The sequence below is a fragment of the Numenius arquata genome, chromosome 2 (assembly GCF_964106895.1).
Source record: "Numenius arquata chromosome 2, bNumArq3.hap1.1, whole genome shotgun sequence".
Classification (NCBI taxonomy): domain Eukaryota; kingdom Metazoa; phylum Chordata; class Aves; order Charadriiformes; family Scolopacidae; genus Numenius; species Numenius arquata.
Genome location: NC_133577.1, coordinates 32,614,735 through 32,686,081, shown reverse-complemented (window position 1 = coordinate 32,686,081; position 71,347 = coordinate 32,614,735). Strand labels below are relative to the sequence as shown.

Here is a 71,347-nt window from a genome sequence, read left to right as displayed (position 1 = left end):
GACTGAGCCATGTTGCTCAATGTCCTATTGAAAAGTTCTCAAAAGTGATGTTGTTACAAGTAGAATAAAAATCTCCAGAGATGAGTCCTGAACACATCTTATTCCTGATTACCTACATCTTTTGGAACAAAACTAATTCTAATTTTTCTCTAGGCAAGACCAGGAGATGCACCCATAAAATTCTGCAATAGACACTTGTTTCATGTCAGTGGAGAGGAAAGCAAAGTCTGGCCTTTGCACTGAGCCATGTGGCTGCATGTCACCAATGCTGCAAGCTAGCAGGTCTGCTGGTGTACTCACAGCTGCACTTGCATCCCATATTCTGATTCAGAGCTCTACCCCTTTGCCTCCAGCCCAAGCAGCACATGAATCACACAGATTCACACAGAATCTTCATGGTTGGAAGGGACCTTTGAGATCATCGAGTCCAACCAAAAAAAAAAAAAAAAACAACCAAAAAAACACACACACCACACCCACTCACAAACAGACACAAACCAACAATCTCGGGCACTAGAGCATGCCCTGAAGTGCCATGTCTACACGTTTCTTAAATACCTCCAGGGATGGTAACTTCACCACCTCCCTGGGAAGCCTGTTCCAGTGCCTGGTTTAGCTGGGCTGTCCCATTGGGCCTTTTCAGGCACAGAGCATGCCCAAAGCTCATTAGCAACCCCTTGAGATCAAGTGATGACTTAACATTGAGTAGCAGCGGCAGGAGAGATACACAGCCTTCAAAGGGAGTGGGCGCAAGCCCTGCAGATGCCCTAAGAATTGCACACACCTTTGGACATGCTTGCCTGGGGGGCATGGTGCAGCCCAGTTGCCATCTCCAGTGTATGCTGCTAGGTCCATCTACTCTGCCTGGGTTTTGCTTGGTTAAGTGACTTGGAGTTTCTTTCATGGCTGAGGATGTTTCCTGTGTGTTCCCTCTGCTGCTACTTTGTTAGAAGGGTCAGGCATTAATTTGTGCAGTTTTATAATTGATGTGCCTGCACCTGGAGGTGACAACAGCAATTTGCATCAGGAAGAATGAAGCACTTAGAGGAAAGCCTTGCTCATTTTCTGCGCCACAAGGGAAGTCTCTGGACCCTGCACATTACTCAGACATGCTCCACAGCAACTGCAGGATTCTGGCATCAGCCTGGTGGTTTTGCAGGGCTGCCTGTTGTGCTCTAATCACCTGCCCTCATCGGGCAGCTGCACCAGCGTGACGGGTTTTCCTGCCTCTTCAAAACACAGCGCTGGCCAATGGGCATGGGCAGAGTTTACTGTTGTCGTTTTTCCACATGGCAGACGCGTCCTGTTTGTCTGTGGGAAACTGCTGCCTGGGAGGAAGCGGTGACTTCCTTGTACATCCTGTGTGTTACCTTTTCATTGCACCTTCACTCCAAATCTCGGGACAGATTTTCAAATTGCCCAAAAGGCTTTGAAATTCATGTCTCCCACACATTCATGCAAGAACCATGGGGTAAGATGCTCCAAACACAGTTGCTTTGAAGCATCCTTCAGAGCATGCTGAGTGGGGATTACATCTGACAATAGTGACCAGAAAAGCCAGTGTTTGCAGCAGGAAGGACCCAGAGAATTGCTCCCTTCACCTACCGTTCAGTAAGGCAGGTCCCAAGAATAAAAAGTCCTGACACATACGTGCAGCCCTTGGAGACCCAGAGGGTCAAACAAACCTCAGTACCAAGTGCTCGCTAGACCTGGTCCTTCCCTTGTCTGTCACTGAACTTGGGAGTGAGGTTCAAAGAGAGATAGGTTGGTTTTGTGGCAACGTTAGCCTCCACTCACCAGGGTCAGCAGATGAACACACTGCAGGGGCAGCACCGTGAGCAAAGCAACGAGCTATTAAGCTAACTGTCAAATATATGGTGGTAAATGAAATTACTCCAGTCCAAAATCTAGCCTCATTTGATTGAGGGCTGCCATCAGGATTTAATGCTGATGCCATAAAGCATGGTGTAAGAGATGAAAAGTCCCTCCACAGCCCCCAGGGAAGCCCTATCCTCCTAGCCTAGATCCTGAGCTTCTCTGGGTCTGGATACAAATGCATAACCTGCCCACCCAACTAGAGAAGTTGTGTAGCATGGTGCTTTTGTAGAAGCAAGGGCAAGCAAATGAAAACAAAGGTTATGGGTGTATTTCTAATGCCCTGGTGTTTTCCTGCACCAGGTGGAATGTGGAGAGGGGATCAGCAGCCCTCTGGGGAGTGCACAGCTGGGGAGGTTGTTTCACCAGCTTGGCATCTGCAAGGACACAAAATGAGTGTGATAGTATCAACACAGCCTCTAATTAATGTTTTGTCTGCTGGACAAAACCCCTCTGGAACTGAAAAGAGAGACCTGGGAATTTCAAATGAGGAGGGTGATACAGGGTGACAGCCAGAGAGGGGGAGAGAAAAGTCCAGCACAACATAGACTGTAGTCCTGATTTGTACAAGAATTGTACACATCCCCTACCTGTCTCCAGCCATGGAATGTGAGATTGTACGGGCTGCCTGGCTCACCCAGCCTGGTCCTCAGTTCTCGCAGGCGCTACATTTCAGAAATATATTGAATTCCATCTTAAAAGCGGACGGGTATTCGCCTGGAGTAGAAGGCTGTTTCAGAGCCCAGTTACTGAACACAACCCCTCCAGGGTCATGGCGTGTTTAACAGAGGTCATGAGCTCACTGGAAAAATGATTGCAGAAGTGGAGCTTTGGCTAGAGGTCGGGTAACCATCAGAAGCAGTACTGAGCCTCCTTCGAATTTCCCTCCTAATTCGCAGTCCTTGCCCTCATGAGCATTGCCTTCATGTCTTTTCAGATGGAAGAGGCATCCTGCATGCTTCAGTAGCTACCCGTTGTTTGTTTATTTTTTTATTACCTATTTGCCTTAAAATGATCTCGGTCTATTCTGCAATTCTATTCTTCATTCTTATATACACAGATAGGGAGCAATAAAGAAGCTATAAAAAGAAATTTGGCACTTTTTCAGCTTATCGTCTAAGTGTAACGTGGTTGTTCTTTACACAGGAAGGAAGCTGACCTCTTGCTTATATTATTGGCCTGGAAGAGGAGAAGAAAGATGGGGTTTTAAGGTGGAAAATTCCTGCAAAAGCAACAAGGGAATGGCATGGAGAGGTCTATTGACCCAGTTGCCAGGTCTAGGTTTCACCCTGGCTCACCCCTGCATGGAGAGGAAAAACAGGTCTCCTCTCTCTATGGTGCCGGGTGAAGGAAAGAGTTCAGAGCAGCAGGGACCCTGATTTACAGCCCAGCTGTCCTCACTCAGAGAACATGATCAAAGCATCTTGCAATCCCCCACTGGAGTGATGGGAAGAAACGGCTGACTGGCTATCTGCTTGGCATGTTCAGTTCTAGCATGAGGCCAAGGCAAGCTCTTTGTTTTCATGGACCAGAGCTTCTCAGAGTGGCTGCTGAGGGGAAGTGACTGAAAACTAATTCTCAATTAAGTTGGGGAACCAGTAGGTGGGAAGTTCCACTCAGGCCAAAGGCCCATAACCTCATCTAGAGGTGACCTTGTGTTAAGAAAGAAAAGGGTGCGAGATGTCCTGTCCCCAAATTTGCTGGTGTGCCCTGGAGGAGGTCATGACCCCTGCTCCTCTCCCACTGAGGGTTGATGCACCCGTTTGGAGATCCAGCTGCCAGAACACCAGATCCCCAACTAGACGTACAAAACAGAGCAACATGGGATGCAGCCCTCCATGTTGGAGCATAGGGCCAGGCCATAGTCGTTGTGTGGCTATGTGATATATGTGCACCCTCCAAGGCCACACAAGTCACAAGCCAAGGCTGAACTCAGAGCAGAGATGACCGTGCCTTGACCACAGCAGGGAGAATGAGGACTTCTCCAGAGATCTGGCAGCTTAGCGTCCTGGAGGAAAAGCATAAGGTGTAGGGCATGCCCAGTGCTGTGTTTCCAGAGCACGAGGCCAAAGGGTTTCTTTGGGTTTGAGGACAGGGCTTGAGCATGCGTCTAAGCGTACTGCCAACCTGAGAGTTACATGGCATGAGGCCACGGACCCCTCACAGACATTGGTGATGGCTGGCTCACCAGGCCTGGCACACTTCTTGGGGCATGCTTGGAAAAGGAAGGGTTTCTACCCATAGTAAGCAGATAGGAAAAGTGGCCAAAGTGACCCTTGTGAGAGCAATCCCACTCCCTCCCCACAACCCCAGCAGCACCTACTCCACCACACCATGGTGTTGTGTGTGTTGGATTATTTAATTTTTGGGACTGTCTTGAGGGGAACAGAAAAAAATGGGTCTTTGTGGAAATGTCACGCAGCTTGCCACCAAAGGGGCGGCTCAGGGACAGCCTCAGGTGATGCCACTCGCTGCCTATGCAGGGCTGGCACGGCCACGGAGCACATGGGCTACGTAAGGATACTGGTCCCCTCCCTGGAGAAGGCTTCCAAGAAAGATGATTAATGCCTGGAGAGGTGATTGACCTTCCCCAGTGAGCGTTGGGAGGGAGTGGTTAGTGGGGAAAGGGGATGTGATTTCAGGACAAAATATGGGCTAGGGGAAATAAGGGAATGCTTGGGTCACCAAAATAACAGACCCATCCAGGAGGCATTTGGGGTGGACAGTCCCTGTGATGGGTACTCTTTGAGTGTATGTGGGATGGAGGTGGTCCTTCTGGACAGGGATAGCTTTCACTTAGGGCCAGTCCTGCAACCCCAGCTGTGATTCCTCAGACTCTCAAGCTGGAAAATACAGCAAAAGGCATGATTCTACCTCCAGCGCGTATATTCCTTTGATTCCTCCAGCCACCTTCTCACCTCAGCTTCTTAGCTCTAATCCTCCACATTTTCATCAGACTGCCTACCGAGGGGACTTGCTCTTAACCTGCATTGGAACTTGCTTCTTCAGACCTGCTCTCAGCACAGTAGTCTCAACAGAAGGCCCAAGCCACCTGCGTGGCTACCCTTTCCTAACGTCACCGCCAGCCTGAGGGAAGTAGTTGAAACACAACGCCCATGCCTGGTCTTGACCCCTGGTGTTGTTGTCGTTTCCAGTTTTATTCAGTATGGTTTCCTGGACAAATAGCTGGATTTTCCCCTCCTGACCCTTTGTAAATATTATTTCAAGGGTTCCTTTGAAATTGTATAAATAATCACCTGCTTGTTTTCTACCTTCGCACAGTATTTTTGCTGTCCTTTATTATGCAGATGGGTCTTCTTAGTCCTTGCTTAAGTTAGCTTTCTCCTCCAGTGGCTCCCACTTCTGTTCACCTCTGAAGCAACAGGTTATTGCCTTTCACTCACAGCCTTGAATTTCTTGCATCCCAAGTAATTTCATGATATTTCAATCACAGCAATGACTGAGAGATTCTTACAGCACTGGAGACCTGTGCCTACCTTGCATAGATGTCAAGGGATCCTGTCAAAAGGGCCTAGTCTGCCAAGGTTTTCTTCTCTGACAATCTAAAACGCTAAATCTTGATGTCTTATATTACTGTTGGATATGAGTAAGTGAGGGGAAACCTGCCTTTTGGTGCTGAAACCTTGTCTTTTTTCCTGTGTGATTTGGTCCAAGTAAAAGGCATATTTTCTCCCCATGACGCTCTATATTCTTTGATCTACCACAGCTATAACACGAATATGGGAGACTGTAAATATGAGGGGCTGTGGTGAGGCAGCAGCAGCAGTGACCCAATGTATATTTCCAAATTTAGTGCACCATAAAAAACATTCCTAATAAAATACTAGAAGTAAAATCAGCAATGACTCCATTATCATCCATATCATTATCAATGACATCATTATCTATCCATCATCAAGGCACTGAGAAATCAACAGAAGACAACAACAAAGGGGAGTCTCAGAGGCCTCCAAATTTTGCCGACATACTGTTACTGCTATCTTTTTTTGTACATATTAGCTGCCAGCCCGTCTTGAGCAACCTCTCTGAAGCAAGCCGTGAACAAGTGTGGCAGCCAGAGGCTGTTTTTCCTCTGCTCTCATCTTTTGCTTGAAGACCTTTGCTCCCTCAGCAAATCCTGACAAACTATATGGCACTTGAATGAACAGCTTAACTGTAAACACAGAGCAGGACCAAAGGTGAGATAAACAGGAGGCCGTGAAAAGCAAGCAGCATATCCCAGCAGCTCTCAATGATCCGGGAACAAGGGGCAGAGTTGACGTCCAAGAATTGGACTGAGACTGATGTTTGCTTGCCCCTGAGATCATAGAACACTCTTTTGAGGACCCTTTCCATAGCGTTCCTGTAGGAAATTCACAGCAAGGTGGAAGGGAAGAACAAAAACTCCACAGCTCAGACCATTGATTGACCCTCTGACATGCTCGCCCACCACCTGGTCATCCATCATCCTGGCCTCAATAGCAGGAATAGAGTCCCTCTGTGGTTTATGCTCCCTCCGCTAGCGTAGCTCCCCAGGACAGGAGTTTCCCTTCATCAGGTTTGCACAACATGCACACCCAGGGAGAATCAGTGGAAATACTTACTAATAGATAACTGTTGTTTTTCTAAGAGCAGACTTGCATTGCTCTTGGCAATGTTTGACCCAGCAGCCTCAGAACACTTGCCCTGGCCCAGGAATGTGGAAAAGCTCAGCAGGACCGCACCGAGAGGGTGCCTCATTCCTTGCAGAGAAGGCTGGAAACCCTAGGTGCCTCCCAACCACCAGCCCTACCTGCAAGACCTGAGTTCACCTGCCTTCCCCCCAACACCACCATGAATGCTTGTGGCTTCATGGTGCGGTAGAGAGAGGTGTCAAGGACCCAGCTTTAAGTTCAGAATGACCTAACCAGGTGGTACGTGCTTGGAGAGCTGCATCTGCATGGCACTAGCTGCAGACATGCCAGCAACACATCTGTGAAGCTCCTGTATTATATTATTATTTACCTCCATACCCCACCCAGCGAGGTCACGGCTGAAACCAGTGTCTGCAGACAGAGAGGCTCGAATGGTCTTAAACATGGCTTTTCGTCCTAAAGGACATTTTGTTTAAATGCATTGTTTTCAATAACCAGATATTGATGTCAATGGAAATTTCCCCTGGCAAAATATGTCAGCATGGGCATCTTCTTTGTTCTGGGTTGAGAAATATATTTTCATAAATTTATAAATTTCAAAATTTATCCCGATTTTCATTGTAATGTTTTTTAAGTTTATGAGAGCTCCTCAGCATGCACATCACCATATGAAAGACTTGAAATATTGGAGTTTTATTTCCTTTCTTAAATCATGATGGACAGCTGCTATTTAGTACTAATTAAAACACCTTATCTTTTTTCACAGATCAAAGTGTCTCCTGTTTGTTTTGTAATGAAGCAGTTTGACACTTTTTGTGTTTGACTTTCTGTCAGACTGTTTCATTACAAACCAAACAAAAGTTACTTTGATCTGTAAAGAAAGATAAGATTTTTTAATTAGTACTATATAACAGCTGCCCTTAATTGTGTTTAAAAATATAGGAATGGAAGGCTTCAAATCTCTTGTCATATTATGCACTAAAACTCCATCCTAAAACAGTCAATAACCATTGTAAAACATGAAAAGGACATGAACTAGGATTTCTAACTGATGCTTTGAAATTCTACAATGTGAATGAAATACAAAGTGCAAAATCCAAAATTCGAAACAGGAAACTCTATGAGAATCCATTTTGTAAGAAAATTCCAAAAATAATTGATTTGGCTTGAAAATACCTTTCAAAATTTCTCTTCCCATGGAAAAGTTGAGGGTCTCGCCCTGCAAATCAGCAGGCAAGGGCTAAGCAGAACTTACATCATTGGCCCCATTTTTCGGCATGTTAGGACAACCTGCAGCCTTGGTGTTCCCCTGGCTCCTCATCGCTTCTAGACATTGAAATAGCCACATCTGTTAGATTCCTATCTGCTCCTCTGTATGAACATCGCCTCAAGCAGCAAAGTCCCATTCTTAGCTGTGCACCTAACTGTACTGCAGATGATTAGTAATAAAGCATCTTTTGGCAAGGAGACAACACCTCTTTCCCGTTGCGTTCACATTTTGATGCAACCTTTCCAGAGACGACCGCCCCCAAATTTATTCCCCTTAACTCTGGGTTGGGCACCAACTTCAAACACCAGACCTTTTGGTTCTCTGCATCAGCTCCATACCAAATTTTGAGAAAAATCCAGACTTTCAGCCCTCCTAACCAATTCACCATTCGGGTGCTGGCTGCCTAAGGGAACTGCTTCATGCTTTCTGATCACTGACAGCAGCAATGATTCACCCGAAAGACTCTGTCTCGAGGGGAATGCTGGTGTCTGCAGCAGACGTGTGTCTTCCCTGCTGGTAACTCCTACCCCTGGAATTCGCTCTTTTGGGGAGCTGAGTGTATGACTACCAACTTTCACATCTCCCAAGGCCAGAGGCACATCTTGTTTTAGCCAGCTCACCAGAGCAACGCCACATGCTCCAAATAGAGCCCTCGCTGCTGAGAGCATCGAGGAGGGTGGGGTGTCCCATCCACTGCAGCAGAGGTCCCCAGCACAGCTAAAGGACCTGCTTCAGATGAAAGGATGGGCGTGGAGAGGGGAGGGATAGCGAGAGAAAACAGCAGTGTCCCTCCCAGCAGCCCATCTCTGCCAGCAGCCAGCACCACAGAGAATCATAGAACGGTTAGAGTTGGAAGGGACCTTAATGATCATCCAGCTCCAAACCCCCTGCCGTGCTTCATGGGAGGTAGTAAAACCCTCATAGTGGACAGTTATGCAACAGGCTTCCTCGTCTAGCTTGCAGCAATTACTGTCGTGCAAGATGAAGATTTATATCCCATGTAGGTTTTTATCCCAGCTGGTGTAGGGGTGGATGATATTTTTATTGCTCCTGTATGGAAAATGTGAGAGTAATGTCTTCCCAAGCTCTTGGCCCCCAGTCGTATTTTCAAACAGTGAATTCCACAGGTTCCATATTGCGTAACGCAGTGTGTTCCTTTATTAGTATTTCAGGTGCAGTATTTTAAGTCATGAGCTTTTTCTTTCTCATTCTGGTATTTTAATAAAGGATAAATAGCAGAGTGTCATGTGCCTTCTCCCTGCCATTGTTCTTTTCATTCCCATGTCACATCCCTCTCACTAAATTAATGGTCCTAATCTTTTCTTTGTGAAATCCTTCTAGGTCTTCTAATAATTTACATCATCTATCTTTAGATAGTTCTATTTCTGATAAGTCGTTCAGAAAAGTGACAAAATCTGAGCACATCATTTCAAATGTAGACATAATTTCAATTCATAGGAAGGTATTATAATACAGCCTTCTCAGTGCTAGCTAGTTATTGTGATCACTATTGCTCAAGGAGCCTGAAAAGGACCTTGATGTTTTCCTGAGTAAGAAATAATTAATTTAGGGCCTACAGTGTTACATAAGTAGTTTAAATTGATCTTTCATGTTGTATTGCCTTGTACCTACCCATGCTGAAATTAAACTGCCAGCTGCCTACTCTGGAGATCCTCACGTTCTCCCCTTTTTGAGTTCTCTAAGCAACATATGCAGCCCTGGAGCCCAGGGTCCACGTGGAGCCTTGCAAAACCAATACCCAGGGCCCAGAGAAGAGCAGCAGGTGCCACGCAGCCCTCCGGCAATCTTGCAATGAAATGCGGTGGGTAAGGTATCGGCCATCTCCACCCACTGCTGGGGAAATCGCTGAGCCACTGAGTGTGTCTCCTATGCCATGAGCAGGTCTGCGGGGAAGGTGATGTGAGCCCACAAATGACGGTTGCTGTCTGAGTGCCTAAATCCTTACCTCTGCATGCCCACAGGGATCCTCGGGCACTTTCTGTCCAGCTTCCTGCTTAATATCTGCTCAGTACTAGCCGTGATATTTCTGCCAGTTCTCTCTTCCTCAAGCCTTGGTGATTGCTGAGCGTATCTGTCGGAAAGTCAGCCAAGCTCAACTTGAGAGTGCAAGTCTTGGTGATCCCGCTCCATGGGTCAAGCTAGAATTTGCCATGTGAACCTAGCTCCATACATTGGGTCCCACCTGATGCAGTTGCTTGTGGGGCTGTTAATCTCTTTAGGTTTGCCATTTTTTTTTAATTGTAATCAGTGACTCAGCACAGGCTGGAGGAGTTGTATCAGCAAAACAGGGAGAGGTGGAAAGTGAGCTGGCTAAACCTTGATCACGAAAGATCCATACGCTCTTTGCAGTGACAAGAAAGAGCAGAGTTTGGAAGACAGCTGGCAAAGACCTTTTTGAGATTTATCTGTTGGCATTAATTCTTGCTGCCTTGAGAGGGGCTTAATATTTATATAGACTTGGCCAAATACTCAGTAGTTATAAATCAGCATAGCTCCAATTAATTCAATGAAACTGTCAATTGACACCAAATAAGCATCTAGCTTGTAGTGCATTCTCAAATCCAACTACGTTGCCTCCTTTTCATAAATACCTGTCTGGCAGTTTTGCCTGCAGGATCCCTGCAGATCCTTCCTTCTGGAATCCAGCAGACTCCATGTTCTTGCTGTCTTGCTGGGCACGAAGTAACATCTGAGTGTTAGTCCCATAAAAAAAAAAAAAAGCAGCACACATTTATTTTACAACAGAAACCTATTAGCAAGTCAAAGCAACAGCTTGGAATGGTGGAGGCACAAACGTAAGGAATCTGTGGTATTTGTAAGAAATGCAGATAGCAGAGGATTTGACTTATTTCCAAATACTACAGCAACTGTTCCTTTTAATGCACAGGGCTTGTTCAGCCTAGTGCATTGCCTGCAATAGCAGCATATTTATGGATGGCCGGAGGCAAGTACACAAACCTTTTGTAAGAAGTTCTTGCTCCATAAGATGAAGGGATAATCATTGTTCCTCCAAACCACCTTTCACAAGCAGATTTCTGGGCACTTTACACACAGTGACTTCAGCATCAGGGAAACCCTCCTGAGGCAATTAATTGGTGTTGCTGTACTAAGAGGGTGATTCAGTAGGTTGCTGTAGGACAGTGGGAAAGGCAGGAATTAAACTCCACTAACCCACTTTTCACTTCCAGGAGACAGTCAGTCACTTTCCAAGCCTGGAACTAGAAGCCAAAATCCTGAATCCCATCACCAGCTGCAATCTCTAAAATACTGCTCTTTTTGTTGGAAGAATAATACCTGCATCTCTCAAGCCCCTAGACCACACTGTAAACTCTACACTCTTTGTCGAAAGTCACTCAGAAAGATTCCTCCATTTGCTTTAAAATTATACAAAACCAAGGTTTCCCTGGTCGTGTAGTAGAGAGCAGCTCTCTCTTCTTTGGATTGCTTTAGAAGTCTCAAGGGGAGACCCTCGAGGAGATGAAGAAGCCCGAGTTCCCAGTGAGAGACTACTCCACTATGCTATTTGGGCAAAAGTTGGATAAAATAATTGCAGTTCAGTCTGAAATTCTACTGGGTTCCTGGTGATGATGTTTCAACTCAGTTCCTTATTTAAAAATAGCGATTCTCATTCCAGGTGACTTCTTTGCCCGTCTTCCTCTTTCCTATTCTCTACATCACATAGATATTTTTGCTATTTTTCTACTATCCATCAAACTATATCCCCCATGTCTTTTACCAGGTCTTACACATCCTCATTCTATCTGTTTCCATTTTCTTTCTAGTTCTTTCTTTAAATTCAGTCTGAATTCGATGTAAACTCTCATCAGGGTATCTGGATATTTTGTATTTTGTTTCCCCTGATGCTGTTTACTGCACCTTTCCTTTCCTGATCATTCCTGTTCAAAGCTTCAGATGGCATTAGCTGTATCTGTTCTCTGGGATGTAGGAGTGTTTTCCACTTTACCTGTCTGTCCATATCCTGGCCACATTCTGATTTCCTGGTGGGACAAAGCCTGGATATACCTGATTCTCGGTGTGTCTCCACTCTGCCCCATGCCCTAATGTCCACAGGAATTAGACCAAGTTGCCAGGGCAGGAAGAAAGCATCTCAGCCACATCTCTGCTCTGGACATAGGGCATAGGACTAGAATCTATACCACAGTGTACATCTATCTATAGTGTAAACCAGGTTTTCCTTACTATACCTGACCAATGTGGCAAAAACTCCACCTATTCAAATATTCATACTATATCTTCTTACAATAACTTCAACCAGACATTGCATATGAGAAGTGCTCAGCACCTCTAAACCTAACATCGGATAATTGCTGAGCCAAGCAATGAGATAAGATATAAGAGAAGGCCTCCACAACCAAAACTAGGTACAAAGAGGGAGCCTATAATCACACGGCAGGTCAGCATTAGATTAGGTACAGCACCAGGTCTCCTGATTGTCCCCTCCTGATTGTGCCCTCACCACAAACTATATGACATTTCTCTCTCCTCACGCCCTTCTCATCCCTCTCTCCACCCCCCCACCCCTCCAAGCCACTCCTCTCCTTTTATTTTAAGAGCTGACTCTGCCATTTCCCATCTATAAGGTGACATATGAAAACTTTCTTAGAAAACAGTCATAAAAAGAAGAAGAAAATGAAAAAGAAAGACCCAATGGAGAGCAGAAAATTACAGTGTCTGGGCCGTATTTACAATAATTATAATTATTATAAAGCACAATAGGGTGTAGAAACCCATAATTCTCCTGGTGCTTTCTGATTTTTAGATCTATGTTTAGAAAGCACATGGCAGAGAAACAGTCAGAAAAGGAATGCCATGAAGTCACTTTCCTCTCTGTCTTGCAAAAGCATTGGGGGGAATATTTGTGTCTGCACAAACACAGGGACGAGAAGCTTCAGAAACCAGTCCATCATTGCCTGTCCCAGAGTGACGTATCAGCTGCAAAAGTGAAAAACGAAGCCATCTCCTGACACCACAAGAAGAGGTCCTCCTTTCTCTACCCTCGTCCATGTGTCATTTTTATAGGACCAGACATTTCTCCCACTTCTGATGCGTTGCTGACTCTTACCCAAAAGTCAGGCTCCACACCAGCAGCCGTGGCCCCCAGCCCACAGTAATGCAACCTCGGACTTGTTCCCTTCTTTACATGAATGTATCGTGGTGGTATCTGAAGATGTCTCAGTGGCACCTAAGGCAGTCTAACTAACATCTGCCTTGTGGGACTCCTTTCCTCATTCCTCTCTAACAGGCAGAAGCACACAGGTCATGCAAGTGATTTATTTTGCTCACCAGATATCATAGCTAGAGAAAGAATCTTTGAAGAAGTGCTCTCATGTGAAAGACAGCAGGTGGGAAGCCTTGCGATGCTCCTTTGCTCCTGCAGAAGGTTATCTACCCCACCATAAAGCTCTCTTCCCTGCACAGAGGAGCTTTCCCCATTTTGCAGCAAATTCTATTTCTAATTTCTGCAGCTTCACTCTTAAAATTCCATGCAATGTCTTCAAGAAAAGGGGTTGAGATCTTCAACTCTAGTTAGAAGTCTTTCATAAAGATAAAAGTCCTACCTAATCCTGTGTGGCTACCTACCTGGGAGCCAAACCAGTTCATTCTCATCTTCTCCCAGTCAGGGTGATAGTATGAGACTTGTGTCTCCTAAAAGAAAGAGAGAGGTCTCTCGGCACAGTTCAATTACGTCCACAGTAGTCTGTGTTGTTGGAGGTTATGTGCTTCAGCGTCCAGTACCAGCTGGATGAGTTTACCTCCATAGATCTCCCTTCTCTTTCCTGCCTGGGTTCAGACTCTGACCTCCATGCCCTGACTCCCCAGCTCTGCCGTCCCCTCTTAAGCAGCACATGTTCCAGCTGCTATGATATACACCAGCATCTCCTGCAGGCCCACTTCACAGCCAGTAGCGAAAGTGGTGTTTGAAGTGCTATGGAAGTGCCCATAACCCTTTCAGAGCTACACCGAGAGCTTGGGACACCTTCTTAGGCTATTTGGCTGAAAGCAACTGCTGGACCATAACACAGCTATTGTGCCAATGGACACTGAGGACTTTCTAACCAGCAAGATGGATTAGAGGTATCTTCACCGGAAAGAGGTTTCTTTGAAAACCAGGCCTTTAATTGTCTTTATTAATACATGAATGGGTGATAACAGCACCTGAATGTGAAAACCCACAATGGATTATGACCAGGAACCATGTCTGAGTAACAGAGCAATGCTTAGTGACATCTGGGTAAATATGTAGGGAATCAACATGGGCCAGCTGTGAAGGAAGAGATGGTCTGTGGTTTTGGACAGGAGTGAATACACCCTGCCCTCGAGCACCAGTTGCCTTTGGGGCTATGTACAGTGGTCAGGCCTGTGCATTGCACATGTATGTGTGTATGTACCTACATGTATGCTTGTGTTTGTGTGTGTTTTTCTTTGAATGTTATACATTTTTGCCCAGATAAGGGTGAATGGGACTGCAGCACGAACATTCATAACCAGAAGAGAATAATCCTTGCAATATTTATGCCTATCTGCAAAACCCCTCCTGAGCCTGTAGTACATGCCAAGCTCAGACTCAGATAAAAAGTCATGGGATTACCCCAAAAGTGGGGTGCTTTACATGCCTTCCCCAGGCATGCCCTCTCCTCTGGTGCAGGCACAGTGAAGAAGGATGGAGAAGCACAGAAGCACTTAGAGGAGGTCTTCTCCTCAACCTTTATTGTTTTCTAAGGGGCAGGTGGACAGTTTTTTATGGTGCCCTCAGCAGCTAAGATGAGCTCTCTCCCTGAGAGGTAAGAAGGTTGCCAAACTGAAGAGGTTTTCCCCAAGGAGGACTGAGAGTCACACCTGGCCAAGTGTTCTTGATCTCTCATGAGACTGACTCCCACCCCACGGCAAATTAGACAGCCTGAAGTGGGGAGAGAGGGTGATCAGATAGATGCACATACAGGTATCTCAGATATGCACCTGCCACTCAGCCAGCGCCAGGGAGACGCCAGGGACAGAAGGAAATGTTTTCTTTCTCTGACATTTTTAGCATGGATAAGAGAGTTCAAGCAGAGCAGAGGAGCCCAGCGATAATGGCTTCTGTTGCCTTGAGCTAAGCTGGTTAATTGCATGGGACTGGCTCATCTAATCAGGGAGAAAGGTGAAACACCTCGTTGCTTGCCCCAGCTGACTTTCCTCAAGGAGTAAAGCCTGTGAGGAAAATGCTGGGTGATGCCCAACATCAGAAATAGCTGAATGGGGCAAAAACGGTCCCACTAATGTAATCCTGTGGGCAATAATGTGTGAGCATGCATGCACTGAAATGGCTTGCAGACCAGGCTGAATCCGAAGCCCAGTAGCCATAGTCCTCACAGCTCGCTGGAAGGACATTGTTCCTAACTTAACTCCTCTCCCATTCATTCTTCAGGGCTCTAGGGAGTGGCAAGCAGCTCCCAAATGGTTGTTGGCATCTAGAGGAAACTCTGCTGAAACAGCTGAAATAAGGATCTTTCTTCCACTCAGTGTTTCACAGTTCAGGGCCATTTTCTCTCACCCCTGCCCTTCCCCTCCTTTGCAAGACCTTGACTTGCTGTCTAAAGAACTTACAATCACCATAAGATATAAAATGTTCTGCCAGGATGTATAACTAAAGATCTTGATGTACCCCAAATAATCATGGGTAGCAGAATAAAACAGCTCAGTGAGAAGGGCCCTGGTCTTGGGCCAGTGTGAGACCAGGGCAGGGCTGAGGGGTCTCACTGACCTGGAAGGATGAGTCCCGCTGCATACAGAGTAGTGTAGGTAGTATGTCTGGTTTAATTTTACTTTGGAGCCATGCTCAAGGCAAAGCGGGTATCAGGGGGGTGGTTCTGGTGCCCCTGTGTCCCTGAGGACAGAGTACAATGGGACCGGTGCCCTGTGTGGAGCCTGACCTGTGGTATTCTCTCTCCAGTGACTGATGCAGTGTCAGACGCTACATCCTCAGAGAAGTGGCCCTGGGCTTAGTGGTTGATGCCACAGTCTCTCTGGGCAAGGGGAACTCACCCTCAGGTACACGGGAATAGGGCACCACGTCACTCCTGTGGCTGCGCGTTTTTACCACTGGCATCAGCCACAACACCTGGCCGCCCCTGGCTCCAGGACCACATATCCCTCATTCACCCGGTTGTCACCACCTGTTGCAGACAGTGCCTCAAACCCTCTGTCTGCTCTTGGGGGTTGCTGGCTGGCCAGTGTTCTCCTCCCCATCCTCCCACCCGTGTCCCCAGCCAGGCCAGGCTTTCCCTGCCGAGCTACAGTCTGTGCCAGGAGAGGAGAGAGGCCTCCTGCAGCCCACGGGCAAAGGGGAGGGTGGGCTGGAGGGCACTTGGCCCCGAGATGGGTCTGATACCACGCTGTGCTGGAGCCCTGCCATGGAGGCAACGTGTACCTGTGGCACCAGCACCACGAGACCTGGCTTCACGTCCTGCTGCTGCGACTCACCTCACACATGGCCCTGGGCAAGCCATTTTGCCACTTCCTTCTTTCTGTCTCCCTCTCTATCTGTCTTGTCTAATTAGGTAAAAGCTTTCCAGGGTAGAGATTGCCTCTCCCTGGGCAGTGACACAGGGCGGCTGGGAGCACTCCTAGACACAATTAACGTCCGAGCAGAGCCGGCCCACTGGATATGACGGTGTCAGCAGGAGCAGGCATCCCTGACGCAAACTTTTATCTTGTCTCAATTAGTGGGCAGCAAAATCTCAGACCTTCTGTGGTTTGGTTGGAAAACCAAGGCTCTCCCCTGGAGAACCAGTCTCTAGTTGGAGCAGCTCCTTGGCCTCAACACATCAAGCAAAGTGTGGCTTTCGCAGGAGCTGCTGGATGCGTCTCTCCCCCAAAAAGCCTTGCGGGCTTGCCTCACCGACAGAGCAGAAAGGCTTTCTCAAGCTTTGGTGCTGCTAAGAGAAAGGCTTTGCCCGTTGGCTGAGGATACCTGGAAGAGTCCTGGAGCTCAGCCTATCTCACAGGTAGAGGCACACAGGCAGCAGGGAGAGAGTGACCCTGGCATGGCTATTACAAGGGCTGCTCGCCTACGTCATGGTGGAGATAACATCAGCCTACTGAAGACAGCCTCAGAGAAGGGTAATTGCTCCTGCAGGAGAAGGAAAATGTGGGCCCCAGGAGTGGCTCTGGCTCTCGGCTAATTGCCGGGCAGTTGTGCTGCTGGGATCGTGTATCATGTCGGAAGAGAGGCTGCTGAGGGACTCTGTGGGCAGCCAGCACAGAGATGAACTCCATTTAAACTCCATGAGGGATGGGTGGATGAAGCAGTACTGAGAGGAGGAGGCACAGTTCTCTGTCTCCTGCTCCTCCCTGGGGAGGTGGTTGCAGGTTGGGGTGCTACTCTGAGGACTGTGGTCACCATCTCAGAAGAAAAGGGCAAGGGCTTTGCTAGGGGGACATAGGAGAGTAGAGAGGAGGAATGTGATGGCTACTAGGAGTTTAAATGGGGGCACTGCAAGGGATCCAAAAGCACACAAGGTCTCCCTCAGTCCTTTGATAGTCACCTTATTAGTCCATCGCTGTTTGCCAGTAGATTTGCGAAGACATTAAGAAGAGACTATGATGAGACCAGCGCAACTACAGACATCGCTAACCTCAAATGCAATCACCACAGACAGCATTGCAGAACGGCAAACCCGAGGTGTGCAGACATACCAAACCCAGACTCTGCTCACTAAAAATCCACATGCTCAGGATGTTTCCGACATGGCTTATAAATAACACATTGGCCTTAAATATTCGGAAACCCACAGTTATGTCCTCTAGGATTCAGGCCAAACAAAATAAGCGAACATTTTGAGACCATATAGGCCTATGCATTTGAGAGCTGCATACTAAAAGTAGTAGCAGCAACAAATGTAGTGTTCTTTGTATGCCCGGTGGATGTACAAGAAGTAAAGCGCATGTCAGGTAGCATCCCTGCTAAGAGTGAAAGTGGAAATGGCTTGAGCATGTCGGTTCTAGGCATCTTCCCTTCCTCTTCTCCTGCGTGGAGTCTTCCTCTCCCCGCTCTGAACAGCCCAACAGTTTGGCTTCTGACCCTGGCAGGAACCACAACAGGACCCATCTACACTGTCCAGGATCCACACAGTCCTGCTGATTGCAGAACAGGGCACCAAGCTTTGTTGAGCTTGTGAGGCAGCAAGAGCTCGAGCACTCTTCCCAGCAAGCCCTTGAGCTCATTCACAAAACAGGAGCCCAGATCCCCACAAACCCACACACTCACCAAAGGGAGCCTGGAAATGATCTGAGGGAGAGCACAGATGGAAATCGTTGTCATCAGGGAGGCCAAGAGCTTTGCAGGAAGCACGAAAGTATCAGATGTTTCAATGGATAAAAAAGAACATCCAGAGCTACACGAGACAGAATAAAAACGTAAGAGATCTAAGCCCTCTTGCTCCAGGATCCAAGCCAGCCCTGACTGTCAGGGATTAAGACAAAACGACACATCTGAGCAGGTTGTTTCGTAATTACCTGCAGCCGCATTTCCTGCCCCTCTTCCCCACAGTGTCTGGCACTGGCCCCGTCCCAGACACAACTCTGAATTAGACCGCTGGGAAACTGGCAGGATTGGAAGGAGGCTCTGTGGAGGGGAGACAAGGAGACAAACTGAGAAACCTCAGCTGTGGTAAAGCACATGCATCCCCCTCTTGTTCTCCCCCTTAACCCCACCTTCTCCCTCGATACTTCCGCCGAGGAAAGACCTTGCCTAAGCAAAGCTCTGATGACAGAACAGCTTGTGTTGGATGTTTAGGTAGGCAAGGGAGAAAAATAATTTTCAGACCATCTGTCCTGTCCAAAGAACAGCAGTCTTTCCCAAACCCAGCTAACTCTATGCAATGGCAACAGTAAGCAACATGATATTAAACAATAATAAATCAAAGCTGACATCATTTGGAGCATGTCCGGACCCTCCCCTGTGGGGGTATCACTCTTCTGTGTGTCAACGGAGGGAAGAGAAAAGCAGAAAGAAACCTAATCCGAATCAGATAAAAGACAGTGGGCTTAGGATGGTGTTCCTGAGAGAGAAGACACCTCCTAAAGACTTGCTGTGGGCACCGTGATGTTGGGAAAGAGGGGTACAGGGAGGAAGAATGTGGCAGGATGACCTGTCTCCTTTGCAGCAGACAATTGTCTAGAACAGCAAAGCCACCCTTGGTGTGGAGGGTTGGGACCCTCTGTCCCCACTGCAGCACGCAGAACACCCCCGGGAGCCCCTGCCTTTGCAGAGAGATCTCTTCTTCCAAACTGCAAGAGGGCTGCCTACATTGGTCCCAGCCAGCAAGCCCAGGAGCTCAGACACATATGGGGAGGAGCAGGGCAGAAGGGAAGCACTCGCCATGGCGCTGGACTGGAGGATGTGGTGGAGTTTGAGAGTAAACATAAGGTGCCAAAACAGCAGTGCAAAATCATGAGGATGGCCCAGGGAGACATCCTAGAGCCAGCTTTAAAGTAGCTGGGGACTAACGTGAGAGTATGAGCAGCACCAGGCAGCCAAGTTTGGCCTAGGAGAGGTCTGTAACCCAGACATCTTGGTGACACAACATTACTGGTACCCATGCTAACAGGAAGAAAACTGGGTTAAAACTCAGATTAAAACCCAAGCTCATTAGGATGTGTTTACCAAACTGCGATCCCACCTCCGGAATGCAATGCAGGCATACCCAAGGGATGACTGGATTTAGCTATCTCCTTGTAAAATACTAATGGAGAAGTGGCTTAAGGAAGTTTTACTCCAACGCCAGTCCTACAGCTGTATACTAAGCACTTCAGGGTAAACCTACATTTTGGTGTTTTTTAATGGGAGAAGAAAAACGAAGCCCAGTGATGTACCAGCAAGAGACACCAGTGTCAGTGAGGTGCACTGCAGACATGCTTTCTGCACACCCTAGGTCAGGGTATTTATACCTAGACACATAGAAGTCCCATCTCTCTCTAGTTTGGTGCTTTCTTCACCAGCATGTCCAATAAACCAGCCAGCAGGCAAGGGAAAACTGGCAGGTGGATGGTGTTCAGAGACCACAGCTTCAGCCAAAAAGCTGAGGGCATCTCCCAGATGAAGATCTATAACTGTGCTACAGATGCTGTCAGCCCAGCACAGGGCTGTGCGCAGCACACAGGGGCAGTGCCATCTTTCGGCTACTTCAGCCTTCATAGGAGGTCACAGACACCAGGGAGGACGGCTCCAAAGAAACGGGAGTCCAAGGCAGTGGTTGAAAAATGAGTTTTGGATCACCCCACTGACAAGCCCGTCAGACTGAAGTGAGCTATTGCGGGCTGGGCTGGCAGTGATCATGGGGCAGGAGAGAGGGGCAGAGACAGAGCTGGGGGTCTGGGGCCAGGCTTGGGGGGAATTTAAAGGGGGGGTTAAATTGACAGGGTAAGGGATTATGTCTGTTACTTTGTTCTCCCACCTGCCTTTCTTCTCGTGCACTCCATTATAAAGACTTGCTTCCAGTGATGCTGGAAGCTCTTCGAACCAAGGTCTAATTCTCCAGAAATGCTGTGTAGCTCCAAGAACCGGGGATTGTGATCCATATTGCTTCTCTCTCTGCTGCCATCGCTGCAGACACTGAGCTGTGCACATGGGAAAAGAGATGGTTTACAGCAAAGAGACGAAATAAGGTGCTTGAGCTTCTTCCTTTCAGTTTTAATGGGCTTCTCATAGGTGTGCCACTGCTAATGAGTGTTGAGTCATGCTGGCCAGAGCTTTCTCTTGCACAACCTCTCCCTGCCTCCCCAGGTTGCTGTGTATCTGCCCTGTGATAGTGCTACACCTGATGACTAGGGCAAGCACCACTGCCAGCAGCAGGTTTTACGTAGTATTTGCTGAGCTTTACCAGAACGGGACCTGATTGTTTCACTTTGGCGGCTGTTTGCTCGGCCAGCTCACTGTTTGCTGGGCTGTTCCCTCCCCCCCATGTCCCCTCCCCTCCCCAGCCACTCTTGCCACACTCGCAGCCGCGAAGGGCGAAGCACCCCCGAGGGGCAGTCCCAGCCAGCCCAGTGTGTGTGTCCCCCAACATCACCCACACCCCACGCCGGCTCACCAGCGCCCACAGCCCCACTCCCTGCCCCTGAGCATGGGAGGACCCACCCACCCGCCACCTGAGCTTTGGCACTTCCAGGGCCAAAGGCTGAGGCTGCAGGTGAAAACGGCTCTTTCCCGGCTGCCCCAGACCCTCTCCCACACAGATTCCCCCCTCACGGCAGCACAGCAGCCCCCTTTGGCCCTGCTTGGGCACAGACTGACCCCAGCAGAGAACACACCAGCTCGTTGCAGAGATGGCTCACATCCCAGCCGGGTGGAAGCAGCCGGGAGCTTCAGTACGACATAACTGGCTCCCATACGGACTTCCTTTTCCTTCCTATTTCTCTTCCAGGCTGCCAGCGGAGGTGTCGCACGTGGCGGGCAGGATCCAGGCGCTCAGTTCAGAGGCATCAATCCCATCAGGACTTTCTCAATGACCTCTGTGGACAGGAGAGCACGTCTCAAGCTGGTGCTTGAAACCTCTTATACCTGGGCTGTGAGTCCAAAGACACTGTGTAAGTAGGCAGTGTTCCCTTGCTGATTCAGCTAAACGTGCTGGCACATCACGGGGGAAAAGCTGAAGTATTTTCACTCACTCACACGAGTCCAGAGATCCTGTTAGATCTATCCCAGGCAATGAGAGTGGGTAGAGAGCCTGTCTCCGAGTCTCAGTGCCTTGGGATTGCAATGGGCGGGAGAGGAAATCCCTGGTGGGGAGGAACTTGGATCCTGTCGAATAGACCAGGGAGAGCAGAGACCTTCCACCTTGCAGCAGGCGCAGGCTGCAGGGCTCCACGATGCAGCGCCTTACGCCATTTTAGACTCGTCTCTGAATCCGGCCTTCAGTCTCTGAGTGGCTCCGCATGCCAGGGCACAGTGTCCCGGCATTAAAAATACCAAGGCTGACAGATAGTGTTTATTAATAGCACGAGTGGTGTTTATTGCTGAGCAACAGTCAGCAGCTCGGAGGTTACTGCTGGTACGAGCCAAGGTCTGAGAGTGTTGCCACATTGCTCTGTTCTCAGGGGAAAGAGGCTCCATCTTTGGAGGCAGAAGCTGCGGGGATGGGGGGTAAGGTGGGTGCCCAGCTGCCTCAGGGACCTGCTGCACGCAGGGGAGGGGGTTACAGGCAGAGAACATCCTGACGTGAGGCACAGGGCAGCCCCCATGGGCTGGGGTACGCCAGGTCCCTGGGGCAACCTGCTTAACACACAGCACAGCTTGGTCAAATGGGTGCAGGGCAGATGAGCCAGCGCTGAGTATCCGCTTCCTTCCCATCATCCCCTATCCATGAAGGGTCCTGGTCCTCTGGGGTCTCACTCAGACCTACACATGGCCCCCAAGTCCTGCCCCTGCCCCTCGCTTCTGCCCCATGGCCCCTGCCAGCCTCTGGGCACCACGCTGCTGTTTAGGAGGATGGTGGTTTTAACATCCCTGTTTCACAGAGGAGGAAATCGAGGTGCAGAGAGATGAAATGATCCACCAAGGGTGATCTTCTGCCTGTGTTCTAGAGATGACCACAGATCTGGTAACTACATCTTAGTGAAGTGACTTAGAAGAAGTGACCATGTAGGGCACTTCGCTGGGTGTTCTGCAGAGATCTACGCATCTGTCTTCTCGGAAGAGCTCTGAAACTCCCCTGCAAGACGAGCAGGGGTTCAGAGACTGAAAAACTTTGAAACCTAATAAGCAGCTGTCATACACCAGATTCACAGTCCACACTATTGAGATGAAGGCCAAATCCAGCTCTCAACAGCCATTTCTTTCCAGTCCTTGATCTTACGCTGCCAGCAGACTTTGTGTAATGCTTTGTATTCTCCAGGTTTCTCTCCTCCAAAGCTGTACTTCCTAGCTTTCACCAGTTTATGGTTATAACACTACAGCACTAGTATGCCACAAGCAACAGCCCACTTTGGTCTTTTTCTCCTATTTTTTTCCCTTGTCTCTGTCATCACATGCAACATGTAGGGGTCTCCTAGAGCATGTTACCCCTGCATTATTTCTTTATGTATTGCTGCAGGGGCAGAGAGTTGCAGCTGGAAAGCTACTCCATCCTGCCCACACAGACTGCTGCATACCTGGAAATAACATTAAGTGACTGATGAGCACTTGTCTTAATCAAGGTGTGACTTTCCTTTGGAGCCACGCAGAGAGGAGCAAAGATGCAGAGACAGGCTGCAATGTAAGCAAAAGTCACACTTTGCACAGCATGCCAAACTTTGGCTCTCCACTCACTGCCCACTATCGTGGAATCTCTGAGCACCTGATAGAGCCTACCAATTAGTCCATCTCTAACTCCTCACCATTAATTCACTCACAGATCATCCCCCAGGGCAGCTCAATACTGTTATCATCACAGTAATGTTATCACCACTAACAGATAAGGAAACTGAGGCAGAGACCAGAGTAGTGATTGACACCACCCTAATTAGCAAGCAAGGCACACGGCTGGGAAGATGACCCAGGAGTCCCAGACCTGGCACAGCACCAAGGTACAGGATCTCCTGTACTGCACAACCCAGTAGCTCTCAGCCAGTTTCTTTTACACCAAGCCAAAACACAGGGCTTGGCAATAAATCTTCCATAAAGGCTGCAGTTTTGGTTCGTCTTGGCTAAAAGATCCTACCCAAAACTGCCTTCGCTCTCTGTAGTAGCCTACAAGCAGGTTTCCTGTCATTGCTCTGCATCTCATCTTTACCTGCACCCCCTCAGCCTCAGACCAGTCACCCAGTGCTAGCTAGCACCCTGGATTCAAAGGATCTGTTCTTTTCTGGTGCAGGGCTCGGTTTGCCTGGCCGCCTGGGCTGGGACAGCCAAGGCCCTGGTTCAGAGGTACCCACAGACTGATTTTTGTCACTAACATGTTCCACACGCTTATTGTATGAACAAGAAAACAAGGAGCCTCTGGATGCATCAGAGTCCTGCATACAGGCAGGTCTGTGTGGAGATGCCGAACAAGCGCACAGACCTCCTGTGCCCCCAGCCCAGTAAAAGTGAGGTACCTCCTCTCCTCCCTCAAGGACCCCAATCTGGGTCAGGGAGCCGGGCTGTGGATGTTTAGTCTGGAACGGTCTGTGGGACACGATTTGGTGGTGTTCCCGTGATATTTCACACAATAAGCTTAGGGAGGACAATGCAGTTGCTTTGTGAGACATGGTGATGCTGTGTCTTGTGACACAGCCTATTAGCAGATTGGCTAATGCTGGGTGTGCAGCTGCTTTCTGTCACGGGAAAGGCTGAAAGCAGCCAGAATATACCTGTGAATCCTGCCTCTAATTACTTAGAGCAAAAAACACTGTGCTCCCAGTTTTCCCATACCCGAGTACCTTGCAGACACATGGAAAATAACAGTCAATAAGCAGAACAAAAATCCCCTTTTATGCCCTACTAAAATCTTGCTCAGTAAACAGGATTATATTTGAAACAGGCTGTGGTAGAGATACAAGGAAAGAGGCAGATGCCCGCATTTCTTTTCATGAAGACAATTTGCTTAACAACTGAATGGATTTTGCTACCTCTGCTTAACCCCAGCTGCCTCTACACCACCTATTTAAAACATTTTGCCTCTTTACAGGATCCGTCTGGCAGCCCTCCATCACTGCCTAATTTTGCTGGGGCGGGATGCGAAACAGCCCGATGAGGGAACAAAAAGTTTTTCCCTTAATTTCACCAAGGTTGAGATTTCCCCTTCTTGCTGAGGGTGGCTTGGTGGTCACAAGGGTCCTGACCGTGAACTTCCTGTGAACTGATGGGAACGGCCCTTGTCCTGGAGCAAGGAGACAATATCCAAGGGCTGTGTATGGAAAAACGAGGTAGTCAGCTAATAAAGAAAATTAACCCAGTGGACATGATTTGCCTGCATTCTCCAAAGCTGGAGCTCTTTTATAAGGCTTGCCACGGAAAGCTCTTAAGGATAACAACTAATCCCTGGATAAGGGTCAAAGTTCTTGCTGGGCATTAAAACTTGGTGATGTGATTAAAGAAAAAGTGAAAACGCTGTGCTCGGAGCAAAGCCTCCAACGAGGAAGCTGAGGATGAGGAGCTAATGGGTTTGGTTCATGGTGCTCGGATGTCTGAGGAGCCTGAAAGGGATGTGAAGATACTTCAGAGTGAAACAGTGCAACAGCCCTCTGAAATGGCCTCTGGATAGGTGCAAGGTGACGAACCCTGGCACAGAACAGCCAAAACTTCACCTCTCCACTAACAGGCCTTGAAGGTCCCCCCTGGAAAAAAATATTTAGCAGTTGCTGTGGATACCTCTGATTGGATGCCTGGGTTTTGTGTATATCTACAACCCAAAAGGCAAACAGGGCTCAAGTGACTTAAAACAGAGAGAGAAACTGTAAAAAATATCCTCAGCAAGACAAGGACGTATACACAATCCTCTTCCAGGTTTAGGAAAGGTCTGAGATTGACAACACCAGAAGATGGGGAATGGATTAAAAATAAGGTGGAACCTGGACGTAAAGGGATATGGCAAGAGCCTGGAGAGCAGAGTCTGAAGCATGCCCAAGGGGACTCGATGGCAGGATTTAAGGCTAGGCAGAAAAGTCATTGCTGGCAAATCACCCGTCCAGCTGAACCCCACAGCAATTTGTAAACTAATGCAATCTGGGGACATTTGCCTTCCGAGTTTTTGGAGTATACTTGGGTTGTGTTGAATTTTATTTTTTTCATGAGTAAGAAAGGTTGAAAGCTTTTTTTGGCTTGACTTAAAGCAGGTAGTCTTGCCCACCACACGGCTCTTGTGCTGGTGTAAGTAGCACAAGATTCTCAGTATTGGCCACCCTGGGCTCTAGCAGCTGCCTCTTCGCATTCGTGGTCACCCCACAGAGAGGGGAGACTCCAGGGAGCCCGTAGCCATGGAGGCAGCTGAGCAGCATCTCATGACCACTCTTTTTACATCAGGACTCTCCGTGGCCCGGCAAGGCCAAGGGGCTGCTCAGGGAAGGCTTCCCAGGTGCTAGTGAAGCGGGCAGCTCAAGCACTCCTGCAAACCCTAACCACAATTTTTCCCGCACTCAAAGCAATGCACACCAGCGAGAGATGGGTCCATGGGAATGCAGGAGGTTTCGTAACTGGGAGGGTTCCCTGTGCCCAGGGCTGCTGGATAATCTCAAGCCTGCCCCACCCCACTCCTGAGACACAGACTATTCCTCCTCATCCTCCCACCTCACAGGGCATCCCTTACCTTCTGGCCTCATCAGCCTTGCACTGTCCCCTACCTCTCCCAGCCAGCAAAGCCCCTCCTGAGCTATGCCTTGCTGTTTCCCCTCCCCTCCGCCCTTGTACCCCCCCATATGCTCCTGTCCCCTTTCCAAAGAGCAGACGGAAGGAGATGCTATCGGTACCAAAATACCTGTTGAGGTTCTCTCTCAAATGATGGAGAGGAGCAAAGAAATACGACTGCAGCTGGGACTGGGTGGTGAGGGGACAATGACTTACCTGCTTTTGGGGAAAGCACACAGACATACCTAACAACTTCAGCAAGATGGGAAGCCTTCTCCTAACTGGCAATAACATAATAAGCAGTGAATGGCACTTGATTGTCTGCCAAGGGTCCCAAAAGAGGAGGATGGGATTTTTATTATGCATGGAGAAATCAAGGCAGGGAGGGAACGCAGAGTATCAGTGGCCCAGCTGGGAACTCAACCCAGCACCCTCACTTCCCACACCTCTGCTCCGCTCTACAGACTAGGACCCGCTGACTCCCACAGTTCCTCTGGCTGCTCTAGGCAATTCCTATCTGATGGTGAGGGAGAAATACAGCTCACCAGATGTTTGAACACAGCTACGTGCAGGACCGCACCTGCACCCACACTATGGGGCAGCAGCACCACCCCCCCGGCACTGGGAGCCACAGCACCCTCCTGACTCAGCAGCATCAGGGAGAAGGCTGCCCATGAACTCCCCGAGCTGGCACCTCCAGCAGAAGTCGTCGTGAATTCCAGTGCAAACTGAGAAATCCTCCAAAAGGATTTAGAGAGATTAGAAATGAGCAGGAAACAAAATTAGATTTAACTTGGGAAAAGATAAGCTAATGTATCTGGGGCAAAGCTGCTTTGCAGTGGGAGGGGACACCCTGGAAAGGAGACCTGCCAGAAAAGGTTGAGAAAGAGCAACCATGGAGAGATGCATCCAGAGAGGGACACAAGGGGATATATTCAGAGCCAACTGCCTGTTTCCTCTTCTGCAGTTCTGGAGTGATCCACCTTTGAGTGTGTTCAGCAGTAGAGACCTTTTGAGGGAAACGCAGTATTATTGTTATATATGAAAGGTGTCAGGAGATGAGGAACAGAAATGATCAAGGGCAGAGATTGATGAGCTGATGCCAGAGGCTTTGAAGAATGATTTTATGTCAGTGGCCAAGAAATGTCCACAGAGGAGATGTGATAAGGCTCCACAAGCATCTGAGGGGTCTAAGTCAGAGAAGAAGGGAACACATCTACTGACATAGGTGCAAACTAGGAGCAACAGGGTGAAATTAAGGCAGAGAAAACAGAGGCTACAGAGCAGGACAGGGTCCAGGCAGTGCAACATGTTTGGCTGTAGGGTACGACCTTCACAAAGATAGATATGTTCAGGACAGCAGCACATTTGCAAGTCGTTGACAAGACAACCTAAAACCAGAAATTGTTCCTCTTGGACTGTTTCTGAGTCCGTGACTGGTCCCCACAATTCAGCAGGGGTGTGGATCACACTCAGTCCCACAAAGTGACTCATGAATGTCACAGCCTCTTGCACTGTAAAACCAGCCACCCCAGTGGGGTACTGGTGCAGAGGGCAGTGCCACTCCCTGACTCATCAGCACCACCTCCAGCAGCTCAGTGAGTTCTCCTGGGTGCCATGTATTGACTGGGTCTACACTGCACATTCACAGCACGGAGCTCTGGCAAGCCAATACTGCAAGCAAGAAATTGGCCCTAAGCCTCAAAACCAGCCTCAGATTAGTCACCGAATAACTCAAGATGAGCCTATGACTCATAATTTATGGTGCCTATAGAGACTGGAAACAATCAGATCCAGTGCTGTTGACCTCCCCCATTCGCCACACTGCTAATGGTGAGATAAATCAAAATAGATAGGAGTTGGCTCTTTATTCCCCAGGAGCAACAACACCTTAGAAGAAACGTGATCTGCTCAGGAGTCCTCAGGCTGCTTCTCCCAGATGTGAGGTCCTTGCAATGCAAAAGAAAAAGAAGGCATGAACACTCCGGCAAGCTGCCCAACATAAGGAAGGGAACTTGACAGAGGAACAAGCCAATTCAAGCTGGAAAAAAAGATACTGGAGGTTGCACATTGCGTTTTCAGAAGTTCATGGCACAGGCTACCTCCAGTGCCACCAGCTTCTCTGTGGGTGAGAAGGACAGGAAGGCCAGCCAGTGAGGTGGCAGCTTGGATGCCTTTGCAAAGTGTACACCATGGCTCAGGTAGGAGTTATAGGCAAGACGAAGGAGAAGGGCTCTGGTCAGTTCAGGCAGGTCACACTGGCCTTAAAATCTCTGAAGAGGTGATGGAACTGGATTTTTTGCTTAAGCTGATCATCGTGCTCATCTTGTGCCACCTCTCCTGAGCTGTCCGTAGGGCTTGCAGCTAAGGGGTTAGTTCTCTCCCCTTTTGCTCCCATCAAACAGGGTTGCACATGAAAAGCCCAAGCATGCGACACACCCTTCCTTCACCACAGACCCGTTCAACCAAGATTCAGAGGTATTGCCATCCACAGCCAAAGCTTCTCACCTCCAAGGCACCACACAGGTTGGGAGCAAGATATCCTGACCTGCATCCCAGATTATTTCAACCCAGATTACACGGGCCTCCCTGGGGAGTGCTCAGCAGGAATTGCCACTTGTTGCCAGTCCTGGCAGGGTGCTCAGCAGAGCCAGACGCCTTTCCCAACCAGGTCCCACCACGCGACACGCTCCAAGAATGGAGTGCACCGACAGCTCCCAGAATAGCTGGCAAAGGAGGTGTTGAAGTAACCCCCAAGCTGAACCCCTGCTGTGTTGGCATCAGGCTTGCAGCACAACACCTTTCCCCGCTGGGTGCAGGGGGCTTGGCTGATGGGCAGCCCTGGGAGGGCAGCAGAGGTACCTGGGTGCTAAAGGCACGTAGGATCCTATGGCAGGAGGTTGAAGTAGGCAGCCCTGATGACTAAGGAGACACTTGGGCAATTCCAGGTTAGGGAGGGATTGGGCTTTTTGTTTTTACCCCCCCCAAAAAAGTGTCTGGGGCATCTGAAAGAGTGAGGTAAAAATAAAGAGCGCGAAGCAGCAAGATTAGCCCCGTATCACAATATACAGATATAGCACAGAAGTGCAGTTATTTCCTAACACATCCCTCAGCCTGGATGTATAGAAGTGGCTCGGGCAGTGCATCAAAAGAAATCCTTGTGGGAAGGCCTTTTTGGCCTCAGGAGACCAGCCTTGGGCAGGTAAATGGGTGGCACATGCCGACAAGCCCATTTGCCAAGTTTGCCCGTGTAAGTCTGTAACCTTCTCAGAGATGGCAAGCTGTACCTCTAGGAGACACCTTGGGACCCCCTCCCCAATGCATACAGACAGCAAATCACTGACATTTGAGGGGGGACTTGACCCTCATCCCTTCTGCGGTGCACAGCCCCCAGGTGGTGCACAGCTCCCAGCTACTCCGACAGAAGGGAAAGCCTTCCTCAAAGCTGTGGTCAGGCGCTCTTCACATTCCTCTTGCACCCTCCTTCACTGCTGGTGCTGGGGATATCACCTCCCTGCTCTTATCCACAACTCACCACCTCCTACAAGATAGGGGGGACTTGGCTGGAGGTCCAGGCACAAGTGCCTGGTCCCTCTGGGATGGCCAGCAGCTCTCAGCAGCCCTGTTGTGCTGTGGAGTATCGGGTGCTGTGGGGCATGGCAGGGGCCAGCAGCTGCCTGTGGGGTGGAACAGTGCCACTGGGGCCACGATGGCCCAGCCCCAAACAGGGCACTGGGAGCAAACATGGCACTTACACAGACCTGGACTGCAGACCTTATGCTGGACCATTGGGATTAGCCTACAATTTCAAGCATCCCAAGCACAGAGAGGCTGCCTGCACACTCACCACGTGGCTCAGGATAAAAATACCCATCTCTCACTAACAGAGTTCCCATGGATGGATGGTGGAGGACATAGCCTGTGGAATGGATTTCCTTTGGGCTTCCAAGGTCCTTCATGGGACCACGCTGGAGGAGAGAAGCTTTACAGGCATTTCTAACATAGGCACTGCAGGTGTTTGGTGGAGCTCAAGCAGAGTCCGGCTGATTTACAGACCCTATCAGCAGCATAAGACAATAGCAACAAGGGGTTAACCAGCTAGTAGGTGCCAAAGGGGAAAGACGGAAGGGGTTTCCAACCAAAAGCACCCTTTTCCCATTGATAGTGGGGATTTCTGTCATGTCTGCCTGGGGCACCCTTTTCTCCCTCTTGAGGTGCCTCAGCTCTTTGAATCCCACAGAATAAATGAAGCAGGCACAAGGAGAGCACCACCCGGCTGCCTGAAGACAGCTTTTTAATTAGCCAGCCACCAAGATGTGGACGTGACCAGAAACCTTTGAGGCATAGTTCTCGTGTGCAGGGTGGAAGGCTGCATGCCAAGATCAGAGTGCCAGCCTGCAAACCTGGCCTAGCTCCACGTGTACTCGCCTCACTTCAGGACAGGGCACATGTGAGCCAGGTGTGAGACACGGGCGCAGGCTGGGCAGGGTGAGGGGAAGCCATGCTCCTGCATCCCAGCCCCTCCAGGAGCAGGGTCCTCAACCACACGCAGCCTCCTCAGTGAAGCTGATCTCCCCTCCAGCACTGACCTGCGATCACTGTCCTCACGAGAGGTCACAGCCCAGCCATATCCACCCTGCAGGATAAAGGAGAAGAGTTGGACTGCTTCCAGGACACCAGGTACCTCATTCAGAGCTGGTTTGGGCAGGTTCTCACTGCAGTGGTTTGAGGCAGTTGCCTCAGCTCTGCTGCAGCCACACGCAGCAGCCACAGCCACTGTCTCACGGAGTAGGTGGCTACCAAGTCACCTGGCTATGCAGATGTCCTACTTCTCCTGAGCCCTCAGAGCTAGGAAGAGAGAGAGAGGGGTGTACCATGTTCTTCTCCTCCAGGAGCAGCCAGCCCAGCTTGCCATCAACTGGCAGAGTTTGACGTGTTGCGATTGACAGTAGGGACTCGCTCCCTCATCCATCCTGGGTTCCCTCATGTTGGGATTTCACATCCAGAGAGGTCTCTGCAGCTCAGCCCAAGGGAACAACACTGACCTGATGGTTTCAATCTTTTCAATTTGATGACTTGTAAACATTTCCCAGGTCACATAGAGACAATGCTGGTCTGCTGAAGATAGGCTTGCTGTCCTTGTCACCTTGTACAGCCATCTGCGAAACAGCCCATAGATCCATCATCACAAACCAAAAGCCAGTGATGAATACGGAAGGGAAGCAGCTCCTTGGATTCTTCACGCAGCAGCATCCGCAGGCAGCTCCCGTTCACCTCACTGCACCACTGCCACTCCACAAGATGTTACTGAACAAGACGAACCAGAGCCTCCTCAAATATTCCTCCTCTTTCCTCCACTCTGCCCTCTGCAGAGGCTGTGACTGCAGACCCAGCAGATCCACCTGTTGAGCTACCGAGGTCCGCCCTAAATGAAAGCCGGATCCATTACCTTCACAAGAGCAGGACCCAGGCAGCCATGAACTCAGTGGTCTGTATTAACCTGGGTGAGTCACCTCCCAGACATCCAGGTACATCCTATACGCTCCTTTCCAGCATGGCCAGATGACTGTCACGTGATACACTGACCTCCGTGGTTGATGAAGGATAGAGCTTCCAAAGAGCTTTTGCTCCCAAAGACCCCAAAGCACATCACAAAAGATGCAACAGTAGCAAAATCCCTCAAGAAGTGATGAGCACGGTCAGAGCTGAAGTTCTTTGTTCCAGGTTGGCCAAGACAGTGAGGTCTTGCGGAGCCATCACTGGCAGTGGGTTACATACACACTACTCCAGCTGCAAACACCCAGTCCAGTACCAGTGAAGGGCAGGCTCAGAGCTTGATTTTCATCTTGGATTGTAAGCTCCACCAGGACCACATCCACTCATGCCTGTACAGCGCCCAGCACATGGGGCTTGGCTCCTAACAAGACAAAGGCAGGGTTGGGACCATCGCTGCGCTCCTTGGCATCAGGGGCTGGGAAGGAACCCAGAAGTCCTGCCCCCTCCTTCCTGCCCATGAGACCACCCTCTTCTCACTGAGCAGGGAACTCGGGCTGAGCTCCACGCAAGTATTTTGGTGCCTACCTCCCATTCATTTCAACAGGCTTTAGGTACCTAGATGCTTCTGGAGGCTCTGGGCGCAAATCCAAAGAGTCCGACCGGCAGGTTGCTGGTGCCCTGTAGCCTCCAGAGGCAACGCTGGAGAGTCTGTTACACAATAGAAGAAAACCAGGATGCAAGGCAGAAGGAGAAGGCAAAGGAAATCAAGGTCAGAATTAAATTCTTTAATACAAAAAAAAAGTTTGTTTCTCCTCGTCGTCGTCGTTTTTTTAAGATATATCTGTAATTTTTTTGTTTAAAAATAAATATGTACTAAGGAATATCTTGAAAAAATTCACTAGACACAATATGTAGTGTTAATATCTTTTTTCCCCGCAATTATTACAGATAAACAGTAGCACCAATAAATAAAATGATAACAAATATTAAAATTAAAAAGGAGAGAGATTCAAGATGTAGAATTTTCTATTTTTCCTGTTTCTTCTTTTTACATATATAAAAAAATCGTAGCGTCTATTTAATCCGAATCACACATATACATAAACATATATATATATATACAAACACATAGCCAAATATATATATAGTATGTAGATGTATATCTAACCCTTGTCTCAATAGGAATGTGTAGGGGTAGGTGTTAGAGAAATTAATTAAATAACTGCCCATAACATGCTACTGACTCTGCCAACAATTGGGGAGAGATGGGATGGGACAACAGGAAGGTTAAATTTATACACAACCAGTACAAATAAAAAAAAAAAAAAAAAAAAGGAGGTACGGCTTATAAATAGTTGAAATTAAATATTAACAAAGAATACTGAAAAATCCCTACTCTTTAATTAAATTATCTGTTTAATTTCTAATTTAAAAAGGGATATTAAATAAGTATATAAAACACTTTCTCTTCCCTCCCCCCCCATCGGAAGCCTCTGTCTTGCGCACGATGCAGCATGAGTATTATACATTGCAGATGCAAGCACCCACCCGTGTGTTTTTTCTCCTTCTGAAAGCCATCAGTCGGATGGGGAGTTCCTAGTGGTTAGTAGTCGCTTGTTGTGAGTCTGTTTTTAGACTGTCTTGTCTTTTTGGAAGCTTTCCGTGTTGTACACTATCAGGCGTTGAAAATTCAATTGCAGATGATGTTTGGCAGCATTCTGACACAGACCGAGTACCTTTTCGATTATTATTATTATTATTAATAATTTTAATCACAGAACTAGATTATATATATCCACATAGACGTACAAACACGCTTTCAGGGGTGTGTGTGTGTGCGCGCATGTGTAAGGTGGGTTTCACATACACCACAGGGTATATTGCAGATACACACATAGCCAAGATTCTCAGACACGGCTTAGGGATTCCAGCTGCCTTCACATTTGATTCCCCAGCCCAAGACGTGGAAAAGGGGCCTGATATTTACAGTACGTCATTAAAAAAAAAAAAATCTTGACATTCTTAAGGGTCATTCACACTGGGCACACAAACTGAAGGCAGCAAAAGTTGCTTTTTTCCCCCTTTCAATCTTGGCATACATATATATTATTTTTTATATATATATATGTATAAAAATAAATATATATATATAAAAAAGAGAGAGAATCACAAACATACATACACACAGACAGAAAAGCACACATTCACATACACACACACACCCCCCTACTGTGTATATACTTTTGATTAATATCCCTTTCCAGAAATGTTCCGTAAGCATCTTGGATGCTCTTGAGTGGCAGCTCTGTGCATGAAGAAAGCAGACAGTGCTGAACAACTGTGTGGCTATGCACCGGTCCCCATTCTTGCTTCAGCACACTGTAGGCCTTGTGTCCTTTTGCAGCCACCAAGGGCGGGAAATCTAGACTCCTGTGATACTTCCTTGAATGGAAAGTTAGTGCGCATCAGCTGCCCACCATCCTTAAGAGAAGCCAGCATGTCTCTCTGGCAAAGTTTCTATAGCGAATAAAGTCAACGCAAAATGTACACTGACATCCCATGTCCCAGCAAGGCAGGCAGGTTATGAGCCGAGTAAGGGCGAAGGTTGGGGGAAGAGAGGGAAGGAATCCTTGATCACGCAGACGGCCATTTCCTTGGCCTTTGACCCATCGCACCCTAGGATGCCGCTCTTTGGAACTCCCTGCCCATCCTCTCCATCACCTCTCCTCCCTGTCCCAGGCAAGGAGAAGGTGGTTTGTGGTACAGCACACTCTACAGAGAAACAGCGGAGGCCGCACAAGTCAGTTAAGAGTTAAGAAGTTTACACCCAGCGCTTCTACTCAAGTCCAGTCTTAGCTTGTTTCTTATGCCCCAAGTAGCCCGCTTGTGTCCACAGCAGTCGAGTATTATCCAGTGAAGACACCAATAACATTAGCAATGTTAAAAAAAATAATCAGTATATATATATAATATATATATGTGTGTGTGTGTGGTTAAGATATACATATATGTATATATAGATGTGGTTAAAATATATATACATATATATATATGTATATGCATGTATACACACATATATATGTATGCATGAGAAAACCCATCAAATACACCCCTATAGTCTTCCTGGCTCTGTTATTTAGCAGCATGAAAAGAAAAATAAAATAAACAGTTCAAAACCCAAAGGTGAATTCTGTGCGGCGGGTGCCTTGGGGAATGTTCCTTCCGGAGTCCATCGTCCGTACTGAAAGTGCTGTGCTCTACCGATCCTTCATTTTTAGGGTTCATTTGGATTAGTGTTTTGTTTTGTTTTTTTCTGTCCAGGCGAGAAATCAGGCTCCAGAAACAGGGCTGTTCCCCCTTCTTTTCCGCTGCTCACCGTCTCGGTTTTTCACATCTGTCAGAAAGTAGAGGGAAGGAAAAAAAGAGAGGGGTTAATGTTTGTGATGGGGGTGCAAGTAGGACAGGGAAGGGAAGGAAGGGAGGTGGCTAATGTGTTTAAGAGCACATGGTGTTAAGACATGGCATGACGTCACTGGTGGGGTGAAGTGCTGTGCAGATGGGGCAAAACAGCTGAGAATCCCGACCCGTGAATGGGTCGACAAATACTATTCCCCCAGGCTCACCTAGACAGGGCAGGGTAGGGGGGATACTGGTACAGGGGTGAATTTAGGAGCAGAATCAGAGGCTTCCTCACAGATGAGCTGAGTGTCTTGTTTGCACCCTCTCACACCATGCACACATAGACACACACAAACACACAGAAAAACAAGGCTAAGCAACACATGCAGAAAGACACACTCCCTCAGCTCTCCACCTAGCCTCTTGTTTGGGCTGGAAGCAGGGCAGGCAACAAGGCCTCATGCAGGCAAGAAGGTGAAAAGAAAGTGTCTCTCATTCCACTAGCTGCCATGAGCAGGGGTTAGCACAGAGAAGAGCAGCAGCAGCCTGAAGGAGCAGCAGGAGAAATGAGAATTTCCCCTCCCCTGTAGGGCCAAATTCTAATTCTACAAGAAAGAGCATAAGGGACTTCAACTTAACCGGCTATTCATCTGGAAACAGGTAAGCTACCCACTCTTGTGACTCCTTCCTATCTTTCTGGCCAACACACCAGCTCTGGAAACCTCCCTTAGTGCCAATTATCCCACCACAAAGAGGGACTAGTAAGATAAACTAGTAAACCCCTTCTGCTATCATGGCTTCTTTGGGGCATTGTTTGTTTCTTCTTTGTGTATGTGACTATTTCTTACCCTTCAAATTCTGTAGGGTAATTTCCCATTATTCTGGTGTGTGGGAACAGGAGCAGAGAGAAACGGTAAAAATTAGGTCTAGTCTCACACTCCAAGGGTTATGCTCACTAGGAGAAGTTTGACTCCAGAAGCTGCTCTCTTCTGGCCCCTCCCTCCATCAATTACTTCCCCACTGAAATTACAACACCCCAGAAAATTCCTCTGTATACAGAGCAGTTTCCACTACACTGGCAGTCCCGATGCCTCTGGTTTGGGCACAAAGCATTTTCACACCTAAAGGAAGCACTTGCTACTTGTTGTAGCAGCCTTAGTCACCTAGCCAATTCCAGGCAAGCAAATGGATGTCCCCTTTTTCAGGATGTAACCACAGAAGACCCTGGATCTCTCTCCCTTAATTCTCCCCCATCCAGCCACTCCCACTGCAATACTCTCTCGATAGGAGGAACCTCCTACATCTCTGTGAAAGGGGCCTAAGTTCAGAGTCGCAACGAAACGCTCATTATCAACCCCATCTCTATGTCTATCCTCTGGATAGGCAGGATGATCCCACACCAGAGATGCGCATGCAGCTGGGGCGAGTCAAGAGACCCCACCTGAGTTCACCAAAGTGCTCAGGTGAGAACCAGGAATCAGTTTCTGCATGTCTATGCCACTGATGGTGCATGACAGTGAGCACTCAGATGACACATGCACAGCATGGATCTCTGAACAAACAATAACCACACAGTATCTTTGCGCCTCACACCTGAAATACAGACCTCTGCCTGCCTTCACCTAGAGACAGACTTAATCCTGCTGTATCCCACGTCACAGCCCCGAGTGCGGCCCCTCAAAGCACAGCTCTGGCCAAGACTTGGACAGGAAACTGTGAGCACAGTGCAAGAGGACAGGGTGCTCTCCCTGGCTTTTAAGAACAAAGAGGCAAAGGAGAATGTGGGGACAGCCTTGAGGGAGGCTCCTGGCCTGGCTTTCCTCACCCTGCACACAGCAGAGTATCCATAAGCTGCATAAAAAGGGCTCAGAAGACAGGGGTGGTCAAATCCTAGTCAGCTAAAGATTTGTCTTTGTCCAACAGTACGCTGACAGTTGCATACAGATAATGTACAGAGCGTTACAGACCCTCCCCCTGGCTACCTCAGCAACATGAACTCTGTTATCTTGTTTTATGGGGAAGGGTACCATAGATACAAATGCCCTGTCTCTGGGAGCCATCCCCGTTCAAGTCCTGACAGCACATCTGCAACCCTCAGCCGCCCTTTGACACAGGGAAACTCTGTCCTCCTCTCAGTTAGACCCTCTGCCCTCTGGCCCACGTAGGACAGAGAAAAGAAGTAATCATACAGCACTGGTGCCAGAAGTCAGCAGGAAGCAAGCTCCCCCCTCTTTCTCTTTCTCTCTCTTTCTCTTTGTGTGTTTCTCTTTCATCCTTCAGGACACAAACCTGCAAGTGCGCTCGTTTAACTCAAGCTGCCTCGACTTGCAACGTGAGTCTGTGAATTTGCAGGAACATTTACAGGTCTGGGGATCTTGTACAAACAAGTGCTTTCTCCTCTCTGAGCAAGGCTCACAGTGACTGCAAAAAGGCAAAAGGAAAGATGTCTAAGCTACAGCGCTTCAGCAGAAAGAAAATACACATGCAACACCCTAAACATCAAAGCAATCCCCTTGCCCCCTCCCGCAGCCCCCACGCTGCCCACTGGAGCGTCGCGGGCTGATGGATTTTCCAGCAGCACCCCGGCAGCCCCAGGACAGCACCCCCTTGCATTAGCGTAAAAGAGAAAGAAAACAGGCTCTCTGCACAGTATTCACAAATGCTGCATTGGGTCCATCGGCACAGGCCAGAGGGAGGAAAAAGGGGAAAGCAAGGATGGGAAGGTGAGAGGTCCCAACCAGCTATTGACGTATCAATGAAAGGAGTTCTCTGAAGTGGGCTATTCGAGTAGAAAGAGGCCAGCGGCTAAACGAGTTAAATACACAGGGTCTCACCTCCCCTGGAAAGCAGCTGGGCTCCAGCATCACGTGCTTACCCCTGCAGCCAGCACTGCCCTCCTTTCTGTAAGCCCCATCCCAAGCTTGCCACCTAGGAGTCTCCTACAGAGGGGCCATGAATTTACAATGCAGAATTCTGTGAACCACCGTGAGAGAGGCAGAGCGAAAGAGACAGAGAGAAAGAGACAGAGAGAGAAGCCACCAAATCCAGCAGAGAAAGAGAGGAAAAAAGAGAGAGCACCCACCCACCCCACCCCCCACCGAGTTCCCCAGCACCCCCTCTCCGGCTTCCCACCGTCCCACCTCTCCTCTCCGCCTGTGACTCCACCAGACACGCACGCACGCACACGCGCGCACGCACGCACACACACACATGCACGGCAGATGCCAGCCTGCCTGTCGCCAGTCATCGTAGCAGTGAGGGCACAAGACAAGTTGGGGAAAGCAGATGACAGAACTGCAACCAGAAGGCGTGGAAAAGAGGTGCAGGGCGCTCGCCCACCCACCCGCACCCTTATGCCTTGGGAAAATGGTCGCCACTGATGATTAGAGAGCCAAGCAAGCTAAAGCCACCTTCCCTGAGATACCCTTAGTGCCAGAGCGGTGCCACCACCAGCGCTGCCCCTGCAGGATCTGCAGCCCACCAGTGACTGGGAGGGGAGGGTGAGATTTGAGTGAGCAGCAAGCAGGCGGACTGGTTTGGGGAAAGGGAGGGAAGAGAGTCTACAAGCAGAGGACACAAACGTACAAGCTGGGTGGTTTGTACCGGCCTTTCTTGCGCTTTCTCTTTTGACCCTTCCCCTTTCCTCGCTTTGATTTTCTGGAAGAAAAACAAAAAAAAAAACAGAGAGAGAGAGAAGGAAAGAAAGGGAGAGATAGAGAGAAAACGGAAGAAAACGCAAGGAAGAAGAGGAAAAAAAAATACAGCCATGTGCCTTGCTGGGAGGGGGGAAGCACATGAGGCAGGACTGGAGGGCAAGTCCCAGGGCCGAAGCACAGATCTCCACCTCGCACACACATTCTCCGGCCCTCCTGCGCTCCTGCCAGCACTGCAACCAGCCTGCCCACAGCCAAGCCAACGCCAGGGGATTGATTCTGCAGAGACCCCCTCCAGCAGGGCTGCTGCCAGCAGAGGCAGATCTGCTGGAGCCTCAGAGGGGCAACAGGAGAGGGACAGGGGGTGAAGGAGAAGGAACAGAAAGCTTCGTGAAAGCATCACGCAACTGCAGTGAGTGCAGACAACCGTTCCAGGCGACAAGCGCAGGCGCACGCTGACTGACAAGAGGCAACCTGAGCAGGGGGACTCTCCCCAGGGAAAAGGAAACCACTCTGACCTGAAGCACTGCCCAGCACCAGGCCTAGAAGGGGGAAGCCAAGCTCCAACAGCTCTGCTGCAGGACAGATGGTGATAATCCTGCCTTGGGATGGGAGCAAAGGGAGCCTGGCCTCAGCACCCCACAGACAAGGGGCAAGACCTGGTCTACTCAGAGGTGCTGTGTGGGAGAGGGCTATCTAGCCCAAAAGCTCCGCTCACTACCCCACCTCCTGCCTGTGGTTATTAGGACTCCAGGAAAGCTCACTGGATGTCTGCGAACACCCTCTCAGGCAGCCTCCCTCCTGAGTACCGAAGGGGAAGGAGGGAGGCCTGACCTAGTTATGACGCCCAGGAGATAACCAGCAAGCAGCTTTCGGATCTTCCCTCCTTTGCCTCCCTCCCTCACCTCCCCTCCCCTTCCACATGGATCTGCCAGACAGAGAAGTGGACAGAGCCAAGGCACTGACTCTCTTCTGAAAAATTCACCAGTTGCTCCTGACTCTTGGCCAGGAGCTGGGACAGGCAGGGGACAGGACGTGCAGGCCTGGACACTAACCACGGATCCCTACAGGCCAGTGAGAGCACAGGGAGGGAGGGAGGCTGAAGCCTGCAATGCTCCTTGAGCCACATTAGCACAGGACACAGGGAGAGACATGCAAGGAAAAGGCCCTAGGCAAAGCACCAGGGCTTGTCAGGCAAGTGAGCCCCAGCACTGTGGCAGTTCAGCAAAGGCTCCCTCCTTCCCTTGCGCAGCCCACCTCGGGAGGGAGCTGTCGAGGGGACATGGGGGGACAGAAGGGAAAGCACCATAGGTATTTCTTAGGCCCTGTTCAAGTCGTCTCACTGGAATGAGTGTCAGAGCATCAGCTCGCTCCCAGCCTCTGCCCTACATGTCAGGAGTCACAGGGAGGCGGTGAGGGGAGGAAAATCGACCTGAAGGGAGGAGAGGGGCACCAATATAACAGGACTTTCAATCCAGCACAAATCAAAGCACACCAATCTCTCCCATCCCTTCCCTTCCTTCCCGGGGGAGTGCAGAACCAGCAAAAAGCAGGCAAGGTGCTGTTAGAAGAGAAAAGGGAATGCAACACAGTCCAAGCTGGCTGCTTCACCCACACCCCATCCTCACTGCAGTTCACACAGACCCAGCTCTTGCACACCTTCAAACCACAGAGCCACGCAGACCAACCATCCCCGACGCGGCCCTGCACAGAAAGGAGTATTGGCTGCACGCAGCCCGATGCAGCCAGGAGCAGATTTCCAGGGGAAGGAGGAGAGGCTGGAAGGCAGCTAGAAATATACAACCACCAGGAGAGGGGTGAAAGAAGTTCTCTCACTCTCTCGCTTGCTCTCTCTGTTTCAGCCTCATCTCCCAGTATTCACCCATTCCTCTCCAACTCCGCACCTCTAAATGGCAGAGTCGCTATCCCAGCCATGTGCAGTCCAGCTGACCCTCTCGCCCAGAGAGGTCACTCTTTTTTTTCGATGTTGTTCCACATTTTGTAACGTCCCTGCAATTACTGCAGGACGAGAGCTTATTTCTCTACTTTCCACAACCTTTTTACTTTGGGGAGGAAGGAAAGGGAAGGTTGTGCCGTAACATCCTTCAGGTCACCAGAGCAAATCCATCAGATTGAAAAAAAACTCTCAGAAAGCCTCCACCAAGAGCCGGCTAGGACATCCACCTCCCTTTACACCCTTCCAGGCCCCCACCCAACCAAAACCAGTGTCACACCCCGCATGGCATCAGTCCTGCCTCCACCAGGCCTCTATTGCCACCTCTCCCTGTAGCCAGCAGAGTTCCTACCCAGGCTGCTGTGAAAGAAGCCAGCAAGTACTCATTCAAGCAGCAAGAAAAAAATTAATAATAAAGAAAGGCAGCGATTTGCAGTAACCAGAAACACCCCAGGAAGAGGGAAGGGAGAATGGGGGCTGCACCTTGAATCCATTCTGGTAGGACACACACGACGGGACTTCCCTGACTCGGGATAAAGCATTAGGAATGACTGCCATGGCCGTGGGTCATGCAAGCTCCAGGTCTGGGGTATGAACGAAGGACCATCAGATCTGGGTTTCTGTGCCCACCTGGAACGGATTCAGAGTGTCGCCCCATGCACTACCATATGCCATTTCCAAAAACACCTTCTCAAAGTGAGTATCTCTAACCAAAGAAAAGGGCAAGGGGCAGTGGGGAGAGGAAACACCAACCAACCACCAAAAGAGAAAGGAGGAAAGGCTTGTCACTTACTTTTCTTGTTTGTTTTTGACATCTTTCTTTGGTCTGGGGGGGAAGAGAAAACAAAGGCCTCATTAGAAGGGAGCTTACCATATACGCTTCCAGTATTATCCCAAGTTCCCATCAAGTCCACGGAAGGACATGTACAGCTGGCATTGCAGGGTGCCCATGGCACAGGTTAAGTGGTCCTTCTCAAAGTGTTTGCTCTCCTGTTGCACCTCACTGGCAGCCAGTGCCAAAAGACCCCAGATTGCAGGCTAGCATTGTCCACCTGTGATATCTAGAGATGGAGGAGCCACGCCAGCAATGGACTTCTTTTCCCAGGCTCAGCCATCCCACCGCAAACTGACTGAGGAGACTGCAGAAGCCTCTGGACAACAGTCCCAACCCAATGGCAGAAAAAAGGAAAGGCTCAGAGTAAGTTTATTGCAAGAGGAACCAATTCTGCTCCATTCTCACCTGCAGTCACATTTACTGTGCTGTAAGAAGCTCATGTGCGCTATGTGCTGACTCTGATGGGGTTTAATTCTCATGATCTGGAATGAAAGAAACAGAGAGGGTCACTGCCCATTCACTATTTATACTCACAGCTCCAAATCAGCCCGCTGCATGGCAAAGCGTTTGCACCCCAGGTGCTCCTGGGAAGAGCATGGCAGAGTTTGAGCTGGCTTTGAGGCCCCGTTCTCCCAATCAGGGAAGGTCTTTGATCACAAGCAAGCAGCAACACCAGGCTTGTGCCAAAGCTCTGTTTGCTCATGCATGGAAAGTGCCAGCACCGGTGGACTGCCTCGAAGACAGGCATGGGAGAGGGCCTAACACCATAGCAAGGTTCTCACTGAGCCGTCCCTGGTCGATGCTAGAGAGACAGTAACGGAGCATCCAGCCTGCTCTCACACAGAAGCATGGTTCAGTCTTATGCAAAGGCCCAAAGCAAAATTCCATATCCGACTCCTTTTTCCTAAGCCACCATTCCTTCCCAGCTGACATCTCACTTTCTCAGTGACTCGACACACAAAGTAAACCTGGTGATCTATGCTTAAAACAGTCCTGCAGAGCCAGACATTGTCCAGCCCTCAAAGCCAAGTGCCTCCATGGAAGTTATATTAGAAGCTATGCATGTATTGTTACAGTCTCTCAACCCAGAACCTGGCTGGACCATTAGCTCTAGCATTTGCATCAGAGATCTGCTCCAGTACTTCTGACCCTTTACAGGCATGCGGGCATACCAGCCAAAAACAGTAATTCAGCAAGAAATGGTAGGAAGAAAACCATCTCTAGCTACACCATGTTAGTATGCTCTGGCCCAGGCTGGAGCCTGCAAGCAGAAAAGCAGTATGGGGAACCACAGAAGGGCACAGACAGGTTCTCTGCCAGAGCTCAAATACAGCTCAAATGACAAATAGAGCTTGCTGGTTAATCACTTAGTCCTGCGTGTCTCTCACCCATATCAAAAAATGACAGCAATATTTACGGTGGCCATTCAAGAGTCTGAGGGACAAAAGCAGGTGAGGGAGGTACATATTAAGGGTAATGGGCACCGGCACCATTGTGGACACAAGCTGGGATCCAGGCTGGCAAGCAAAGGCAGTGACAAAGCCCTCTAAAGCGGAGTTTGCATCTTCCCCATGTGCCCAGCCTTTGCTATCACAGCCATCTCTGCCTCTTCCAAAGAATGAATTCAGCAGCCTCCCAACAAAGAAGGAGGATGCCCAGAGGCAGAAAGGCTTTTCCACTTGACACTGAAGCAGCGTGCTTCTTAGAGCCCCTTTCCACCCCTGCTGTGCCAATGTAGCTAATGACCCAAATCCCCCTGCTCTGTTGGTAAAGGCTGACCTCACATGCCCTCCAGGAGAGAGTACTGACAGGCTTTTCCCTTTTGCACTCCACAGCTGCCTTCAGAGCAACAGCTGTGTGGACCAAATGCAGACCTAAGGTGGAGCAAGGGCCCAAGGAATATCTTCTTTAGGACTTCAGAGATAAAGGCATCAGAAATGCTCCTTTGCATTCTCCAACCATCACGTGCTCCTTTGCAGAAATGCTCCTTTGCATGCTCCTAGCTACTGCATTTGGGCACTAGCAAGGTTAGAGCCAAAAACCAGATTCTCCTCTTAGCCTTTAACAGAGATGAGCAACTCATTTTTTCACCCTGCATGGTGTAATGCTGGGCACAAGGTTCAGGAGAGAGGTGAGCCCTCCTGATCCAACAGTCTCCAGTTCCCTGGAGTAGGCTGCCCTTCCTCTGAATTAGCTGGGAGCTGGGACTTGGGGTGGCTGTGACGGCTGACTTGCTTCCTCCACCCAAACACGCCAGCTTGCAAGCTGGGCCCTCACCTCCATTGTGACGTTGTACACATCCACGGGGACACATTCTAGGCCCTCATCGCCGCAGCAACCCGCACATCTCATCAGAGGCACACAGGATGGCTTGAATATGTACTCCACCTCATCAGGGTACTCCTGGAAAATGTCCACCAGGGTCTCAATTGTCCTGCAGAAGCTGCGCTCGTAGACTTCCAGGAATTTGATAACTAAAAGGAGGAATGGAGGGAATAAGTTAATGCAAACTTAGCTCAAGAACATCTAGTGCTTCACCCCTTAAAATGAGACAGACAGTTGCAACACATCTACCCTATGCTCCTCACTAGCAGTCTTGCAGGCCTAAGTCCTTTGTCTCTGCCCTTCACACACACACAAAATCAAGAGGGGAAGAGAAAGAGACAATCTCTTCCTACCACTGCTTCAGGGCAGAGGCAAGATAGAAGAGAGACTCACTGTTTGCCTCCCTGGCACCATGATGTGTCCCACAGGTGCCTGCTCCCCAAATTCCTTCCCCGCTATCCCCCGTACTCTCAGATATGCTGCCACTAAGCATATTAGCTCAGCCAGAAAGCACCTGAGGCTGCTGCAGATGATGCCGCACTCTGGATTAAGGCCCTTCACCAGTCTTTTACCCCTTTCTAAACAGCCAGTAGAGGCCCCAGTGGGCTTTAGAAGGCAAGGGGTTAAGCCAGAATCATCCTTTCGACAGACCTCGCCACAGAGGCACTTCTGAGAACAAGCAGAGGGTTCTGAACCATGCATCTTCTCTCTTCCCGTCAGCTACCTCTTTTGCCCACACAGAACATCCACCTCAACAGGTCACCTCAGAACCACAACAGCACCTGCTACTAATCACAGCCTCCATGTCTCCACGCTGACCACCTTCCACCAAGGAATCAAGCCACCGACCGAAAGACTCAAAGCAAGCCCACAGCACCACCAAGATTAACTAGACCATATACTTGGCTACTGAACCACAATGAGGCAGTGTGGGAGGGGGAACAGGGTGGATCTGCCATTATCCCCTGACTTCCCTCTGAATGGAGCAAACACTAACTGCTTGCGATCTGCACTGATTTCACAAGCGTTTCTCAATGTTTCCCAGTCTCTTGCCAAAGCTTCATTTTGCTGCTTGGTCAAGGGTTGGAGAGATTTAAAGAGATGAGAGATAGGATAGATAAGTACACACACACAAAACCCAGCTGCTAGTACAGTTCTGCAAACACTGAGTACCTGGAGCCCTCCAGGCCTCCTAGCTCTACCAGCAGGCAGGCAAAGGAGAATGTCTCAAATGGAGCAGAGGATAAGAGTAGGCACAAAGAGATAGTACCTGCCCCACGCTGTTATGCACTGTAATGATCCACCTGTACAGTATGCAGAGTCCTACAGCACCAAGGTTGATAACTCTGAGTGATAAGCGCAAACTGCTTGCATCATGGAAAAAAATGGTCTCCAGTAAGCGTTTCTAAAGTGCCCTGAACTTGTGACAAACTGGCATAAAGGTTACTTTGCCACAAAAATGCAAAAGCTGCAGGGCTTGGATCTCACAGCCCGCAGTTAATTGTTGAAAGTTAATTCTAGGTCATGCAGAGCTGACAGTGCCACAGTGCTGAGAGCAGGTACAAGAGGGGAGGAGCTTCCATCCAGGGAGTTTGAAGTGTTAGAGAGCGTGAGCAGCTATTAAAAGAGAAAGTGGCTTGTGAAGGGGAAATGTAGCCTGACAGGCATGGACTGCTTGTTGGTATTCCTCATCTAGAAGACAGCATGTTTCTGTTCCTTGTCCCTTCCCTTCCTCTTCCCTCCTCCCCTAACTGCAGTATGCCTCCTGTCTGTTCTCTTCTTGTCTGCAGCTACCTCCTTCTTCCCATTCCCCTTTGGAGTGACTGTAGTCACCACCTATGTTCCAACAAGTCAAACAATTTAATATGTGGGAAATTCTGCAGGCACTGTTGATTATTCATGCTGTGCCAGCAAAGGACCTGGGAAACCTGACAGTAAAGGCACAGTTCTGGCTAAAAATGCTTACAGACCTATGTCGAGGGGAGGGAGGAAGGCAGGCAGGGAGGGAGGGAAGGAAGAAAAGAGGGAGGGGAAGTGGCAGTTACCTGTGCAGATCAAATGCTGCTCACCGCAGTAGTCTGGGGAATAAAGAGGCAGAAACCAAAACAGAGTAGAAAATTGAAGTGAAACTGATTCACGTCTGCCACACTTTCTGAATGCTTGCACTGCACAAGCAGCTGGATTACACCAGAGAATCTGGACTACAGATCAGTCACAGAGCAGCACATTCAACTTCTTTTGCAGAGCCTTTACTTTCACAGCTGTGCCCTGATCCTACACTTGAGATCTGGGACATCTGACAGGACCAAATCCCTCCCATAAAGAATCCGGGAGTTTTTGCCTTTACTTTAACATATGATGATTTTCCAAAGTCTGAATCAGCCTCTGAAAAGGAAACGGGGAATCTTTCTCCAGCTGCCAGGCAGAACATCTAGCCACAAGAGGCAGGTTGCCTTGATTTCACTGGACAGAGAGCACTCCCACAGAGGCTGTGCCACGCTCCATAGTTCACTCGCACAGTTAGCACCCCAACCTGAGCGCATGACTGAGGTAGTCATCCTCACAGCAAAGCCCTGCCCCTGCTACCCTACCTACACTCACTCCTATGTTCTGGGAGTCATATTCCACACTATGCTGGGCTGATTCAGTCTGTGCTTCCTTTCCATTGGTTGTGCCAGGGTCAGAAGAAGATCTGTCTTTCATGGGGAAACACAGGAAGGTCACTGAAGGACTAACACCACTTGGCTTGCTCCCTTCCTGCAATTTGGGCTTCAGCCCACGTTAAAAGTTAATCCCTCATTTAACCCACACCCCTACCCTGCAAAACACCTTCAGATTTGAGTAAGAGGTTCTTCTTTGTGAATGGAGGGGGAAGTAAGGTTTAAAACCCAGTCAGGGCCCACATTAACTCTTCAGGGCAGACACAGCCACAGCAGGCAGAATTAAGTCCAAATTTGGAGCAGTCGAGTGGGAACATGCTAGACTAGAGAAGGAGCAAGTCTGTGATCATTTTGCCTCCCTCCCCGTCAATGGCTTAGCAGCAATACAAACACACTGTTCTTTTAAAAATAAAAGTGCAGCCACAAGTGCTGGTGGTTTCCTTTATTTATACCAGAAAATCTTTTCTCGTGGAACAAACAAAGAGTGTTTGTCTGACTCCTCTACAACATCCCATGCCACAAAACATGTGGCACAAAAGGGTAGGGGCTGAAGCTAAAATTACAGTCTCCAACCAGGGTAAGTCCATCCCAAATAAAAACCTGTCACAGCTCGACATCTCAGAGCAAGCATAAAATGGCCAAAGACACAAAATCACCTTTCACCCCAACCCCAAAGCCCCCGAGAGCTTCGATGGAAGGAACTGTCCTTGTGGAACAGAGGGACATCATCGTCTCCTCTTCACAGAGGAGAAACTAAGGTACTGAGAGAGGACCTCCAAGGTCATAGGGTAGGCCAGAAGTAGAGCCAGGAAGGCAATGCCAAGAGTCCTGATTTCTATCTCACAGATGTATCTGTACTGCAGAACCAGAAATAGCACCAAGGCAGCGAAGTCCCACTGGTCATATTGCCAGACCAACTTCTCCTGTGATCCCATCAGCCTTCTTGTGACAGGGAATTAATTCTGTTCAACTCTTCTCCTCCCTGGGAAGGTAGTCGTCCACAGCAAATGGCACAGACGAGGACACTATCTCTTCTCTATGAACAGCAGAGAACCAGTTACCAAAATAAGCCTCACAGCAGGCTCCATCTTGATCCCTCAGGAGTCACTGAACCTTCTTCTGTCGACTTCAGCAGGAGCAAGGGTCGAGCGCAACAGGCGGCAGCCCGCCAGAAAATCAGAAATTTTGCCCATGCAAAATGGACACCTATCCCAAACACAGCCAGCCACCAACCTCTGGCAACACACATGCAGCCTGTCACACCAATAAAGTTACAGAAATTGAAATACAGTGCGACACACACACACAAAAAAAAGCCAATCTAGGCCCACACTGCTAGAGCCCTCTGCTGACCTCCTGCTGGAATAACGCTAGAGGTCACAACCCGCGGGGACCCTGCAAGAACTTCACCAGACCCTGCCATGGTCTGGTGAACCATGCAGTGGTCTGCTCTGCCATGAAGGTTATGGGGAAAACACGGTCAGGATGGTCTTAAAGCAGCTGACGATCACCTCAGCCTGAAGGCTCTAAAGTCCACAGCCCTTTCACCCCACTTCTGAACTGAGGACTGCGGACAGAAAGCCAACCTCCTGCAACGCACAGGGCTCCACCAGACAGGGCGCTTGCAGGAGGTGTCTCTGACTAACCCTGGGGGCTGACTGCTCTTCTGGTCTACATTTACTTGCACAAACCAATGAGGCAGAGGACATTGCCACAGCCTGGCCTTTGGGCAGCTGGAGCGACAGAAAATCACAACAGCTGCAGAGGCACCACCTCATTCCCTCACCAGGCAATGGTTCCACCCGTACTGGACCACCAGCAACGACATTAAGTAGAAACTATTGGATCACACTGCCATGCCCTGAATCTGCTACTCCTGCTAGCTCAAACCAGTATAAAACGGTGTATTTTTCGAGCTTGGCTCTGCACAGTGCTTAGCAGTACCCTGACTGGGGGGATACCAAGGACTGTCAGGAGGCACGGCTCCGTAAAATCATCCTGGGCTGCCCTTTTTTTCCCTTCTCTCCTCCCAAGGACCTGCCGCCCGGCCGCCTGGAGAGAGTCGGGGCGCTGCCTCGGCCTTTGTTTGGGGATCAGCCCTGGCCACCTAGCCGGGCACCGCCAGGGAAGAGGCAGGCAGCAAGGATGACAAATCCCTTCCTACGGCACTGTGGCGAATCCCCAGCACAACTGTTCACCGCTACTCAGCTCTTTGTGTGCGCCCGAGTGTGTGTGGAGATATATATATATAAATATATATATAAATGAGCGTGTGTATGTGCACGAGCGCACGCACGCACGCAGTTCTCCTCAGCGTGGTGGGGAAGCGAGCGGCGGGATGGGCCAGCCCTGCCGCCCGCCCCGGCCCCACGGTCCCGCAGCCGCCCCAGCCCCGCGGCCGCCCCCGGGCCCGCAGGGGGGACGCGGGGGGCGCCGCCGCCGAAGGGGTTAATGGCGGCGGCGCCTCCCGCCGGCAGCCCCCCTCGCTCCCGCCGCCGCCGCTCCCCGGGAGGTGGCGGTGTTGGCCGCCGGCGGGTCCCGGGGCTCGGGCCTCCTTCCCCCGAGCCCCCGGCCGCCCCCACCCGCCGGGAAGCCGCCCAGCGCTTACCTTCATTGGGTTTCCGCTCCCCATCCCCCAGGGCAGGAGCAGCCTTCGACAACTGCAAAGATAACAGAAAATCGGGTCACAACGCGGAGCCGTTACGCGGTCCCGGGAAGCGGGAGGGCTCCCGGGCCCGCCGCCCCACCGGGCAGGAGGCGGAGGGAGGCCCCGGCGGGAGGGGGCACCCCCGAGGTGGGGCCGTTCCCCTCCGCCCGTCCGGCGGGCACAGAGGGGCCTTTTGTTCCCCCTCTTCGTCCCCCGGGGAGGCGAGAGGGACACGGGCGGAGCGGACGGGACGGCCCCGGGCCGAAGGGAAGGGGCAGGCGGGCGGGAGGGAGGGAGGCGGCCAGGCCTCCTGCGCGGCGGGCCCGAGTGAGGCCCAGAAGGGAGAAACGCGTCCCTCAAGCGGCGCTTCCAGTGATCACGGTCAAAAAACGGAGAGAAAACCTGGGCCCGGGGGAGGAAAATAACAGGGGTGACCTTCTACCGCTGACATGACTGGCGGGGCTGGACACCTCCATTTCCCCTGTAGAGGTGAACTGGGCCGGGGAGGGCAGAGGAGGGAGAAAGGCGGCCAGGCGCAGAAGGGCATGGCTCCCCTCTCAATGTCACAGATGTCTGTCATGGAGTGGTGGTGGCCACCGAGGTGTCCGGCATCTGGCGGGGTGTCAGGGCGATTAACTGTGACAGCACCACTTCACTGACAAAGGCTGCCCAACCGCCCAGGCTTCCCTCCTCTCCCCTGGCAGGGAGGGCATCCTGTGCCTTCACCCAACAGGCCTGGCCCTGTGTGGCCCAGTGGCAACACGGCTCCCATCCCTGTGCTCCCTATGGCTTCCCCAGGACAAAACCCTTGAGGTCTCAAGCTCTGTATTCACCCCTGCTGGGACCAAGGGCATTGCCACACCGCTGACGCAGGCAGGGCTGGCGACAGGTAACCCACCCCCAGACCAGGATGGAGGAGCATTACACCGCTTTACTAAGGGAAGTCTTTTTAATTCCAGGTGAAACAAAAACTCCACTCTTCCTGCTCTGCGTGAGGGTTTTAGCTCTGACGTAACTTTCCAGCCACGTCAGGTTTCCCCCTGCTGTTCTGTTCTGAACCAAAACCGAAAAATGCCTAGCTTTCTTCACTTCTCCAAGGTATGTTGCCACCTGTGTGACACCACCCGCCCCAGAACCTGCTGCCTTTCAGCAGAGGCCAAAAAGAGAGTGGCAATACAGACGACATACTGCTTCATCAGCGATAACCCTGCATTTAGGCTTAGAAAAAGGCCCTCCGATCTTATAGCCGGACTGAATTGAGCAGGCAAAGTCCACCTCAAGCTCACAACAGGAATCTGCACCTATGGTCTTCTTGGCAGCCTCATGCACAGAGCAGCACCACCGTCCCAGCTGCCCAAAGTGTCAGCTTTTAAAAGGAGGGGGAAAGAGAGACGGCCGAGCCCTAGAAACCCCTCTCCCAGCCGCTCCTTTGTGTCTGTGCACAGTTCCCTTTGTCTGAGGTCCCCCTGACCCAACTCCTTGCTTCTAATTTCAAAGTCTTTCTGTACCTGGGCATAACTCACCAGCCCAGGCCCAAGCCACCCCATGCCTGGATCTATTTCTTCTCTGGGGAGGAGAGGGCTGCGTGCCCAGCCTCAGTGCTGTGACAACAGTTTAAAAAGCAGGTTCCTAGAAACAGTTTCATTCCTGAAGTGTGAAGGTCACTGCAACAGCACAAACAAAATGGAGGCAGCGGAGGTTGCAGTGGCCTTCCAAAGCCACTCAGCGCCTGACAATCTATGGGTCAAAAGAAAACCGCATCACGGGCAGAAAAGCCTCAATCTGTGTCGTAGCACAGGAAGAGGATCACGAGCCAAGTCAGTTTATCCAAGTCACATCGCCCCCAAGACCTTTCGCAGAGGGATTCTTGGTTCACACACAGAATGACTGTGACAGACTGAGCAAAATTAGCTCAGAGACACCTTGAGGGTCATTCTACCCATGCTCTATGCGAGGCTGCCCAGGCGGCTGCCAAGCCCACCGCCTCCTCACATGTAAGCACACATGGTGCAGAGGTGATAGGATGCTGAAGCAAGCCACACGGTTTCACTGCTCACCTGCATCCGGCCAGCACCTTGCCCTGCCTCTGATGTACTGCAGCAGGACCCAGAACACTCCCAGTGCTCACCTAGACCTGGGTTGCGATCCCACCCCGAGGATGGGAAATAAGATCGGTAGGAAGTCTGCAGGGAGCTTCTGAGCACTCCCAGGGGAGCTCTCAGCAGAAACCCGAAAGGTTTCCCAGAACTATCAGTAACACGCTCTCTGCTCACTGTACCAAGAAACTGTTCTGCCCTTTCAGCAGTGCCTTTCACCTGTGGCTAGTGCCCTCAAAGCAAGCGAGGCAGGGGCTTGTGCCTCACTTTAAACCAGTCTGCTACATATCAGACAAGGCAATGGGGAACCAAAAGCGTTCCAAGGGACAAGCGGGCCTGGCATGCCCTTCAGTGGGAGCCTGAAGGTCACACTCTCCTCTGCTGGCTTTTGGCATTACCCAAAAGCTCTGTATCACAATTTCCTTCCAATAGATTTTCAACATTTCACTGAAGTGTGGAAGCAACCCCTGGGCTCCAGAGAGGGACAAACGACCCCAGCAATGAGGCTGACCAAGGGGAAGCTTCTTTCCGTGCCCTTTGCAGGTCGCAGCAAATGCACATCGCGCAGTGGAGTAAAACCCTCCCTAACAAATAAATCCACTTCACACCATCCGTGTGTCTTCACCTTCCCTGTCCCCCTTCTCCCCTAGTCCCTGTCTGTAGCAATTAATTCTCTGAAGGGAGAGAAAAGGTTAATCAAGTCATTCCTCTCCAACCATCACCCCCCTCACCACCACCACCAGCACTCTTTTTCTCCCTTCCCCTCCCCCTAATCTGTGCAGCCTCATTAAAAGAGCTTTGTAACTGTTTAGGACTGGAACAAACAATCCATCCACTTTGAGAGGGACTCTGGGACAGGAGTTAAGGCACTTTTCGTCTTAGGCGCTAGAAATTCTTCTCAGCGGTTTCTACTTAAGGGAAGGGGAGGGGGACAGGATTCACTGCACTCCTTCTCCATTGTACATGCAGAGGGAGGTCAGTAATCCCACAAGCTGCCAGCACAGCCGAGGCACCTCTGACAGGGAGCAGGATGGACAGGAGAGGGGCTTCAGGGTTGCTCAGGAATCAGTGAGCGCCTCTGAGATGTCAGCACGGGCCTCCCTCTCCCTTGCTCCCAAAGGAACCCTCCTCCTCCCAGCCTGTCCTCGGAGCACAGGCCCGGAGCAGCTCTGGGGAAGGTGACCCACTGCGTCCCGGCTGCCTACAGCCTGGGGAAGCAGGTTCTGGTGGCTCCCCATGGTGGCCTGGCGCAGAGGCACACCAAAGGCAGGGAGCCTGGTGGGTGTGCGATCATTAGCAGTCTAGTCACAGGCTCACTCTCCCTCCCTCAGTGCCTGATCACTGCCTGTTCCCTATGGCAATACAGCTGGTGTGTCCAGGTCCCTCCACAGTTCAGGGCAGGAAGGGAAGAGTTCCCAGACCCTCATCAGGGGTGACAGGTCACCAGGCTGCTGCCATGACCCACAGACAAAGGAAGATGGGGAACAACCAACCAATCCCCGTTCTTTAGGAAAGGGGGGACTGGAAGGGGACAACACCACAACCTCTCTGACCCCATGCAGCATGAGGACTGTGCACCACAGCTTAGTACAGGCAAACATCTGGGAGGGTGGCACTGCAAAACCACCTTTTCCTCCCTCTCCTGCATGGAAAGGCTATCGCCACCAGTGTAGGCAGACACCTGTGGCATCAGCCCCCACCCAGCCCTGATCGTGACACAATTTCCCACCATCCCAGCCTTGCTTCAGGAGCGACCATAACAACTCCCTCAGTAAGGAGTCATCCCCCCTGCCACCTTCACCAGAGGAGCACTGTGATTCCTGCATCCCTCATCCTTCACTTTCAGGAAAGCTGCCTGACACGCACTGGACCCTGCTTTCCCAACTTGGCCTCTGCCAGGGCTTTTATTTAATGCTCTCCAACGCGCCTGGCTAGCTAGATAGGTTTTATTCAGCATGACAGCCAGATTAACAGTATAGATAAATATTATCATCAAAGCACAAAACCCTAGTCCCGGCGTGAAGAGTCATGCCTTCTGCCATGCCCGGAGTCATCGTCAAGCTGCCTACGTGAGATCTGCTGGTATTTCTAACGTTCCCATCACCGTGGTGCCCAGGCAATCAACGGACAAATAAGGACAGAACCGAAGGGCAGACCTCACCGTCGATCTGCCTGAGCACTTATATGGCCCGCCATCCCCCAGCTATCTGAACATCTCGCAATCTTTCATGTATCTATCCCCGCAACATTTCCCCCCACCCCCCACCCCCACCAACACCCCGTAATTCTTCCCTACTTTTTTTTCCCCAGCGTTACCCTCTTTCTTTGCTCATCGGCACCATCCTCCTGCCTCAGAGAAAAGGCAGCACGAGGCTTTTATGCGACTCCGGAGGACGGACAGACCTGGACTCTACCTGATCAGCCGTTTCCTGCTCTGGGGAAGAGGAAGGGGAGGGGAGAAGGAGCAAGGGGAGGGTTAAAAGGGTATTATCACTAGACACCCATACAGAGTTGTCTAACCTATAGCCGGGGAACCAACGCTACTGTACAAGTTTACTGAGGAGCTGGGAGGCAAAGAAACCCCCGTTTTAGGCGATGGTGGAAAAACTCTTTGGAGAGCGGAAAGAATTGTCCCACGAGCTAAACCTGGCAGGCAGCACGGAGCTGCTCTGTGCCACACTCGAGTAAGAGCTGAGCCTCGGTTCCCATCGAGCACAGCCTAACGTGCGGCTGTCACTGCAGAAAGTAGAGATATAACAGGCTAGAAACAAAGCGTGCAGTGCCTGCATGACTTCAGTTACAGCCGAAATGGCTCCTAATTGGGGAGTTACCTTCCAGCATCACTGCTGAACAAATAATGTGAATAACATTAGTTTGCAAGCGACATTTATTTTCACGATTGCGGGAGACGATCTGGCCCATGTTCTCTCCCAAGTGCCGAGGAGAAATGGCAGGAGAGAACTAACCTGTTATAGCCTTTAAAACGTAATCCATGTTCGCCTAGCGAACAGCCACTTTCACGTGGGCACTGTCTAAACCCCTTAATATCTCTTGGCAACACAGCCCTCTTGGCTCTTTAGAAAACAGATTTATAGGACAGGTTTGCACAGAAAGCTACCCTTCTTAAAAAAAAAAAAAAAGAGAGAAAGAAAAGGAGGAAGAGTTGGTTTCTAACCCCCAGGAATGACAATTAGGCAAAAGTAAAAGTGAGTGAGGAGAAAGAGAAGAGAAAAATGTGCGGTTTTGTAATCTTGGTGCAGCAGATATGTATTTTGAAAAAAAAAAAAAAATCAATCTGGAAGAAATTCAGGATCCATTTTGTCCTCTTTGATCTCTATTTGTTTTTCCAGCGAGGTATTTTGAACTCCACTCGGCGGCACGAACCCGAGCTGGGACCCAAGGCAAATACCGCCGAAACACCCTTTTGCAATGTCAGGAGACCCGAGGACGGGAGGCGAGGCTGATGCAAGAAGCCACCGCGCTGCCTCCCTGCCCCGCACCGCCGCGCAGCGCCCCGGGCCCGGCCACGGCCCTGGCCCCGCCGGGACCCCACGTCCCCCTCCAGACCCCACGTCCCCGCCGCCGGGGGAGCCCCACGCCGGGGGCGCGCAATGCGCGCACACCCCGCACGGCGCTGCCGGCTGCTCGGGGGGGGGCTGCGAAGCGCCGGGCACCGCTTCACACGCCCCCCCCCCCCCCCCCCCCCGCCTTCCCCACGCTGCAGACTTACACGCACACACACGTGTCCGCGCTGCGGGCACCCACCCGGACGCGATGCCAGCAGCGCGGCGGCACCGCACCGAGCAGGTGGGAGGCAAGGGGGGAGGTGAGGAAAAAAAAAAATACGGGGGGAAAAAGTATTTTCCGCCGACACCGCCCCCCCCCCCCTCCCCCCGGTACGCGGGGCACAAAAGCCCCCCGTCCCGCCGCCGCCCCGTCCCCGCCGCTTACCTCCGCGCTCTGCAGATAGAGCAGCGCCGCCAGCCCCCAGTGGATCCAAGTGAGCAGAAAGTTCATGGTTGCCGGCGCACGCCGCGGAGCGGGGCCCGCCGCGCTCCGCCTCGCCGTCGCCCCGCCGCCGCCGCCCCGCCGCGCTCTCGCCCGCGCCTCCTCCGTGCCCGCCGCCGCCGCCTCCTGGGGTGCCGCCGGCCGGGCGCTGCGAGAGGCTCCGGGGGAAGGGGAGTTCCTCTTCGGGGTCTCCGGTTTCACCCCTCCATAAGCCCGGCTCTCCGCCGGCCCCCGCTGCTGCTGCTTTCGGTGGGCGCTCTGCCGGGCCGAGCGCTGGCTCCGCGGCCGCCCCGCCGCCGCCGCCCGGCCCCCGCCGCCGGGCAGTCCGAGCTCCACAGCGGCGCCCGTCCGCGGCCGCTCTCCCCGCGCCGGGGCAAGGCAGGCACCCCGCGCCGCGCTCGCTCGCTCGGTTTCGCGCACTCACGCCAAAGTTTGGGCGGAAAGTTTCAATGCATCTCTTTTCCTGCGCCCCCTCTTCGCGGCGGCTGCCTCCGGCGGCTCCCCGAGCCGGGGTCGCCTCCCCGGGGGGGAAGGGGCTGATCCCGCCGCCGCTCGGCCCGACCCCTCTCCGCAAGTCGGGGTGGTGGTGGCGGAGGGGACGAACAGAGCGTTTTCCTCCTGCCCTCTCTGTCTGTGTCTCTCTCTCCCTCTCTCTGTCCACCGCTTCAAAAAAAAAAAAAAAATCAGAATAGTAATATATGAAAAAAAAAAAAAATTCCAAACTGGCTAGAGAGGGAGGGAACTGGGGCGGGGGGAGGCTCTCCAGGAAAGGGAGGAAAAAAAAAAATCCCAGCGGATCGAAGTATAGGTGGGGAAAAAATAAATTAAACGAGAGGATAAAAGCAAGGCGGCAAGCCAACAGCAGGTCCCGGTGCCCGGGGAGGGCTGCTCCCGCGGCGCGCTGTCCCCCGCCGGCACGGCGTGCGCTCCTCGCCCCCGGCGCGGCGGCAGCCCCGCTCCGCGCACTCCAGCGGCGGCTCCGCGCAGCGCCCGCTCCCCGCGCAGCGCCCGCCCCACCGCCCGCTCGCCGGCGCTCTGCAACTGCTCGGCGCGGCCGCGGGGAGAGAGGCTCCGGCGAAGTCCCACCCTCCCCGCCGATTCCCCTCCCTCCTCCCCTCCCATCCATCTCTCAGCGCTGGGCGAAAAGGCCACGGAGGTAAAGGGGTGCGCGCCCCCCTCCGCCGCCCTCCCCGCCCGCCCCACGCGGGACCGCAGCCCCCCGCCGGTCCCGCGTTACGCCCCCCCAACCTCCCCCGCCCTGCCTTCCCCCCATCCCGGCCGCCCCACCGGCCGCGCTTCCTCCAGCCTTTCTGCCCGCGCCGATGGAAGCGCGTTCGGGTTAAAATTCACCTTGCCCGTGGGAATTGCTCCAAAGTCCAGCGGAGCCATTTGGGGGGAGGGGGACCGCAGGGGACAAATTGAGATCACGGTCGTCGTCCTCCCTCTCTTCCCCCCCCCCCCCCCCCCCTCCCCTCTAAGGCCTTCGCTTTTCAGATACAGTGATTTCTTAGCACGTATGTGCTAAAGGGACAGAAGGGGGGTGTCATCCTCAGTTGGGTTTTATTTCCCCTTATCGAGTGCCAACCTCCCTTGGCTCAGGGGGCCTGCCTGCACCGGCTGAGCGGTGGCCCAGTGTGCCATACTGAAGGGTGTCGTACTGAAAGGGTGAAGATTTTGCCAGACAAACCTCCCCTACCCCCCGCTTTCTGGGAAGGTATTTGAAGGACAAAAAGGCAGCTTGGTCTCACTGGGGTTACCCCAGGCATCCCCCAGCTGAGCTCCTTCGCTTGTGTCACACTCAAAATTTCCTCATATGGGATATATAGTAACAATATGCTTGTGTCAACATATATAAATTGCTCTCCTCCCGCCATCCTCCAGGGACCTTGGGTGGCAGACGGACTGGAAGTCCAGGCTGGCAGATTCCTGGGGCTGACCACGGGCTGGAGAAAGGGGAAAAAGAAACATAAGAAAGAAAAGGCCATATTATCATTCAAAAGCAGGTATTCCAGTGCTGTGCCACAGACTCCTACTGATACAGGCAAAGCATTGGCTCTATAGAGGCACCTGCTGGCTGAGGGAAACACATGAAACACACAAAAAAAGAAATCTTTGCTTTTGGTAGATCTTAGACCTGTTCTTCCCTTTCTTTATTTTTTAAAGATTTTGTGCTGTACGTGGGGATGTCACCTGGGTCACGCTGATCCCGAGGAAGGCTGGGAGACGAGTGACAGGTCTGTCTTAGCAAGGAGCGATTCCAGCTCTTGCCCGGCCCCTACGCTGCTCCAGCTGCGGGGTTGCACCTCGCACCCCTGGTGCCCACCGCCTTCCTTCTGGGCAAGGGGAAAAATCCAGCCTAGACAAAAGCCTGGAGGAGAATATAATCCCTTTCCCCTCAGGGATCACGTTTCTACAGAGGAATGGTGTGTGTCGTTCAAATACTGCAAAAGAATCCTGTTTTCTTTGCGCGCTCTGATTTCTTTTAACTAATTGTTGCAGAGGGTTTCTGAAGAAAGGAATATTCATCAAAAATAACTGGAGTTTCCTGCATTCAGAATGCAATTGCCAAAAACGTCCTCCAAGAGATAGGGAGACTTCAAGCCCCACCCTGGAAAAAAGAGGGGATATTTCACTAACTGAAGGTAAAGCCAAATTAAAGCTCCCAGAGGCAGGAACCGCTTCTGACTCTGTCCCAGCTCCCTGTGAGCAGCTCCCTCCTCATGCCAGGCCTCTGCACTTCAGATTTGCAACAAGCAGACAGCTCACTCGGTGCTGTTTTTTCTTTATTTGGTAGAAGGTCCTAGGTGCCTTTTCCCCTCCCGCTAGATGAGCGTTTTATGAATGAACATAGCTCTACTGCAAATGACCTGTAATTTTAATACTCCTCTGGATGGACAAAATCCCTCTGGCCACTGCACTGCTGAAAGTCCCACACAGAAATCTCACAGAAAAGATTAAATCCACAGGGTAAGGCAAGGGGTAGCCTTATCCCCTTAAAGCTACAATGTACTGTAAATAATGTACAGAACCCAGCTTCTAAAATTACCACTATGGGATTGCTCATCTTGTCTCAGGTTTCATCTGGATCCTGTGATCTTCCCACCTGCCAACATCCTGTTACCAGGAGAGCGGTGCATGTGAAGTTTGTGCAAATGGTCATGTACTTGCCTGAATTCTGGCACCAGCAAGGACATTCATGTGCCTTCCATGTCAACGTTACACCGTAATAAATACTGACATTGCTATAGAATCCACAGTGTTCGTGCTAAGCACCACTCAGCGAAAAAGCAAATCAATGCAAGTCCCGGCCACGCTTCTTTATTAGCCTTGTTATCTTCACCATGTCAATGGCTCCTGAGACAGGAAGAAAGACAGCATCAACAGGCAGGATTTTAAATATGGAATACCTAAAAGCACGAGCTCCATGTTTAGGCACTTAAGGGAAGACGCGTGATTTGTAAAGAGGCTGAGTGATGACTTATTTGGAGCTGTGGGGCACTGAGAACTTTTAAGAACCTGACCATAATTTAGGACTTCATCTTGCAGATTGAATTTAGTGGAAGCTTTGGCATTGACTTCAAAGGGCACAAGATCAAGCCCTTATTTAGAGTCTCAAAAAATTAGGGGCCTAAATTTAGGCATCCATTTTTTAATACCTTGACCCATGTCAGTAATACCCGTTGTCTAATCCCTCTATTTGACCCGAAAAGAGAGGAATGTCAGTAACTCGTTACCGACTCGCCTGGAAGAACCCGTGTCTGGCAAGGGGGAAATGGAAGAAACATATTCCCCACACTTCGTTTATTTTTTCTCCCCTCTCTCAGATCCCCAAAATAACAGCCGGAGCAATGTTAGCGGAGGAGCTCAGGCCCACTTTGAAATTGGAACAGGAAATGTGAGAAATGTGGACATAAAAAACAAATGAAACAAAACAATATTTTCTTAGAATTCCATCTTGTGGGCAAGTCTGGGGGGAATCTGGATTTGGATAATCTAAATTAGGAGAGAAGTCAGGGAAACAAAGAGTAATTTTAAACATTTTAGTGCCAGAGCTATTTCTTAACACACAGCTCACTCTCTGATTTCAAATATAGTCCCTCAGCGCTGAGCCTGGAGAACAGCACGAGGAAAATCAACATCTTGATCCGGCCTTCTAGCAGACGTGGAAAAAAGACCAGAATGGAGTGAGTTGTTGAGAGAAGCATTCAGGTGAATGGATCCTAAACGTCCTGAGGTATTTCAGGTGCTTCCTTCCCTGTATGTCATCCCGGCAATGCAAGATGCAATAACCAGGCGATGGCCGAGTCGGCTGCAGCCCGATAGCAAGGCAGCGAATCAATTAACCGCACAATCCTTATTATTGTGATTATTTTTGTGTCGGTTGCACTAACAGGGAAAGGAGCAGCTGTAGGTATAACAAAAGGTTGCTCCTCTGAGATGCTTTGCCAACGCTCCCTCTACTGTGGTATAAATAGAATACATGCAGCGGGCACGGGCAGCGCTAGGCTTGTATTTGCAAGCATTAGAGATGCCCATGCACCACCCACTGGCAGTTTCACTTGCCTCTGTCACTCAGGAGTTTGTCCAAAGATCTGCAGCTCCTGCAAAGGAGAAAAATGCTCACGAACACACAACACCATCACTCACCCTGTCCTCCTGAGATGATTTTGTACCCTGGGTGCTTCTCCCGTAGTCAACACTACAGCAGGTTATGAAGAGTTGTTTCTCTTTCCTTCTCTCCATCTATATTTTCCTGTCTCTCACTGCATCTTCATATGATTCTTTTGCAGCCAGCAGCAGGGGCAGTGACAAGCGAGTGCTGGTAACAGGACAGGTCCCCAGGATTGTTTTAATATCTACAGAGAGATCAAGAGACTCAAACAGCTTTTTTTCCTGCTGAAACTACATGTAATGTCAGCCTAAGAGCACAGACATCTTGACCCTGACTTATATGTCCCCAGCTAATAGACCTGGTAGGAATATACACATGCAGTTATTGCGATAGTACTTCACCTTACACTTACATCACAGTCCCCGGAGAAGCATCTGATGGGGCAGCCTTACGTATTAAATCATTTCCTGGAGGGGAGAATTCATTTGGGCTCATTTATTATCATTTGTCCTGGAGCTCGTATTTTACACTCCCAGTACAGGGAGTGGGTGTTATTCATGGCTATGGGTCTAAGAACCAAAGGCTAACTTCAGAAAAGCTGTTCCGTTGTTTGAGGTTGATCACTTGATGTTTGTCCCAGGTGCTGGACACATGTTGCTTGCTGATGGAGGTATGACTTGGCCTCAGATTTCAACGTTTTGGTAACTACCAAACAAAAATAAAACTAAACTCAAGCACGCCTATCCCTCCCCTGCAAATCAAGTGGCCATTAGGAATATTGACTTGAACAATAAATAAACCTATACAACAATCGGATCAGAATCACATCAGTGATGCATCAAATGAGTATGGTAACAGAGGGACACAGAAGCTGGACAGTCAGCGTGTGCAGTCCTCTGCAAAGACAAGCAAGTGGGACTTCAGTCCAGAGGAACCCACAACGAGTCTATTCTACATGCCACGGGCCACAGAGTCCCTCCCAGCATCTCACACCACACTCCAGAGCTGTAGCAAAGGCCAAATACCACAAACGTATATGTGCCACAGGGGGCAAGGCTCTCTCCAAGCCCCGGCAGTGGCAGGCTATGGTTTGCACCACACATGACCACCAGAAGCTGTCTGTGCCGAAGAGGAAGGTAGCAAACCCCAACCAGTGGTGTCTATCTGACTAAGAAAAAACTCCTTGATAGTCAGACTAAAGACAGGGACACAGGGGCAGGGTCATGGATACATGACAAAAAAATTACTCATTACAAATCATGTCTTTTCTCTGGCCACTCACTCACCAGTGCTCCCCTAAAAGAAAGAAGCTGCACCAAAAACCCTGATGCCTCCTTCTCCTTCCAAGGCAAGAGAAACCCATCCTGCGTCCCTTCAGGAAGTGTGGGATTATTGCCGCGCAGGCATGGTGCCAAGAAGCACTGACCCAAACTCCTCTCAGATCTGCTTGGTAGATCTGGTAGATCAGGCCAGCCCTTTGTGGTTCCTCATCCCAGGGTACCGTAGGGGCGGGAAATGTATATGCACCAAAGCGACACCTGTGCCTCTTCCCCAGCAATTACGGTCTGAGGTAGGGAACCTCCTCACCCCCAAACACCACTTCCCCACAGGTGGCTCTAGACCTCCTTGCACCATTTCCTCCTCCCACCCCCTTTCCCACAAGTAACTCATGATCATCCCAGTCTCACCTCCACAAATGACCCAGGGCCCGGTCCCTTCAGGAAATCCTGCCCACTCAACCATGCAGGCTATAAACCCCAACCAAAGGATGTTCCAATCAAATCTACAACTGGATGCCAGTTAAATATTTCCATCCTGAAACTAGATTATTATCTGACGTGTAAACCACAAACCATACATACAATTGTAAAGCTTCCATCTCAGAGGTATACTAATGTCTGGCTCTACACTGCAAAAACATGCAATTTATTTTTTTTTTAAATAACAGACTTCAACAAATTGTTTTGGATAAATGGAAATTTGATAACCCTTTTGAATCACAGTTTACACAAGATAGTATTTCAGTTTCGTCAGGACATTAAGTAGAGCATATTGAACACAGTTCAGTGAACAATTTCATGAGAGCACATTGGGTTGCTCAAAGTAGGGGAGTTTTCTTAAATTCCTTCTGTCTCTGGTCTCTACAGATGCCCACACACCTTGGTGGCTGTCTGCCCAGAGCCACACCTTCACACCCAAAAAAAAGGCTGGGCAATACTCCAACTAATAAAATATCAAAACAAGGGCAAATGGGCTGTTAGGAGGTTCCTGAATTCTCCAGCTGTCAGTCTCCTGGGGGAGTACTTCTCCGCATTTCTTGAGAACAGAATTTGTGAGACAGCCTTCCTCATCCTTGGCCAAGCTCATCAGCCTCCTCCTTGCTAATTATAATTTCCCAAATTCCTTTTTCCTCTCAGCATTTTGAAAATGAGTTCTTAGGGCAAATCTTGAAGGAAGGAACTTTGGTCCAAACAGCTTCAGCGTGAGACAACACTTCACTAGTGTCAGTTCTGGGAAAACTTCATTTACACCAGTAGGACAAAATATGGCCAAGGCTTAAGATGCCTGAGATGCCAGAAATATCCCCTTTCTTACAAATATGATATTCATAAATAAAACTACTTTTGAAGAAGATTGGCAAAGTCTGAATTGGGTAATAGGTTTTCTGATGTCACCAATTCACAGAAAGGTCAATATTAAAAGCCCAGATGATTTAAACCAAAAACTGTAGGGGCAGCTACTCGTACAACTGCCATCCATCAACAAAATTAAAGTTCAAACATATGATCAGTTTCATCATTTCCAGCTTATTTTCTGCTCATCCAAAATGAAGTGCTTTTTCTGGAACTAAGCTATAGGTCAAAGAGCTTAGCTTCTGACATCTGTGGTTTGATAGAGAAGTTGCTTTTCAATATTATCTGTATTCCCATATATGTTATTTTTCTCCCCAAGGGGCAATATTAACTCTTCCAAAGGACGATGGACAGAGTAAGGGATGTGAGTTTGCAAATCTCCAGCAAATCTAACATACTGTCTCTATCCTGATAGCAAAAAAATACAGAGTAGCTTTACTCCATCCCCTTCCTGGACTTTTCACGAGAATTACGTTGTGGATGGACTAGCATCTTATCCACTCACATCTTATCCATCTGCATTATGTTGCAAGGCAGCACAGGACCATCAGGGCAGTGGTCCAAACCTGCACAGGGCAGGGCTCTCTTACCATTACAGTATGAGGCAGCAGCACTCAGAAAGAGCAAGCTGCCTTCCTACCAAAGGAAAATACACAGACAGGCCTTGCTCCAAAAAAGCTTGCTATGAAGTACTTAGCAGTTTATTTTCCATGAAAGAGAGACATAAAACCATTCTTACAGCAGCGCATTTGTATCTGGATAGCCCGTTTCCAGCACCAGCCAGTTTGCCAATACAAGAGAAGTAGGCTGAGTTGGAATACAGCTTCCCTCACCCCCTAGAAATAACAGCATGCCATTTTTTCCATCTTTCTTTTTCATTTGCCCCTCAAAAGTTTCAACCCCCCCAAAACTCCCTTCTCTACCCAGGACTAAATGCTTAAGCCACTTTAACTTTTAATGCTCATAACCCTGAAGCTTGGATGGCAAAAAGCCCCTCCTGCCCATTCAAAATACCTTTATGCCAAGCTGGAGCTGCGTGCTATTAGTTTCTGGAGAGTTGGCTTCTATGTCTCCCAGCTCCCATGTGCAGTGCTGTGCTGGAGCCCCAGAACACGCCTTACATCGGGACAAGACAATCATTCTCTGAGGCAACGTCCCGAGTACATGTCACTGGCTGGCGACCAGGGCTGTCAGCAAAACAGCTTTTGCTTCACTCAACATCAGCCCATTTAGGTGAAATAACGTGAGCTGAATCCCGTTTTCAAAGAAAATGATTGCACAACCCAGTGCTATCTGTGAAAACAAACAATTAAGCAAACGAAGCCAGGCAGCAAACTCTATGCAAGAATAAGTGGGTTTCATGCAGCGCCATGCCTGGCTAGCTAGCCCTGCTCTGAAGGCCAGCAGTCCCATCCTTGACACTTCTGCTTGCTTCTTCCCCTTGCACACTGGCCCATTTCACCGCATTTCACTTGGGGACTTTGGTCTGATCCTTGGCAGTTCTGGAGTACTCAGCCGGAGGAACCCTGCAATGGCGAATGGCTCCTGCTGCAAAGCTCTGCTGAAGCAGCATTTGTGCCTGTGATTTAGCTGGCCTTTTCTGTTCGAAAGGAAGGTGGCTTTGCAGTCTTTGAAGGGAAGAGGTGACTTCCAAAACAGAAACACCTTACTCATTCTGTACTTCAGTTCTTTCACTGGTCAACACCTCTGCTGTGTGTGAACCCACATTCCTATCCTGCCCAGGACTGAGGTGAGGTCTGGGCACACAAGGCTGGGCTGGGCAGAGAGTGCATGGTGAAGAGATGATGCAGAGGCTGCTAAAGGAGGTACTAGTGGAAGGTCTGTAGCTCTTCACCCAAGGGATCATATCTGAAGGATTCCATGGGAAGAGGACAACCCGTCAGTTCACGATGTAACAGAGCATCTCTAACACACTACAGACATTGAGAAGCCCAAGGGCTACCACCTTGGAGAACAAAGTGTTTGCCAAGGGAGTTGCCGCCTTTAATAACATACATCCGTGACCCAGGTGCAGACCATGTGCAGACTGGCCTCACTGCTGGACAGCATCCTATGGCACAGAGAGCTGAGGCCGCTGGCTGGGGGCTCGTGCCAGGTTTCGGTTGAAAGTGCTTGCCTTTCATTTTTCTCTGGACTGAGCAGTGGGAATGGAGGAGCTGCATCAGCCAGCGCCGATTTCATCTGGTCAAACGTTTGGCTCACTAGCATGAGCCAAGACTCATTAAGCAGCTGCTGAGGTTGCCTGAGCTGGCTGCATTTTTCTCCAACAACTTGCACGTGTGCTTCAGAGAGGCTATCAGGTTGGCTACCTGCTCCCCCAGGTCTGTGGCTCATCCTGGCAAGAGGAGGACTGGAAGGATCATGCTGGCACTTCCTTCCCGCCACCTCACCTGTGCATATCTGGTCACCTGGGAGAAAGAAGGTGGGGTCTGATGGGGTCACCACTGAGGCAGGCCCCCAGTGCAGGAGCAATCTCCTCACCAGACATGTCCAAGTAGCAGAAACAAGACAAGAATGAGGATGTGGGCCACATGGATGTTGCTGCTGGACAACAGTTAGCCAGAGGCATCCGAGCACGTGGCTGGAGCCGGCCAGCACAGCATCTCTGTCCCATCTTACAGAAGGTGCCCTGTTCTCTGTCACTGGGGACACCCTGGGGATAGACACCTGTTGGCAAATGGGATAAAATTATCCCAGGCAGTTTATTGCTGGCTGCTCCCGTCAAAAAGGCACATAGGAGATGATCCTACAACAGCTGGCATACATCTGCAGGCAGAACAGAGGCAGAGTGGGGTATGAGGGGCCAGGGTGGACCTTCCGAAACACCTTCCTTTGGTGGAGACTCATTCCCCATTGGTATTCTGGGCTATAGATGTAGACTACTAACTACAGAACTAAAAATGAATTATTGATTAGTTAAGAGTCAGACGAGCGTGACTCAATGTGATTTGTTATGGGCAAACAAACAGAATAAAGTCCAACGGGCTAATGCACAAACCTGGAGTTTTAAAAGGGCCAGTTTCCAAAGCTCAAAATGATTCTGCTTTGAGCTAAATCAGCTGGGAGAGAAACACAAACAGAAGAAATGGAATAGTTGGGAAACTGAATATTTTTATTGGTGCTTATCACAATTGAGAAAGAAGGCTAGTTTGGAGGGAAAATAAAGTAGTCGCAAAAACTAAATATGTGGACACTGCGCTCTCTGTATGGATGTGTGTGTATGTAGATATGAGCGGGGAAGAGAGAATTTGGTAGCGATAATAAATTTGACTGATCATTTAATTGATTACAACTGTAGAAAATTGGTAGGGGGAGCAAAAGGACAGGAATACATTTGTGGACAGTAGATTTAAGGGCAGTGAGGCAGCTTTTCTCAAGCGGAGTCAAAACAAAGGATATCATAAAACAATTCTGGTCCATTTCTATGTGGAAATAGTTGTGAAATAATTATCCAATAATGACAGAGAACAGATGTAGCCAACAAATATGACTGTTGTAGACTTTGGACAGTGACGACACATATTTCGTTCCCAATAGGGACTATGGAGGTTTTTTTAAAAGTTAACAGAAGTGTAAGAAACCTGAAGGCAGCAATTTAGATTGAATACCAAAAAAAAAAAATCACCCACCCCACAAAGCGTTAAAAAGAGCTGGCAGACAAAGAACCTGAGGGGCTTCTATACATTTTGGAAAAAGGGTTTCATAGGCCTAGAAGCAGGGTGGCATTTTACCAGTATTACAATGAGTATATAAAGAAGGTTGTGTGGCACTGCAGCAAGATACCGGGAGACCTGGTAGAGCCTCCATTCCTGAGCTTTTCCATTATTAAGAATGAATTAAATGGGATAGCATAATTCACATCAGGGAGCCTGGATATGTAGAAAATGGATCTGGTTAGAATAACAACCTCTTCTATCAATGACTTTCAGGGTTTGCTTGACAGAGCAAACAGGTAACAGGGTTGATGTAATTTACTTGGACTTCTTCAGACCATTTTATTTCGTGCCATAGGATGATACAAAATAAGCACAGATCTTGTTAAATGGATTAAAAACTGGCTAACTAGCAGGTCTCAGGAAGTGGTACTGTAAGTGAAGAGTCATCATTTGGCAGGTGGTGCTTTTGGCCCAGCTCCGTTAAGTCCAACTCAGAAAGATATATGAAATTATTCCTATTGAAGTCTGTAGATGGCACAAAGAGGGAACTATTAGGTAATGAAGAGGATATGTCTTTGGTGCAGAACAACACGGATTGCTTATGCAAACACAATACGTTTTAATGCAGAAATGTATGACTCACATCTGTAGAAGAAAGCAGGAGACTTCCTACCAAAAGGGTATTTCTACCCAGGCAAGCCAAAAATCTGGAGAGGACTTGGAAGTCATGGATGTATCTGCCAGGGTGAAATACAGTATCAAGGGTAATAAGATCTTGGGCTGCAAAACAGGAAATATTAAACAGGAAAAGGGAGGTTGCATTATTCCAGCCTTTAGCACCAAGACAACTGCAGCTGGGATCACTGCATGGGTGGGGAGGAGTCGGGAGGGTGCTGAGAAGAGCCAGAGGATGACTGTAGCACTGGAAAAGATGCCCTGGAGTAGAGATGCCAGGACGCAGCCTATTCGTTGGATGAGAGAGAAGGTCATGGGTGATTTGGTCATGGCATATAAGGATCTTACACTGGAGATAGCAATGCAATAGCAAATGGTTCTCTTTGGTTTAGCAGTTACAAATATTAAAAGAGCCAATGGGGGGAAATGATGCAAGGCAATCTTGGAGATTAGAAATGAGGCGAAAATACAACTGAGGAAAATGACAGGAAGCTCTGGTGCATTTTTTGAAAATTGGAAATCTTTCAGTCATTTATTTTCTAGAAAAGAGCTTTAATGTTTCTCTTTAATTCAACCAGGGATGAACTCAGGAAGATTCTTTGGCAGGTGTTACACAGAGCAGATGAGATGGTGACCACAGTTCCTTCTGCCCTGTGTTTCTGAATCTGTTATAAAAGTTGATGGATTCTGTGAGTGTATTTGTTGCTTGCTGTCGTTGCAATAGGGTTTCACGCCTCCCTGCTGGTCAGTCCATGCTGTTTCTTTGCATCCAGTAGTGATTCCCTTCCTGATGGCCTTTTTTCCTTCTTCATCTCTGTAGCAGCAGACTGCTTCATTACCTTCCTGCTTTCTGCAAGGTTCAAACTCTCACAGGCCACTCCTGGCTCCCCACACCTCCATTCCTGTCCCAGTGTGCCCAAGTCTCCACGCTCCTCCAGCCCCACTCCTACTGTTAAATCCAAAGAGATGTCTCTGCAGAAAGACTCTACAGATGTCCTGAAAGATGCCCATATCACTCTGCTTGGGTACCCAGAGCTGCTATGAAACTGCCTCAGACTTGAATCAGAGGCCAATTTTTGGGCAGCTGAAGCCAACTTTTGAGCAGGTAAGGCAACTCCCATGACAAACAAGTCGCCCAGGTCATAGCCCAGATTTGTTACAGAGCGGGGAAGGGACGCAGAGCAGCCTCCCAGCTCCTGCACCAGCATTCACACCCTTGGACCATGTTTGGTCGGTACGTTGGCTTTTCCCCAAGCAGCGAAGCAACTAGATTTTCGTGCTGCCCACACTCCCCCCTGCTGGTCACACTGCCGCTCGGCCTGTGCTGCAGGCTGGCCCATTCCTGACTCCCTTAGTTTTCTGGTTCCTTCAAATTGTGGAGATGAAACACAGAAAAAGATCCCGATGGCACCTGGTCCATGCCTGGAGGTACACAGGATTAAATATCCCTCACCCATGTATTTCGCCAGGCCATGAATTTCAGCCTGGATGAAAAGAGCAATGAGGAATGTCTCTCTTTTCGGCTGATGCTCGCAAGAAAATAAAGCCCATGTAAATACATTCACCCAAGCCAAGGAAGCCTCTGCCTGCAAATGCCACTCTAGGAAAGACTCAACAGCATCAAAGAGCTGCAGAGGCTATTGGGCAGGCGTGCGAACAGGAATGTCATTAACTTGAATGTTACCTCACGCTTTGCATGACTCATAGCTGGAAGCGGAAGCGCAATCCCATTACCTGCACCCTCTGACAGGTCATAACCCCAGCAGAAAGAGATTGCTAAAAATTAACTTATTAGTATTGTTGTTGTTGTTGTTATTACTAAGAAGCTAAATAAGGGAGTACTAACTCAAAGGAATGGCCTATCCCCTGCTGCCAGCCATCCTCTGAAGACAGGACTTTTCTGCTGAAGATAGGGCTTAAGGACAAAAATGAGTGAAGATTTCCGTTTCTGAGATAGCTGGTAATAATTAACATGCAGCTAATGGAGGGGCATGTTAGTTGGGCTTTCCAGGGAATGTATTCTAGCTGCGAGAAGATGGAAAAATTCCAGAGTGAAATGCAACTGGCCTTGCACCTCATATTTCTTGTGCTCCCCAAATCCCATCAGGCCATTAGAAGGCCTGACCCTGACCACGCTGAAGCTACTCTGAGCAGTTTCTTTGTGTGTAGAGGACTTTGGGGCAAGGCTTCTAAACTCCAAAGAAGAAAACCAGGATTATAGTCCTGTTGCAGAGAGATGAGGCTCAAGAAGCCCATGGGATATCTCCATCTCTCTGACAATATCTTTCTGCCAAAATAACCCTGTCATCTCCAGCTGAAGCTCCCCCTCCAGCCCAAATTATTATCTCTTTCAGAAGTTGGTTCGTTGGGGAAAATACAAAAGGACTCTGATATGCCTACCAGCACAGGAGACCAGCGTATAGTCTGGTCTGTGAGCTGCACACTGCCACCACAACACTTTGAATAAAGCAATAAGGAAGCACAGACCTTGCTGTAACAGGGACAGCACGGCTCCACTAGTGATAAGTTAAATTTTTAGTGTATCTCTGGCCTATCTGGTAAGGGATCCAGTACTGATTTCCTCTGTGGTAGGACACATCTCACACTGTTAGCCCATACAACACTACCAGTTTTCAAGCAGGGAAGCAGAGAGTAACTTCTCCCAACAACTGGGATTAGACACATTTATATACAAAGAGTAAAAAATGCCATCAGTTTGTGCTATCATTGTTTACTATTACATATGCAGCAGGAATAGCTCAAGATACTGTAAGAAAAATAGTTGAAGTCATACAAACATATAGATTCTGGGGTATTTATGGGACAAGATAGCACAGTGAGGAAGGACAGATAAGGTGGTGTAGGAAGAAAAGAAAATGAGAAATTCTGCCCAGGGCAGCTGAGAGATTGAGGAAGCGACAAATTTGAATGAGAAAGTTTTAAACATCAGATGATCTCCAATGAACATTTGTGGTTTTCCTCTCCTTTGTAAACACAGAAGCAGCATAAATGGAAGGAGGGAAAAAACACACTGAAATTTTAACTCACATTAATAGTAAATAAAAAACAAAGTCTTACTCCATGCAATTTCTTGCAGCTCTGTACAGGCAAAGACTCACATGGGAAAGGGGAGTGAAGGACCATTAGTAACAACAAAACCCAATTGCCTCTGATTACCATCCAACCTTTATACAAAAAGTCTTCACAATTTGCCAACCGTAACCGTAATTCTATTGTCTTTGCTCCCAGGTCCCTTGGCTCACAGTTACAAGACCACTCATGCAGAACACCAGGTTATAATTCTGATAGCTGGTGGAGACAAAGAGAAAGTCCACCAGAGAAAGATAAATACTGTTCTATAAAGATCACCAACCAAATCTACTCAAATTCCAGAAGATAAGAATCGTTAATAATTTCCTGCTCAAAGTGGTCAGCCCTGGCCTCTCCTGCAATCTCTTGTTCCCATGAAGATAACATTTTTGAATAATAATTTTTTTAAGAAATTACCCAAAACTAAAGCAGTTTTCCCCTGAGTAAAACTTCTGTCCCTGATTTAGCCAATGTTGGCTTTAGTCCATCACACTTCTTTCTTCTCTAGTGGGTTGTATGGTGCATTTGGAGAAATGCAGCTATATCTGAAATGCTCAAGCACTTTTATTTTAAGCAAAACACAGTTTCCATTCACCTCCAAAAGACTTAAGTATTCCGGTAAGTAAAAGCTACTCGTTCATCTTACCAGGCCGCAAACTCTTTCAGCTGTCCCCAGAGAATCAAATAACAATAAGTAAATTTTTAAGTAAATTCTGTCTTTTAAGGGCTGATGAAACACTTTGACTGCAACTATGCATAATCACTCTCTGGAACTGTTATCTGCCAGTGGACTCCAGCACATTCAAACCCTCTCACACACTCCAATAGTTGAAAGTTTATAACCCTGGTGTTATTTTCAAGCATTTCCAAGACTGTTTTGGTTTGGTGATACATTCTCTTCAGTTAGAGGAAACATATTGCAGGAGCTGCTCTCTGGCTCTTCTGGCTCTGAAAGATCCCCACAGCAGAGCAGCTGCAGAAGTGATTTGCCTCATATGAAGAACTGTAAACTGCCTGCATCCCAGGACAGGGAAAACAGGACCAATCATTACTAGAATAGCATCATATCATGGTCTGAAAAATATCTGTAGCCATGACCACTCCTTAGGGCAGAGCTGAGCTCCCTGTGCCTGCCTCGTGCTGCTTACTCTCGAAAAATTCCACCCAGGGCTCTTCCCTCTGTGCTAGCCCCACAGAAGCCATCCAGCTATGAGAGAGAAAGCTGGTTCTGCTCACCAGAAATGTGGCATTTTGCTTATTGCCGTGTGCCAGCGAGAACCACTTTTGGGAGCCAGATCCAAGGGCGGGCTTGTGCGGTGGGCATTGGAGGTCAGTAAGTTATCGCTTTATTTGTAAACAGGAGAAAATTTCATCTGGAGTGAATAAAAACACAGCGTCCCATGGGGCCATTTTCCGGAGTCAAAAGCAATAAATTCAAAGTGCTCATCCTTGCAGAGAAGGGAAATTGGCAAAGAACAGCAGCATA

General features: G+C 49.6%; 1 protein-coding gene across 4 annotated transcripts; it reads right to left on the bottom strand.

Annotated features, from left to right (window-relative positions):
* Positions 1–34,912: 34,912 nt before the first annotated feature.
* Positions 34,913–55,243, bottom strand: VEGFA (vascular endothelial growth factor A). 4 transcript variants are annotated; one of them, XM_074167934.1, is made up of 8 exons: positions 55,118–55,243; positions 49,032–49,083; positions 43,716–43,912; positions 41,844–41,920; positions 41,397–41,429; positions 38,582–38,653; positions 37,286–37,417; positions 34,913–34,991 (listed from the first exon to the last, which is right to left on the bottom strand). In XM_074167934.1, the coding sequence occupies exons 1-8, from the start codon at positions 55,181–55,183 to the stop codon at positions 34,970–34,972; spliced, it is 651 nt and encodes a 216-aa protein (XP_074024035.1). In that variant the 5' UTR covers positions 55,184–55,243; the 3' UTR covers positions 34,913–34,969. The 4 variants fall into 4 exon arrangements, with proteins under 4 accessions (XP_074024035.1, XP_074024036.1, XP_074024037.1 ...); XM_074167935.1 differs by lacking the exon at positions 38,582–38,653; XM_074167936.1 differs by lacking the exons at positions 37,286–37,417; positions 38,582–38,653 and having other exon boundaries at positions 34,970–34,991.
* Positions 55,244–71,347: the final 16,104 nt, after the last annotated feature.

Bases quoted from the DNA above. Each gene is read 5' to 3' on its own strand.
- VEGFA (XM_074167933.1), bottom strand. From the start codon at position 55,183: ATGAACTTTCTGCTCACTTGGATCCACTGGGGGCTGGCGGCGCTGCTC. The intron at 49,084-55,117 runs GTAAGCGGCGGG...TTATCTTTGCAG, and splicing joins TCTATCTGCAGAGCGCGGAG to TTGTCGAAGGCTGCTCCTGC. The intron at 41,234-41,396 runs GTAAGTGACAAG...AATCCGTTCCAG, and splicing joins GTCAAAAACAAACAAGAAAA to GTGGGCACAGAAACCCAGAT.